The 72089-nt window shown below is 37.8% G+C and overlaps 1 pseudogene; it reads left to right on the top strand.

Moving 5' to 3' along the window:
* Positions 1 to 12056: 12056 nt before the first annotated feature.
* On the top strand, positions 12057 to 19352 carry LOC137751053 (elongation factor 1-gamma pseudogene; annotated as a pseudogene).
* The last annotated feature ends 52737 nt before the right edge of the window (positions 19353 to 72089 follow it).

Consider the following 72089-nt stretch of genomic DNA (forward strand, 5'->3'; position numbering starts at 1 on the left):
ACAAAAGGAGAATCAACGGGGCAGATCTTGGTGACTGAATGTATAAGAAATAATAAAGAAGTCAATGAATAGTAGAAGACTTCTGCTTCATCAGTATTATTTACAAAGCAAGTTATCTTACCCTGACTAACTTCGGGTATATCTTCCATACGCACAAAACAGATTAAGGTGAAATGTGTATAATCCTATGTACGTAATATTCTGTTTAGTGGTTTTGTTGAAGTGTAATCTAAATTTAGTCTTGTTCCTGTCAGGAAATAGAAACAGAAAAAGATTGCATGTTTTACGGAATGCTAACCACCATGTAACACAGTTTTCTACAATATCTGAATCTAGAGTATTTTGTGCATTTCATTTGTTTTAGCTATTTTATAGCTCTGTAAGTTGTAGAAAACTGATATTGATGCAAATTATTCCTGTCTATAGATATGCAAATGCATTTTTTCTAGTGAAGGTGTATTGATTCCCCCAACCCCTGAAAAAGAAGCCAGTTTTACATCTATTAACACACCAATTCAGCATTGCTTTATTGCCTGTATATGTGTCTTCTCTTTGGCTTCTCCTCTGAAACAGTTTTTAAGGCCTTTGCTCATCCCCTCATTAATTAATGTTATAATCTTTGCTCCATGTTCATTTTGTACTTGTATGAGTGTTATGGTTTTGCTGTTAATTTAAAAACTTATCTTGTAACACTTTTTTCTAATCCAATGAATTATTATTTCCTCTTGATAACATCTAAGTTGAGTATGATGGTGATGGTGGGGAAGGGGAGTTATGCATGTTGGATAGTAACTCATTGTCAACCAGCTGTGGACAAATAGGGTAAATTACATTTAAGAAAGGATGAATGAAGCGAATGGCTTGTACTGTTGAGTGAAGTAAAAACGCACAGTGTGAGAGCTGTGAGTTTCAGTTTTACTTGGGGATTTACCGAGGACTAGAGCCCAGGAGGCAGGCTCTCAGATAGCTCTGAGACATTGCTACCGCTCCAGAGGTAAGGGGGGTTGTCAGCATATATGCGACTTGAGAAGTAGATGTCTGCATTAATGATTTTAGTGCTTTTCTAGGTATGAGAAGATGCAGGAAATTGGGTTCATAAAATTTTCTCTTGAAAATACCTAACTATCTGAAGGCCTGTTCTCCCAGTTTTTCTGAGAGCACAGTGCCTCATTCTTGATCTTCACCCTAAACTCCTTTCAGGGATGTTGGAGGTCAGCAACTGCAGTGGCTAGTGACCTAATCCTTGTAGAGCCAGATGGCAAGCGACATTCTTTAGTTGGCAGCGCAAGGGAATGGCATACTTGGTTCTTACTCCACATCAGCAATTACACGTTAGATAAACAGAGTTCAATTATTTCGCCCTTTGCTTGCTTTTATACCTAAAATAGTAACTTGATGAATGTATATATTGTGTGCATAATAAGGTTGCTGTATGACGCAGAACTGATTCAATGGAAAAAAGTTCAATTAAGTGAATGATTGGCTCTTGATAAAGACTGTAATTTTGGATTCAATCTTAGCTACAGTCACAAAGCTAAACCCCTTTGAAATACTGCTTTTATCACAGGACTTTGGGTGCTTCACTTTCAATTTTATCTCAAGTGGAAGTGGGAGCTTGTTCCAGTTTTTTTTTTTTTCCAAAATAAGGACAAGGAGCCAAGATGATTCATTTTACTTTTTACCTTCTGTGAGTCATGCTGTGGTGCGTAAGCAACCTTCACCATGTGACATAGCCTCAGCTGCAGGCTGCTGGAGTCCAGACCTAATCACTATCTGTCGAAATGCTATTGAAGATACTTTAATGGTTCTGCATATGTGACTTTAGACTGCCATTTGCTAGTTCTAAAAAAATGAGCTTTTAAAATCATACCATTAATATATGCACATTGTATTATAAACTAGTTTATGACTGCTTTCACTCCATTAGGTATTTAGCTATTTACTTATAATCCCCAAGTTTCCTTTCTTTCATGACATCTTCCACATGTTTTAAGGTAAAAAAAGAATTTGACCTGACTGTATTATAGATTAAGTAATATTTAGTAGAATGTCAGTTGCATTTGTATAATAGTATAATTCATTTTCTTTTATGAGTTTTGGGAGGATGAGGGAGCCCTTTTCATCTTAGCTCTGCTTTCTTTTTCCATAAGCAAAGAGATCTTCATTTCTTTCCACACTGGGGAGAATATAGAAGAGAATCCTTGTTTCTCTTTCTACCCCATATTTCCTGCAAGGTTGAAAGAACAACTAATGTGGCTGGTAATGGATTAATATCCACTTGGTCCTTTTAGAAGTAGGTAACATTACTGTGTCTCAAAAGTAAGAACTCTTTCACTCTCTCTTGCATTGTTACGATGAGCCAAGGCTTCCTCTCCATTTCTCCTGGAGGCAAGCCTAGGCACCCAATATGTTCTCTTATATACCTTAGTCTGATAGTGACTGGGTTTCTGAGGAAGCTTGGAACAGTCCATGCATCTGGCTGGGTAAATATATTTGACATCTGCTTTGAAAACTCAGCTCTTCCCACAGATGGAGGTCAAAGGGTAGATTTGCAATAAGCAGTAGCATGTCCCTACTTTGGCCTCAGATTCCAGACATGCTCTCCAATCTAGATTTTTCAGAAAGCTCTGTACTTTAGAAAATTAATGAACCATTATTTACAAAATCTGTACATTAATCTCTGTTTGGCATTTTGTATTTGTATCTTCATAAAAGAACCTAGAGAAAAAGAGGGGCGATAATTGAGATCCAAACAGAAATATTCGATTTTAAAGTATTTCTGTGTACATAATTAACTAGTTTATTAGAATCAGATCTTTTTTGCAGTATTGCCTCACTTTAACATTTACCAGTATTGATTAAATGTACATTAGTACTCATTAATGTTATGACTTGATATATTTACTCTCTTAAACCTGTTTCTTAAAGCTGCTCCCAGCTTTTCTGTTATTAAGCTCTTTTAGATGGAAAATTATGCCCACATTATTCTATAGTCCAGCAATATGCAAATTTGGAACCTTAAGAAATGCTGATAATGATAAACTAATCATTCTAGGCATACCCTAATGGACAATGCAAGTATCTTATTTTGAGTCACCTTTATTAAAAAGTTTTTATACTGTCTCCAGTTCAAGGTAATAAATTGAGCCCAAGAACTTACCTCCCATCTCATAAGAGACCTCGCTAAAAAAGACGATAAAAGTAATTGAGAAGTAATGGTGAGGTGAAAGTAAGATGAGCTATTAGTGAATCTTCCAACAAAGCTCTGGAACATCAAAATCAAATGACAGTGTTGAAGGATGAATCAGCAAAGGAAGCCACAGCTTAGGAAAGATGTTATGGGGACAACGGTAGAAAAAGGAGCTGATCACTTGAGTAGAAACAGAGAGAGACTTTAAATTTATTTATTTATTTATTTTTGGCTGTGTTGGGTCTTCGTTTCTGTGCAAGGGCTTTCTCTAGTTGCGGCAAGTGGGGGCCACTCTTCATCGCGGTGCGCCGGCCTCTCTTGTTGCGGAGCACGGGCTCCAGACGCGCAGGCTCAGTAGCTGTGGCTCACGGGCCTAGTAGCTCCACGGCATGTGGGATCTTCCCAGACCAGGGCTCGAACCCGCAGAGAGAGACTTTAGATCAGGATTGGCAACTATGGCCCATGGACCAAATCTAGTCCGCTGTCTGGTTTTATAAATAAATTTTGTATTAGAACACAGCTACATCTATTCATTTATGGGTTTTCTTTGGATGCTTTCACGTTATAATGGCGGAGGTAAGTAGTTGTGACTAAGACCATCTGGCCTTCAAACTCTGAAATATTTCCTGTTTGGCCTTTTACAGAAAAAGTTTGCTGACCCCTGCTCTAGACTCAGAAATGGAATGTTGCATAGATGACCAGAGAGAAAAATAATAGGATTTAAAAGAAAGGTGAAGCGAAGGTGGTATGGTGTTAAAGGTCCACCTCACCTTCTATCTCCCACCTTCTCATGTCAGGAAAGAGTAAAATCCTACCCAGGACTGAAAGAGGGAAAGTCAGCTCAAACTGAAAAGGAAAAGAGCACTTTGCCATTCTTCAGCCTCTGAAAGCAAACAGAAAGCCAGCTTCAAAGTTAACAGAAAACATTGTTTCACTCAAGATCACAGAGCCGTTGTAAAATGCTATCACAACTCCCTCTTTGACTGACTACTGCTTTCTTATCAATGATACTCTGGACCCATTTGGCAATTTTCATTTATTACTGGCAATATTGAATTGCTAAGTCTTCTTCACCTTAGGACAGACCCAGTGCCTAGTTAATCCCATTTCTTCTAAACCTGCTTCAGAAAGAGCAACCAATTCTGAACTGACTACTACGCCCCTTAGTTCCTCCTCAGAGTCCTTCAGTGAAAAAACAGACCTTACAAAAGACACTTCCCTCCTCCCTCTGGGCCAGCAGAATTCCTCTGGAGTGCACTCCCTGGCTGCGAATCAATAAATCTTATTTTATCAGATCATGGACTTGTTCCTGGTCATCTGATTAGGTTTTAACAGTTATTCAATGTAATATTCCAAAAGGTAAGAGCATGACTCTCATATAATTACAAAATGAACACATGTCAAATATATTAAGCTCAATTAATGAGGGAACTAACAAAGTTATAGGGAGGCAATTTAATAGAAATTATGGTAGGGTAGGCGTGCTAGGTTAGATACACAGCTGGTTAATGTCCCACCAGAACACAAACTATAATCTCTAGGATTATCTGTTCTACTAGACAGAAATTATTTGTATCTCTACTGAACAAAAATCTAAAGATTAACCTCTGTGCCCAAGAATTGTAAAATAGCACAGACAATAAAATATAAATCCCAGGAGTGCACTAAAAGAATACTTAACAATCTCTTCTGCTTTTTATAAATTTCAGATAATTTCTCTTATCGTGCAGATCACAGTGAGCATAGATTATCTCCCTCTCCTAGGCAAAATATAAGTAGTTTTTAATTTTTGTTAATAAACTAGAAGAATTGGGGAGAATGAAGGAATCTAGTTTGCTACTGACATCCCAGAGTCAGCCCCACTCAGACTTTCTGGTGTTTGTGAGGCTTACCCCATAATGGTTGGATCTTGCCTGCTAACCCTAAAGAAAGTTGATTGACAAGTGATAAACTGCCCATATATGCAAAGATCTAAATCAGTATCCTCATCTCCTTTCCTAAAGATAAATAAATTACCAGGCCTCACCAAATAGTTCAAGAAAGCCTTCAGAATAAAAAAGAAATATAGGATAGATAGATAGATAGATAAATAAATAAATAAATAAAATTTTTTCTTAACCAGGAGGAAATATCTAACCTTAAGAAACAAAATTTGTACTCTCAGAGATATTCAAAAAGATTCTGCACCCTAAAGTAAGAATAGGATACTAAGAAAAAGGGAAATAAAAACAAAAAGAGCTCTTGGACATTTAAAATACATTGCCAAGACAGGATTCAAAAGAAAATTTGAAGAAAAAAATAAGAAATATCTAAGAACGTAAACAAAAATTCAAAGAATGAATTTAGTTTGCTGACCCCCATTGGCAGATGCCTTTTTATTAAAAAAATAATAATCCAACATCAATTGGTGATTTGGGGGTCATATCCTTGAAGTGTTTGCAAATGGGTATTTTGTCAACTTAAGTACCTAAAATACCTAGAACTGTATGGTATATTTGGAAATTGCTAAGAGAGTAGATCTTAAAACTTCTCATCACAAGGAAAAAAATTGTAATTAAAATACATACACACATACATACATACATACCTAGCAAGTCAATAACAAGTGTTGATTACTTACTCCTTATACAAGTTCTGCACAAGTTGCTGTGTGTTTGTGTGTGTGTGTTGGTGGGGGAGGGGTTGGGAGGGTGTTAACATAAAGAATAATAAAAATTATAACACATTAGAAACCTCTAAACATAACCATAATTTGTGATCTATGTAGCTCAGCTCTGTACAGAAATCTCTTTTTTAAACCAAAAAGAATCCATTCCAGACACGTTAAGACAAAATTATTTCCTACTCTTGCCTTAAGTTTCACTGTGACTAGTCTTCCTCTAAACACTTGGAAGAATACACAATGATCATGAGACATAGACAGTGATGCTCTCTGGTCCTCAGGGTCTCTGACAATGATGAAAGATAAATCTTTAAATAAATGAGCTGTGATGTGTATTGCAGGGAGTCCGTCTTATTTGTCGTGCACATAGCCTCTCTCTTTCCCTCAAAAAGAACAAGAAGTCAGTGCGTTCAGATATTTTTCTCCAACACCATTGATGTTTCTGAAAAGCCTTTCACGGGCAGGGACATGGTATAAAATTGATACTAGACAATAAAACCCAATGAAATGTCGTCATTGCTGGATGAAGCCGAGGGCTCACAAACATGTCTAATGGATGGGTACCCAAGGCTCTTCTTCACTCTTAGAACTCATACAAAGGGTGCTTAATTAGCATGTCTGGGTTATAGATCTCTTAATCACCATTATTCACAGGTTAAATTAAAATTAACCCTATGTAATTGCTCATCTGTCAAAAGAACACAGCTGTAACCAACAAAAAAGAATAAAAACAGTCAAAAGAACGGAAATGGATGGCTTGGGAATTCGTTGCTCATGTTTTTGGGTTTTCATCATCCTGTCTCTGACACCCTTCTTTTTTTATAATATTTTATCTTTTTGTCTTTGTTTTTAAATTTTTTATACAATGTTTAAAGGTTACTTTCCATTTGCAGTTATTCCAAAATATTTGCTATATTCCCTGTGTTGTACAATACATCCTTGTAGCCTATCTTACACCCAATAGTTTGTACCTCCCTGCTCTTTCCACTGGTAACCGCTAGTTTGTTCTCTATATCTGTGAGTCTGCTGCTTTTTTGTTATATTCACTAGTTTGTAGTGTTTTTTTTAGTTTCCACATATAAGTGATATCATTCAGTATTTTTCTCTGAGTTACTTAACTTAGCATAATGCCCTCCAACACCCTTCTTATCGTTACCGAGGCCAAGCTTGCTCTGCTCACAGCACCACAGGCCAATAAATCGGAGCCGAAGTGCTGAGGTAAGGAATACAACTTTATTCGGAAAGCCAGCAGACCGAGAACACGGCAGACTAAAGTCTCAAAATAACCATCTTATCGGGGTTTGGATGCCAGTTTCTTTTATAGCACAGAGAGGGGGAGGAGATGAGGAAGTAAAGTAAAGAGGCCCTAAGTTTTACAAATATCCCCTGGAATGGCCAGCCTCAGGGAGGGGATGTGCTAATTTCTTCTTTCTTGCAGCCATCCACAGGCGGACAGGGTCTGAATGCTTCCCTGAACAAAGGCACTTCGGTTTAACATTCAGGCAGAGGGGCAGGGTTCCCCAAGGCAGGTCATTATGTATGGACAATATCCTTTTAGTGAACAAAAGCAACAGGAAGCAAAGGTTAAAGTAAAAGAAACAGATCCAACACATAGTCAGATTTGAGTCTTCCCTGTAACATTATTGCTTTTCTTCAGTGGGTTCATGGCTATTTTTTTCCTTTTCTTAGGATGTGGCATCTGCAGCTATATCTTCCTTTTGGAGAAAGTCACAAAAGGAGGTTCTGGGAACTTGCTAATCACTCTATCACTAGAGTGAATGTTTACTGACCCTCAACATTTCTCTACCAAAATCAAGCCAAAGAAGGACCAAAACCAACTTTTATTATTTTTGTTTCCTGAGTGCATTACATTAATTTTAAATATTACTAAATTTGGAAATAAAAGACAAATGCAGACAAAATCATCCCTTGAGGACTTAAGATTTAAATAGTAATTTATATGATAAATTTTGGACCATTAAAATTTGATGCCTAATACTTTGGGGTCAGATAATTCTCTGAGAAACTAATGAAAAACAATGAACCCTTACCCCAAAGTCACTAGGAAAACTAACATAAAATTCTATTGTATACATAAATTCAGTAGGTTTACATACTCACTAAAACCAATTGATTAAACAGTTAAAAGTACTTGGTTAAAACAAAATGTCTTCTGTGACTGAAATAACAGGCACAGATTCTTCAGTGTGATTATACTAGTTAAGTGAAAAGAGCTGAATATCTTAGCAAAACAGTTTATACTAAAGAAAATCTAGAGTCTCAGGATTCAGTTCTTCAAATTTGTATTCCACAATTTAGTCTTCCCAGATAATTATTCAGTTGTTTTTTTGTTTGTTTGTTTGTTTTTTCTTTTTCTTTACAATGTATACTGTTTGGCTGTTCACAATCTAAGAAAAAAATACCAATTCTTTTAATTAAGTCCGTCCTCCTCCAGGCTCCTTGCCATACACACACTCTCCCAAAGCAAAACACAAAGTACTCACAGTGCGAGCTCATGTGATTCCCTTCACCCAAATCCATGCCTTCTTTTTCCTTCCTGATTAACAGCAACATTCATAGGTTGTACGAATAAACTAATTAATTAACAAAGAAAAAATAACTTTAAAATGTTTCCAGTTGCCACATACCGAAAATAAAAACTCATCAAACTGAAGTGATGACATAAGATTTTTGTATCTACCACTCTGGTGGATTGGCTGTTACTCTGGCAGATAAGCCAGAGCTAGTTTTACTCCTGTTTTGTGAATCTCTTGATGTGAAAAATAGTATTAACCTATAAAAATGGAATCTTATTTAGATGCACACAACTTGCACATTTAGATACACATTTAATAACTTGCTTTCCTGTAAAAGAATAGTTGAAATCAGGACTGTTTCAGAGAATCCCATATTTGTTCCCTATTACTAGGAATCACATAAACCACTGTCTCTCATCCAGGCTGCACTCTCAGAAATTCTGCTGTAGTTAGTTTGAGCTATAGTCTGGGCATCAAGATTTTTTAAAGCTCTCCAGTTGAATCCAATATGAAGCAAAGTTTAAGAACTACTGATATAAATAATGTTATTTATTTATTTATTTTTAACTTAATTTATTTATTTTTATATTTATTTTTGGCTGTGTTAGGTCTTCGTTTCTGTGCGAGGGCTTTCTCTAGTTGCGGCAAGTGGGGGCCACTCTTCATCGCAGTGCGCGGGCCTCTCACTATCGCGGCCTCTCGTTGCGGAGCACAGGCTCCAGACGCGCAGGCTCAGTAATTGTGGCTCACGGGCCCAGTTGCTCCGCGGCATGTGGGATCTTCCCAGACCAGGGCTCGAACCCGTGTCCGCTGCATTGGCAGGCAGATTCTCAACCACTGCACCACCAGGGAAGCCCAATAATGTTATTTTAAGTGAGAATATACTGAGTTTATCTTATAGCAGATCTACTAGAGCTGGCATTTTTCCTCATTACTATATGGTAATTTAAACCAGTGCTTCCCAGCCTTCTGGTATCATGGCATACATAGAAAACTGTGATATTTGTGTGGCTCACTGGGGGTAAACAGAGAAAGTTATTTGTAGCAGAAGTAACCAGCCTGGAAACCTCAGCTGCCCCAGTTGGAGCTAGACTCCTCCAGGGTCACAGAGGGTCGGAGGTCAGCATTGAGACATTCCAGTAACCCATTCTGTGCAATTCAAAGATTGAGACCCTCACTCTTAATTACACTAAAATGTAGAGTCAATGAACAACAAGAAAAAAAAAACCCAATAAATTAAAGCTATTTACTTTGATTTTTCCAATTTTCTTAGAGGCTAGCTCAGTTTGGGGCTCATTTAGGAGAAGGTTTTCTAGACTGGAATGGGCCTCTGAGTACTTAGGCAATCTCTGGGGATTTCTGGTGGGACACTTGACACAAATTCATCCTCCCTTCTGAATTTATGGAAGAAGTAACCCACTTTTTGCTCAAATCCAGTCATTCCAGTGAAAGTCTCACCAATATTATTCTGAGCCTTATTTTTCAAGGCTAGACAAGGTTAGGAATTGTCATTTCCTTTATCTTACCTTAATCATTACTGGGAGAAAAGTATGGAGAATTAATAATCACCAGCTCCTGAACCTAATAGTAATGGATTTAAAAGCTATAAAATCATAGCATATGAGAAAAGAGTAAAAGTTGATTTTTATTAAAACTCCATCTTTTTAATAGGAACAAGGAATACCTAGCATATGGGATGGGAATATAAAATAAGACAGAAGAGGCTGATTTTAATTATGCTTAATTAAAATTTGTAAATGTGGGACTATGACAAAGCAAAGCATATTTGGCTTCAGTTATTTTTGCTTAAAACAGGTAGGATGAAATGTAACTTTTAGAGTCTGAAATTAAATCATTATAGAGGGGTTTTATTGAAGTAAATTTCATATTTTAAAACTTGCAGGTGGAAAAAATTTTAAATATGCAAAAACAATGTTCACAGGTTTTACTTGGGAAGTGATTTCAAAATCAAATTTCAGAGTTTAGGAGGAATAATTTGTAAGGACCTTTTTTCCCAAAACATTTATGAAACATCATCTATGGGCAGCACACATTTTCTACCTACAGTGAAAGCTTAATTCAAGACAAAGATGTATTAATAGAAGGAGGAAGATGGGGATGGAAATGTTGACTGAGAAAAATGCACAACCTAAAAGTTGAGAATTATGTTTTATTTGGTGGACCTTCTGAGGACTTCAAGCCTGGGAGACAGGCTCTCAGGTAGCTTTGAGGGACTGCTCCAAAGAGGCAAGGTGGGGAGCCAAGATATACAGGAGATTTTGCAACAAAGACAGGGTAGTCGGAACATCAAAAGATTACTGTTAATTAAAGAAAACCAGACATCTCAAGTTAAGGAATTTAGCGCTTTTCTATGTATGGGAAGATGCAAGAGTCTGGGCTCGCTGAAATCATTCCTTTGATATGCACCTCAGCTTTCCGGGGCCGGTATCCTGTGCTTTCTCATCCTGAGTCTCTTCAGAGGTGGCTGTAGCGGTTGACTGCTAGATGGCAGGCATCCTGTTTCATCCTGAGTTGGGGAGGCTGTAATGTGGTGGCTTGATGGCTGCAACATCCTTTGTTTACTGATACGGCAGGCAACATTTGTCCTTCACAGTAAGAAGGAAGAGAAAGAGGAATAGGAAAAGAAAGGCATGTTGAAAATTATTTACTTGCCTCACTTCAAAGAATATCATAGACATTAATACCTTCACACTCTGGACAAAGTTCTAACTCTGTGAGACTTCATTTACAAAGTGTGTATAAGAGTTTCAACTGAGAAAATTATGGAAAATGGTATGATGCATGTTAGACAACTTAAACAGTGGGCACATAGTAGGTCTGTGATTGAATACCCTCAACACCTCTATCTTGGTGTGTTTAAAGCAGAATTCAGTTTTTCTCCTTACTCTAAAGCAACCTCCTCTTTTGAATCTCCTATTTCTATTCCACCTGCCCAATATTTCTCAGAGGTGTGAATTTCTTTCACTTCTCACCACCAGCTTATTAGTTAGGACTTTGGTTCTTCACACTGTAGTTGTTGTAATGTATCCTTAACTGATATTTTTTCTTTCATGTAACCTTATTTGGAAATAGAATGGTTGCAGATGTAATCAGTTAAGAAGAGGTCATGCTGGGGGGTAGTGTGGTTCCTTGATCCAATAGGAACGGTGTCTTTATAAGAAGAGGGAAATTTGGACACAGAGACAGAGACACACAGAATGGGGAATGCTGTACGAAGACGCAGAAACAGAGTCAAGATGGGATATAAAGATGAGACAGAGATTGGAGTTATGCTGCCATGGACCAAGGAACCTGGGCTGACCAGAAGCTAGAAGAGACAAGGAAGGATCCCCACTAGAGGCTTCAAAGAGAGCATGGCCCTGTCAACACCTTAATTTCAGACTCCTAGCTCCAGAATTATGAGAGAGTACATTTCTTTTTTTTTTTTAAGCCACCCAGTTTGTGGTATTTTGTTACAGTAGCCCTAGAAAACTATTGGGTTGGCCAAAAAGTTCATTTGGGTTTTTCTGTAATATCACACAAAAAACCCAAGTGAACTTTTTGGCCAGCTCAACATTACACCTCCTAACAGTTTTTGTAGAGTGCAGCCAACTACATATTTTAAGGGTCTGTAATGAGTGTACCTAAGCAGTATAAGCAATGGACCATGAAGGCTCTCGCACATCCCCTTGGCCCACCTTCCATGCCACTCCCCCCAGCTATTGCCATTGAAACCAGCTGCATGCTGGTGTACCCTACAACACCTTGTGCTGCACATCCCTTACTTTCCATCCTGGGCTATTTGGTTGCTCACCATGGGGAACTGAAGGTGCCCAATGTTCTATACGGTGTACCTGGAGGTGCAAGGGGGTCAACACTCCTCTGGGCAACCTTTGACCATTGGGGGATGGGAGCCCATGGCTAACATTCCCCACTTCCATATCCAGGGTAGACAATTCTGATGTGCTTCAACACATTCCTCCGAGGGCCCACAGTGGTAACTAGATTAAAAATGCATCCATGAATTGCCTTTCTCTCCTTCCTGTTTCTCTCCTCTCTGTTATCCTATTCTAGTTTCCTAGGATCTTCTCTCAAAGTAAATTACCAACAAGCAAGCAGTCTTTGTTGTCAGAAAGAACCCAAGGAAAGAGAGCTGTGAAGTTTTCCAAAAAAATTTGTGCCTGATATTTTTTATTACTATAATACAAGGACCCAACATAATACCTTGCACATAGTAGGCATTCAGTAAGTATATATTTATTGAATGAACAAATGTACAATGGCTGATCCATTAATCATTATACATTATGCATATATCGATACATTATAGTTGACTGTATATATAACTAAAATAATATCTTGATAGTGATTCAGGCTGCATTTCTTTGCCTTGCCTACATGAATATTTTGAGAAACATTGTTTAAAAAATTAAGATAAGCTATGTATCTGGAAAATTGATAATTTATAATTCTAATAACATTATTAAAAATAACATCAGGTTAGGGTTCGTTCAATGTCTGATACCAAATCTACTGACCCATATGCACCTGGACCTACCCTTCTGCCATGTAGAGGTGTCTTCCCTCCCTATCTGAGGAAAATCATTCTTGCCACCGTAAGAATGTACTTATCTCCTACCATGCTAATCTTTTCTTCTACTCTCCCAACTTTTCCACTCCACTTCCTGGATTGCAGTGGCCTTATTCTCCTTTCATGTCTGCAAATGTGTCAAGCTCTTTCCTCCTCTCAGCCTTTATAACTATTCTTCCTTTGCCAGAAATATTCTTCCCCTTGCTCCTTTCTCATTCAGAGCTTAGCTTACATGTCAACAATTGAGAGAAGCCTTCTGTGGCCACCATTTCAAAGTATCCATCTTAAACCTCCACATTCAGTTCATCTCTTTGATTTTAATTTCTAAATCAACTTTTTCTATTTCCCTTTTTCTTGACTACCCTTACCCTAGCCAAAGTGGGACAAGTTACTATTACTTCTTTCCTTAACTACTATGAAAATTCTCTTAAAAATTATCCCCTTGGGAAGGTTATCTAAAAAATATTTACAGTTTCTACTAGACAGACATCAACTGATAAGAGCAGATACTGGCTATAGTGCTGGAATAGCATTCTGGAAGCCCACTGCTATACCAGGTACTAACTCTTCGGTTGCTTGATTCTGGCATAGAGTCAGGACTACCCAAATGGCAAGAAGACACTTGGACACAGGGTAGCAACTACTTCTAACAAGAATGAAATTATGTCAGTGTTTTAACAATATGTATGGTTGCACTTTTGCAAACTGATGCATACTGCTTCATACTGGTTAGTAAGCTATTTGCCCAATCCTTCACATCTAAACAAAAGGGACCTTTAATAAACACATGTGTGCATGTGCACACACACATACACCCACACTCCAAATTCTACAGTGACTGCCCAATTCTTAAATATAACCCATAGTTCCTAGATATCTGACCCTTGATTACCTCTTCAATATCATATTGTATCATGATCCCACTGACTGTCCCCAATAGAGGCAACCAGGAAACTGAACATAGCATGCATTCATATCCCAGAATGTGTACAAGACCCCAACAGAAAATAATTTGCATTGATGACCAGCTCAAAGGATAAAATTGCAAAGCAAATGAAAACTTAAGTGCCATGTGACATAGTCACAAATGAGTAGCTATAGATAATAAGTTAACCTGAAACTATATTTTTATAAATAGTAGAAAGGCAATTTGGGAAATACACTAGAAGTCCATGAAATATAAATACCTCTGACTCTGCAATTTCAATCCTAGAAATTCACCTTAAAGAAAGAGAAATACACAATTTTTTTACACAAGGATGTTAATTGCAATATTATTTATAATAAAGTCACAAAGCTTCTAGCAATAGATGATTAGTAAAATAAAATATGATTCAACTAGCAGTAGACAGCCATTAAAAATGTTTGAGAAGTTTATTTAAAAGCAAGGCAAATGTTTATTATATATTATCAAGTGAAAAAATCAAGTTATACAGTAGAAATGTGCAGTGTGATTCCAATTTAGATAGAGTCAAACTAAGTGGTTAAGTTAGGTGATGAGACCACAAATAATTTTCTTCTTGTCTATGTTTTTCTGTATTTTCCAAATGTGCTTCAGAATACTGGAATTACCTTTATGACAGGAAGGAAAGCCAATACATTTTATTAACAAAATAGTAGTACATTATTTTTGAAAGGAGTGTAGCAACATGCTTTGCTGATATTGTGATCTACTGTGAAAAGCTGACCTGTAAATGTCTGTAATGCATAGATGGTAAAAGAGATTTTGCTGAACAGAGTCAATACCATTTTCTGGGCTTCTGTTTTTTTCTGTGACTTTTAAGATGCTTTAAGATGAAGCAACAGACTTTTTTCTAAGGCCCAAGAGCAATTTTTCTTGGAGATGGATTTATGCAAATAACTTTTACTTACTGAAAGATTGAAATAGAATCAAAACTTATAAAACCAGGCAAGATGAAGGGTAAAAAGGTTCAAAGGGTCCTGCTCTAATTTCTCAGAAGAACACTGTGTTCCCTCCTAGCTTATCTCCATTAAAAAGACCTATGTGCTTAGCTTCTCAAAGACTTTTTGAATTTGGTATAAATTAAAGAGGTATGAGATGACATCTGAGAATCATGTCAAGCGAAGAAAGCTTCTATTATTCACAGGGCCAAAAATTTTAAGCCCATTTTGTAAAATAAAGCTGAAGCATTATGGGTCAAGGAAAATTGAATCCAAACTCCTTGCTCATTTATTTTATTTTGAATGTCAATTGATTAGAAGTTCATTCTAGCTGATAAAACTTCAGTAGTCAATGTGTGAGGAAAGCTTGTCAAAAGTTGTCAGTGTACCATTTGGTTATTCAAATTGAATCAACTTTCACTTAAAATTATTTCTTATTATTTAAGTTTGTTCTTATGATTAAGAAAAATTACAACCTCAATTTGTAAGTTTCTTAAAATTTCTCAGTCTTTTATTCCAACATGACAAAACCCCCTTTATTTCAGATGAAAGGAATTACTGATAACCTTCAATATATTTTGTTTCCTATTTTTTTCCATCTTCATTGCTATCTTTTATGCATTGCTTCAATTATCTCATTTGTCTTGTTACAAAGAACATTTTGTACTTCAATATGTCCTGCTAGATGATTCTTCTAGAACCTCAGGGGTTTTCTTTTGTTTTTTTTGTTTTTTTAAAATTAATTAATTAATTAATTAATTTATTTAGTTAGTTAGTTTTGGCTGTGTTGGGTCTTCGTTTCTGTGAGGGCTTTCTCTAGTTGCGGCAAGCGGGGGCCACTCTTCATCACGGTGCGCGGGCCTCTCACTATCGCGGCCTCTCTTGTTGTGGAGCACAGGCTCCAGACGCGCAGGCTCAGTAGTTGTGGCTCACGGGCCCAGTTGCTCCGCGGCATGTGGGATCTTCCCAGACCAGGGCTCGAACCCATGTCCCCTGCATCAGCAGGCAGATTCTCAACCACTGCGCCACCAGGGAAGCCCTAGAACCTCAGTTTTATCTTATTATCTCTCTCTCTTACATCAACAATGACAACTTGTTGACTAAGAACTCACATTGACACACTCCGTATAGCATTAATGTCCCTCCATGAGGCTACATTATCAACCCAGATCCACATAAACTGCTTCCCAATAGATATTCTCTAACCCTGGCTGATTGTGCCCCTTTTTTCGCTACATGGCATGTTAGTATTCTTTCTGGGGCGCTTCTTTCCTCCTATGCTTCACCAAGTTAATATCCTATCTCAATTCTTTTAAATCCTTTGACAATCACTTCTAGTTTTCTCACTATTTCAGCACCTGATTTAATTATCTCGAATAATTATCTGATTATCTAGTACCTATAAAGTATAGGTGTTGCTCCAATAAAATTACAAGCTTTTTGTTGACTGAGATTGTATCTTAAAACTCGTTTATCTCACTTAAATATTAGAATAAAGTAGAGCATCTATGAATTGGGCTTAACGAACTTTAGAGAAATAAATTATATTACCTTTCATTATATTATTCAGAATGTGATTACTAGTTTTAGAACTGCTTCTAAAGGCATGAATTTAGCCAATTACCCATAAATGTGTGTGAATGGAGTGGTCTGGAGATGGGAAGGAACATTTAAGCTCATCAGTTTCTTCAACAAATTGTCATTGCACACCTCTTGTTTATCAGGCAGTGGGTAGACACTGATAAGTAAAATTTGGTGCCAAAAAGTTTATGGAACTTACAACCAAATTTGAGATAAAAGATACTATGTAAGTTATTAGACATATAGACATGTTACTTATAAACTGTTCTGAATGCTCTGACATTAACAAGGCACAGTGATGGAGAAAAGTGGATGGAGGGAAGGAAGAGCATGATTTAGATGAGCTAAAGGAATGACCTTGCTAGAGGGTTGACATTTACATTGGGATCCAGAAGAGGGGAGCCAGTCATATGAAGAGGGAGCTGGGACTTTTCACGTTCTGGCAACAGTATATGAAAAGGCTTAAAAGTAGGGACAAAAGAAAAAAATAATAGGCTTTGAAGCATTAAAGAGAAGCCAGCAAGTTGAGGGCAGAGTAGCATGAGACAAGGATGGAGATGTCAGGATTCCAGATCATGCAGGGCATCCTTGGCCGTGTAAAAAAGACTGTGCATCTAGCTTAAACTAAAATGTGAGTTGGTTTCTTCCTTAAGGTCAGCTTTACAGCTGTGTGGAAACAGATTAAAGAATACCCAATAGGACAAAATGTTTATTTATTTTTTTTTTAGTGAAAACTATGTCATTCATTGAACTATATCACCTCGATAATGGAAAATCATAATATCACCTAAAGTTAGATATTTTTAAATTTTACAACTGGTTATTAGACAATTGTCAGGTTTTCTTTTTTTTTTTTAATTTATTTTTTTAAATTTTATTTATTTATTTTTGGCTGTGTTGGGTCTTCGTTTCTGTGCGAGGGCTTTCTCTAGTTGCGGCGAGCGGGGGCCACTCTTCATCGCGGTGCGTGGGCCTCTCACTATCGCGGCCTCTCTTGTTGTGGAGCACAGGCTCCAGATGCGCAGGCTCAGTAGTTGTGGCTCACGGGCCTAGTTGCTCCGTGGCATGTGGGATCTTCCCAGACCAGGGCTCGAACCCGTGTCCCCTGCATTGGCAGGCAGACTCTCAACCACTGCACCACCAGGGAAGCCCAGGTTTTCTTTTTAATGGTAGTTGTTTCATCACTCCTGGAGATACCTAACATTTTATTTATGTTTTAGTAGTGATAAAAAAAAAAATGCCTCTACTTCAGCTTCACTAAACTTCATTTTCATCAACACGTTGAGGAAATGGTTTTCTGTCTCAGTCGTCTGTGACCAGGGAGGGCATTCTGAGATATCTTTGCAGGATGCCTCACTCTGTATCTGGGTATAGGCAAGCCCGCAACTGGAGTTTTCTGATGAAAGTATTCCTCAGTAATCTTTGATACTGTCAAGTTCAAAAGCATCTTTTTGCCTCTGTTTAACTAAAATTAAAACTAATTTGGCCCTTTCTCTGCAGAATCACCACGGTGGCTGGGACCCTGTTCCCATATCCTGAAAACTGGGCGGCCTTCAAGGCCCTCAGTGCCACTCAGTGCAGCGGGGCTGCGGTCTGTGTGCTCACCGCACCACCCCACTTCCATTTTGGCCAAACCAAACACACCCCCGAATTTCTCCATAAATTTCCTGCTGGCAAGGTTCCAGCCTTTGAGGGTGATGATGGATTCTTTGCGTTCGAGAGCAATGCCATTGCCTACCGTGTGAGCAACGAGGAGCTGCGGGGAAGTACTCCCGAAGCAGCAGCCCAGGTGGTGCAGGGGGTGAGCCTTGCTGATAGCGACACAGTTCCCCAGCCAGTACCTGGGTGTTCCCCACCTTGGGCATCATGCGCCACGACAAGCAGGCCACGGAGAATGCAAAGCAGGAGGTGAGGCGAATTCTGGGGCCGCTGGATGCTCGCTTGAAGACAAGGACTTTTCCGGTGGGCGAACGTGTGATGCCGGCTGACATCACAGTTGTCTGCACCCTGTTGTGGCTTTATAAACAGGTTCTGGAGCCTTCTTTCTGCCAGGCCTTCCCTAACACAAACCGCTGGTTCCTCACCTGCATTAACCAGCCCCAGTTCCGGGCTGTCTTGGGGAAGGTGAAACTCTGTGAGAAAATGGCCCAATGTGATGCTAAAAAGTTTGCAGAGAGCCAGCCTAAAAAAGGACACCCCACAGAAAGAGAAAGCTTCTCGAGAAGAGAAGCAGAAGCCCCAGGCCGAGCGGAAGGAGGAGAAGAAGACAACTGCCCCTGCTCCTGAGGACGAGCTGGGTGAATGTGAGCGGGCAGCGGCCGCTGAGCCGGAGGCCAAGGATGCCTTCGCTCGCCTGCCCAAGAGTACCTTTGCGTTGGATGAATTTAAGCGCAAGCACTCCAACGAGGACACACTCTCCGTGGCGCTGCCGTACTTTGGGGAGCACTTTGATAAAGACGGCTGGTCCCTGTGGTACTCTGAGTACCGCTTCCCTGAAGGGCTCACCCCGACCTTCATGAGCTGCAACCTCATGACTGCAGTGTTCCAGCGACTGGACGATCTGAGGAAGAATGCCTTTGCCAGAGTCATTCTCTTTGGAACCAACAATAGCGGCTCCATTTCTGGAGTCTGGGTCTTCCGAGGCCAGGGGCTTGCGTTTCCTCTGAGTCCAGATTGGCAGGTGAGCTATGAGTCATACACGTGGTGGAAACTGGATCCCAGCAGCGAGGAGACCCAGATGCTGGTTCGAGAATACTCTTCCTGGGATGGGGCCTTCCAGCCTGTGGGCAAAGCCTTCAATCAGGGCAAGATCTTCAAGTGACCATCTCTTGCCATCGCCTAGCTGCCTGCACCTGCCCTTCAGGGAGAATGGGGGTCATTAAAGGAAACTGAACATCGAACCCTTTCCTGCCCTGCCTCCTGTGTGGGTGATGGCTTCTTCAGAGGAGTAGGTATGTTGAAGAAGGGTGTTGTCTATACCTGTAGGACCTCGCTGTGCAGGAGAGAAGTCTTCAAAAGAGCAGGAAGAGAGGCCTCTCCTCAGTTTTGATTTTTTTTTTTTTTTAATTGCCTTGCCTCTCCTGTGATGACCATCTTCTAGCCTAGCTGGGAAAGATTGGATGCAGTTAGGAGGGGGTGACACGGGGCTTTGTAACTACCTAATTCCAGACCTTCCCGCATGAAGGGGGAGAATACCTGTTGACAGGGTGAGAGCACAGCATATGCAGAACGACTTAACACTACTTCCCTGCTTCCCGCCGCTGCCCTGTGAGGTGGGGCGGCAGCCGTATCCAAGAGTCATAGTCTCAACACTTCAGACAAAGAGGCACAGACTCCTTGGAACAGATACTGGCCTGTGGGCCCTAACCTGGCTGTGGATCGTCTCTGGGGTATCCCTACTTTCTAACAAGGAAGTGGGGTTCAGAGATTTAAGCAACTTGCCTGTGATCGCACATCTTAGGTAGTGGAGGCAGGATTTTGAACCCCGTGGGTGTCACTGGAGCCTGTACCCTAAACACGCCCTAGCGCTTCCTGAAATGTAGAGCAGTCATAAATGTCCTTTAACAACCAAAAAAAACCCAAAACTAATTTGAATCACTTCATCCTTACATTTAATTCAGTTAGTGTCTTTCCTCATCTATTACCTTAGCCTCAATTTGTCCGCTGATATTTTTCTAAACATCTCAAGGAGCTCAGAGTAAGCTAATTGTGGTTCTGTGGAGCTGGACCTTTGGGAGGAAAGAGAAAGCTGGTATCTACGTTCCCTAATCTGTAATATCCTTTCCAATTCACGATATAAAATGACCTAACTCAACCAAATTAGCAGAAAACATGTAGGAGTTTAGCTTACATGGCCCTTAATGTGATTGCCGTCATGAAATCACGAAATGCATACAATTTTAAACTGATCTTGAAGTGAGATGAGTAGATGTTAAATAATACGCTATTTTCTCGCAATGTGTTTCAGTGACAAATTCCATTTTAAACAGTTACATGATTACAAGCTCTGAAATTAAATTTCATGATGAATAATTAGGCACCACTCTTCAGAGTCCCTGGGAGAAGTCACATTCTCTGCAGCACATACACTTGGAATAATCGATTGGGAGTCAATTGGCAAAATACTTCAGATTTAATTTGCAGTTCTGAAGGATCCTCCTTCACTTCAGCAGTTAGGGAGTCTGCTGCAGCCCCTCTTTTCCCATTTTGGTGGGGAAAAAAAGCAGGATTTTATCTTGCTTTGATACTGTTTCACACTGTGGTATAAGATTCCTCAATTGATTGTGAAAGATACTCATACAAGAGAGTTCCTATTTATTTAAACATCTTTTAGAGTCACAGGTGGAAACAATGAAAAACATAATTTAAGAATTCTTGTTCACTGTTTTTTATTCTGGAATTCAGGGGATAGTTGATGTGGGAGTGTTGTATAGAAAAAAGACCCATGGCCTTTGTTTTGAGGAAAAAAATCTAGATTTCAGCCACTTGGGATCTGGAGCAAATGGGTTAAATTCTCTGTGTCTCAGTGGCTTTATCTGTAAAATGGGTATAGTAATATTTCTCAAAGTTGCTGTGAAGAGTAAATGATATTATAAATAAAAGACTCCTCCCACAGTGCTTGGCCAGAGTAGACAGTTTTCTCTAAGGTTGAAGTCTAGATCATTCCTTATTCACAGACCAGAGACAGTTTATAAGGATGGTATTCAGTACTATTTCCATTTTCAAAAAATTTTACCTGCCTTGAATATAGACAAGACAGGGGTATGAGTGAAACATCGGTCTCTCCCCACAATAATGCTGCTTCCTCATCCCAGTGTAGTCTGTCTGGGCTCTGCCACTGATGGAGAGCTGGATACTGGCAGTGTTGGTGAAAAGCAGGAGTCAGCAAACATTTTTTTTTGTAAAAGACCAGATTGTGGGCAGAGACTTAACTCTGACAGATTGTGTCCCATCGACTTAACTCTGCTGTTATAGCGAGAAAGGAGCCATAGACAACATGTAAATAAATAAGGACACTGTTTTCCAATAAAACTTTATTTATGGACGCTGAAATTTGAATTTCCAATAATTTTCACAAAATGTTACTATTCTTTTGATTTTTTCCAACCACTTAAAAATGTAAAAGTATTTTAAAAGGAGAGAGTTGTGTGGCTTCACTCTTGTCAAAAAAGTAAGAGGCAAGGACATCCACAGAAAAGTAGGGGATCAAGATCTGATGGGAAAGCGGTAGATGTTTTGGGATAAAACAGTAGTTTTAGAGTCAGACAGAACTGGGTTTGAATCCTATTTTCTCCCTTCATTGGCTCTCTAAACACAAGGCTGCTGAACATCTCTCTCGCTCAGTGTTTTCATTTATAAAATGGTGATAAAAATACCTACCTGATTGGGCTATTGTAAGGATTAAATAAATTATTCTATACAATGGTTCTTGTATACAGAAAGTACTTAATAAATGCCATTGTGACTAATCTTTTTGTTACTATGTGGTAGGCAGAATAATGGCCCTCTAAAAATGTCCATGTCCTGATCATAGAAACCTGTGAATAGATAAGTTATAATGCAAAGAGGAATTAAGGTTGCAAGGGTATTAAGGTTGCTAATCAGCTGACCTTCAGATGGGGGAGATTATCCTGGGTTATCCAGGTGGGCCAAGGTAATCACAAGGGTCCTTATAAGTGGAAGAGGAGGTAGAACAGAGAAAACCAGAGAGATGGCAATGAAGAGCAGGACCTCCCCCAACATTACTGGCTTTAAAGATGGGAGGGAGCCGCAAACCAAGGAATGCCAGCAGCCTCTAGATGCTGGAAAAGGTGAGCAAATGGATTATCTCCTAGAGCCACCTAAAAGAAATGCAGTCCTGCCAAACCTTGATTTTAGCTTAGTGAGACTCATTTTGGACTTCTGTCTTCCAGAACTGTAGGATAATAAATTTGTGTTGTTTTAAGGCACTAAGTTTATAGTAATTGGTTACAGCAGCAATAGGAAACTAATACATACTGTTACTATTATTATCCATGCGAAGAAAGCTAGTTGTCCACAAAAGTATATGCTTCCCCCTTCCTTAGTGCAGAGATTTTTATGGAACTGGGTGCTGTCAAAAATCGAGAAATAGCACAATTAAAACCACCAAATTAATAAATAATTAATAAATTCAGTAAGAGTTATTGTGTATCTAAGAACAATTTGCAAACTGGGAGCTTTCAAATTCAAAGACTCCCATGAAGCTCTGGGGTGCGGTGTTACAGGATGGCTTATAAAGTGAAAATGAGGACGCTGTTAACCTTTACAATGATGGGTTATTACAGTGGGGGTTTCCAGATGGTAGGAGATTGGTAAAAAGTGATTATCTCATACCATTTTTAGGAAGATGGCTTAAGTTTCTTTTCTGATTGTCACATGCATTTACAAGAAATAACCCAAGTATTGCTTATATTCATGAAATGAGATTTAGTTTTACTAACATGGCTTTTGTCTGCTCTGGGAATTCTCAGATCTGGACTCTATTTTGTATTTAATTTGAACAATTTTCCCCTTTTGTTCATTCTCTCCGCAAGCTTAGAGTGTGACTAACTAGTAGAGTGTTACTCGCCATTGCCACAGTTAATGGAGTCAGGCTGAAAGATCACATATTTGCTGTTTCCATTGCTTGAGTAGTCAGGATGGAGGGTCATGTAGTCGCTCTTCCCGACAGTTGCCTGTCATCGTGGATGTGGGCGGACAGGTCATTTAGTTCTTCCAGTTGCCTAATCCTCATGGATATCATTTGATGTGTGAGTGGCTGCTGAAAGGCATTTTAAATTGCCCTTGAGAGGATACAAGGCACTAGAGAGGTTAATATGATGACTCTAAGGAGAGTATTAGCCAAGGATTGAAAAATTCCCCAGAACAGAGATTCGCAGGAGACAATATTTAACCAATTAAATAAATCAAATGGGTTATAATAAGATACAGCGTTCACCACTTTTTTTTTTTATGGATAATATGTATGTATTTGGGTTTCAATTTTTTCTGAGTTACTTACATAGGCACAACATGGTGTATTAGCAATCACACATCATCATGATTACTTAGGACAAGATGAACATATGTATGTTTTCTTTTCAGAAGGTGAAATGAAAGTTCACCTGAAATGTTTTGTTTGTTTTTTAAATATCTATCTATTCATTTTTGGCTGCGCTGGGTCTTAATTGTGTCACGTGGGATCTTTATTTGCAGCATTTGGGCTTCTTAGTTGCGGCATACGAACGCTTAGTTGTGGCGTGCATGTGGGATCCAGTTCCCTGCCCAGGGATCAAACCCAGGCCCCCCGCATTGGGAGAGCGGAGTCCTACCCACTTGACCACCAGGGAAGTCCCTGAAATGTTTTCATTTCAGGAGATGAATGAAGTTTTACCATTCTCAGTAAAACTTGCGTTCCGATGATCTGTCTCCCTCCGCTGTCTCTCACGCCCTCCCAGCCAATCTTCAGCCCACTTGGCCGGGAACTGCTCCCGTCAAAGCTGCCAACCACCTCTGTGTTCCTGAACTCGGATACTTCTCTGTCCTCACCTTGGCCGCTCCGCAGGATCTGACCCAGCTGACTCCTCCCTCCCTGAAGCCCTTTTTTCTCTTGGCTTCCCAGAGACCACCCACCACACCGTCCTTGTGTGACCCCACCTCTGGCCTCCTGTTCAGTCTCCTCTCCCGCCCCCTCTTCTTTCCAGCCTCTAAATGGTCAGGGGCTGCACAGCCCAGCTCCGTCTGCCCTCCCCCGCAGGCTGATCTCACCCAGCCCTGCTTTCAGTATCACACAGCCTGACGGCTCCCACATTTCTATCTCCGGCTGGCACCTCTCCTGTATACCCCAAAAAAAAGAAAAAGAAAAAAAAGTGTTTTTTAAAAAATAAAGGCTTTTAATTTATTTTTAAAATTAATTTATTTATTTGTGGCTGTGTTGGGTCTTCGTTGCTGCCCGCAGGCTTTCTCTAGTTGCGGGGAGCGAGGGCTACTCTTCGTTGGGGTGCGCGGGCTTCTCATTGCGGTGGCTTCTCTTGTCGTAGAGCACGGGTTCTAGGCACGTGGGCTTCAGTAGTTGTGGCACGCAGGCTCAGTAGTGTGGCTTGCAAGCTCTAGAGCGCAGGCTCAGCAGTTGCAGCGCACAGGTTTGGTTGCTCCCCGGCGTGTGGATCTTCCCGGACCAGGGCTTGAACCCGTGTTCCCTGCAGTGGCAGGCGGACTCTTATTAACCACTGCGCCACCAGGGAAGTCCTAAGGTGTTGTAGGTGAGCTTCTACCTAAATCAGGCCTCTATGTGATGTGAGCAATCAAGTAATTTAATGAGATGCATTTCTATGGAAACAAAAGAAAAACAAAGTTTAATTTTAAACAAAGGTTAAAAGGTTAACAAAGGTTAAAGTTCAAGTAAATTACCAATTCAGTTTCTGCATCTGGGGAGCAGCCAGTTGAGAAAATTTCTAGATTTGAGTTTGAAGCATCCCTACATGGTGGAATGAGGTTGGCAGTTTCAGTCTGACGGATTTTCCTGGTTTGCAGTTTGACTGGATCTGATGTTATTGGGTGTTCTGGTGAACTCTCTTAAGTGGCCCATATAGCAACAGGCATGAAGGTTGTCCACATATGATCTGTTGTGGTACTTTCTGTGAAGTTTACAAGTAGATAACAAAACCTCAAAGACAATGAACAGGACTAGAATCTGATAACCTGTACACCAGAGTTATCTATTGAAATACATTTTTTTTATAGTCGTCACATTTTTATCAAAGGTACTGTGAAACAAATTTGTTTGTAAAGTAAGTCTAATCTTATTAAACTTGGCTTGATTATTTACATAAATATAAGAATAATGAGTCTATGCATTTTCTTAAAAATGACATTTCAATCTAACTTGGGTCATATCTAAGGGACTTTACTGGCTTCATAAAGTCAACCTCAGTTCTTTAAATTGTTTAGTGATAAGGAATCTCATATTAGACCTCTAAAGTCTCTTTAAGCTAAGTAGTTTAGCCTAATTGTTTTCTATTGTTTCTATTGTCTAATGGTTTTCTATTATACAAGGAGAACAGATTCTTATTGAACTTATATAAGTACATATATTGTCATGAAAAATAAGAATATTTAATAAGAGTTTCTGAATTCTGGAGGGATCAGGGCGGGAGAATAACAAATGTTTCAACTTTTGTTGACAAAAATATATTTTACCATATTGCTGTAAGTTATATATAGCTTAAAAGGGAGGAGGAAAAAAAAAGGAGTCCTTTAAATCTGGAAAACAAAACGTTGAAGAGCAATGTTTTGAATGAAGTCATGAAAATTATAATTATCTTCATCAGTACATTCAATCTCCTGTAATTTTTATTTTGCTTCATCTTGGGTTAGCAGCTTTATGAATCATTTTTCCATTAGTTTCAGAAATTCTTACCTAGTTCAGTGTTACAATCTTAAAGTGATCAGAAACTTGTATTCTACAGTACTTGTCAAGGTTTTTTCCAGGCATATCTTTGAAGATGAAACATATTTGCCTATAATTGATTGCAAATGCTTTCAGAGAAGAATTGAGAATAAAACAATGACCATGAATGACAAAAGACTTTAAAATATTCATGGTTAAAGATCTGTTGATAGTTCATACCTACACAAAAAGTAATGCAATTGATGAGTAAATTTGGTTATATTTGTGATATACAGTATTTTAAGATACTAGTTGGAATCATGACTGATAACATTGTACCAGGCCATATCAGAATTTTAGGAATTTCATATAATTTCTGAATTACTTATATTAATAAGATATACCTACGTAAATATAATCTAAGGAGGTTAAATATTATTTTTATTCGACAATATTTCCCATGCAATTTAACATCAAATAAGCTTAAATAAATTAACATTTCTCTTTTATAAGGAGAGAGAAGAAATCTTTTGATCTTCCAGGAGCCCTCTGGAAAATCCCAAAGTTAGTTCAAGGTCAAAAAGACTTCATTCAAAATTTGATTTGAGGAAGTTTGTCCAAAATGTCAAGAGGTTTAAAACATTTGATCAAATAGGAGCATAAGTCACTGTGAAACAATATTTAGTTATTCCTTTAACCAAAGTGACAATGAAAAGATTTGCATTGCAAATACAGAAAGTTACCTGGTTATAAAAACAAACAAACAAAAACCCTTAGCTCATTTAAAATGGAAAAGACTCAGTTTTTCTAAGTAATCAAAGTCCTAATAAAGGCTATGTAGAACATAGGAAATATTTTCTAAGATGCAGAATCTTTGTTTTCCTAGGCAGATTACATTTACACAAAGAAAAACCCTTTATAAATTTTACTAAGAGTGGATCAATAATCTACAAAATTTGTGGCTTTAACAGAGAGAAAATTAAACTCTAGTTTTGTATCAGTACATTAGTGAGCTCGTTTAAGGAAAACCTTATAAATCAGTTCAATTTAGCCAGCTTTGACCTCACAACATAATTTCTTTTCCACAAACCTGAAAAATTTCTATATCCATTTAGGATTTATCTCCTTTTTCCTTTTGTTCTGGAATAACCAGTCATTTTATTTTAGACAACATCACTCTTTTTCTTTAACAAAAATACACACTATATTCCTTGCGTACTCTTCATGTCAAAATACATCCCATTTTCTTCCCATACTTTGCATACAAAGTTGTTTCCCTTCACTCGTACCGTTTCTATTTTTATATATTGTAGTAGTTCTATTTTTATATATTGATTATAAATTTTTACTATTAGTAACCTTTACTTTCCAGTGGAAACTAAGAAACAGGCAATTGTGAAGTATCATATATTCTCATCCTGTAGTAGACTCACAAACTTATAAATACGTAATGAAAATTTGTAATTTTTTAGAAATGTTTTTCACACTACTATTTTCTAAATGTGGCAGAAGGCATATTTATTAATAGACCCAAATATCTTTTGTTTCTATAAAAATTAAGTAAGTAGATAGATTTAAACTTATATTTAGCAATCTGTGTCTCAGTATGTTATCTTCTTGGAAATGATCTTGATATTCAGTGAATATCCATTATTTAGTTTAGCTTAGTGTAAACTTTTATCTCATTCATATTTATTTAAACTATTTGTTTTTGACAATTATGCTTAAACATTTTTCTCACCACCTTAATGTTCAGATGTCTGAATTCCCAAGATTCACGTATTACATCAAGCTTGGCCTCTTGGTCTCCTGATACCCAGAGCCATATCCCATATCCTCTCATTGTGCTGCTTGGTCTTGTGGGTGAGAGTGTGTGTGTGTGTGTGTGTGTGTGTGTGTGTGTGTGTGTGTATGGAATATATGTATGTATATACACATTCACATATAAGAAATTAGCATGACCTAAAAGATTTTTGTAAATTACCTTGCTCATGATGCTGATTTTAAGGGACTAAATTTCTGCTGCTTTATTATTCATCTTGCTTTTTTTCTTCTTTATTGAATGGTTTCTACCTCACTGTTTATGTATTCTCCAGATAGTAACAGTGAAAGGGAAGGTAGAAAGACTCCGAACTTTTCCTGGCTTACCATTTTACCTTGTCCAATTTCAAAGAGTGATTTGAATTTAAAGACAATCATACCCCTGTTTGCTTGAGACTGGTGTCTCCATTCAAAATTCAGTGACGAAAAATGAGAAGTCTGGCACTGGGAAGAACCTGTTGGAGAATAAAAGAAAGATATCTAATGGGGAATTAAATTTCTGTGGTGTGATGTTAAAGAGAATTTTTTCCACTGTTGCCTTACTCAATCATAAATAAGAAATCTATTGTTCTGGATGTGTTTTAGTTCAGGCTGCTATGAAAAAAATATGATAGACTGGATGGCTTAAACAAGCGAAATTTATCCCTTACAGTTCTGAAGGCTAGGAAATCCAACATCATATGCTGGTTAATTGGGTTCCTAGATTGCAGATGGATACCTTTTTGCTGTATCCTCACAGAGCAGAAAGAGGGGAGGAAAGCTCTCTCATCTCCCATCATGAGAGTTCTACCTAATTACCTTCCAAAGTACCCATCTCCAAATATCATCACATTTGGGGATTAGTGTTTCAACTTATGAATGTTGGGGAAACACAAACATTCAGTCCATAGCAAGGTGGGTTGTGAAGGTGCATCTCTTTTGGCTTTGTGATGGTGTGATGATTGATGACTCAGGGTAGGCAGACACTACCCAAAAAGACTCACATAGGGGTACCACAATGCAGATGGAGAGTACACCAAAGTAGGAGTTAGGAGCTGGCAGTTCTGCTTTATGTTTTATCAACTGAACATACTCAGTGACGCTGGGTCATGGTTTTTCCTTCCATATCATGAGATCTGCTCTCTGTAATCATGCACGAGTTTTTTTGTTTTGTTTTGTTTTGTTTTTAAGATGTTAGCTATGAGTTTTTCTTTTTTTTTTTAAATTAATTAATTAATTAATTTAGTTTTGGCTGTGTTGGGTCTTCGTTTCTGTGCGAGGGCTTTCTCTAGTTGCGGCAAGTGGGGGCCACTCTTCATCGCGGTGCGCGGGCCTCTCACTATCGTGGCCTCTCTTGTTGCGGAGCACAGGCTCCAGACGCGCAGGCTCAGTAGTTGTGGCTCACGGGCCTAGTTGCTCCGCGGCATGTGGGATCCTCCCAGACCAGGGCTCGAACCCGTGTCCCCTGCATTAGCAGGCAGACTCTCAACCACTGCGCCACCAGGGAAGCCCCATGCACGAGTTTTTTGATCCAAAGGTAAATGTGTTGGGAAAAGCTTTTGAGCAAATAAACTGATACTAACATAAGTATCAGACCCAGAACGTATGATACATCCAGTTCATTGGCAATCACAGCCTCTTCACAAAGATGGCCTGTTCTACTGAAAAACCTGAAAAAAAATCTTCTGAGTCATGCAGCTTGTATCACTGCCAAAAGAACTCTTCAGAAAGTGTAACCATGGAAACAGCACACTAGACATCTCAAGGGGTGTATAAAAACATCTGAAAACTAACAGTCAGAAGGAGTACTTGGCGAACACTGGGAAAGGTAAAAGTCTGTGCTTACCTTGTGGCTGAAAAAAGGGCCTTTTGATTGATACTGCTGCTCTGAAAATTCTAAGCAAAAGGTCTAAAAGCAAGAATCCTGACGTCTGAGCAGAATCTGGCAACTACGTCACAGCTGGCATATGTGATCTGCAACATGGGGATCCTGTAGCGACTGAGAATCTTTAGTCTGAATTTATCTACAGTAACACCTCAGACAGCCTTGGCAGCCTGAAAAGCTCTGCCGCCATCAATTCTATTATTTGATGGTTGATCTCTTTATTTAGTAGAACTCCAGAGAAAGTGTACCTCTGCACAGGATGAAGGAAGCTGTCTCCAAACTCCCTGTTACACACATTAAACCACACTGCTCTCCTTATCACCCAGTTATTTTAATGAAAACAAAATGAGTTTACTTACATGGGTATTTATGTTATTTACTTCCATCTGTAACACACAGATTCATTCTTGCAAAACAATTTAACTAGAGAGCATACTGGGCAAGAGTTTTTCTTCCCACTTGTTAATCCCCTTCCTTCTGAGAGGCAAACTTATTTACCAGTGATGTATATAACCTTTAAATCCCTTTCCTATATACCCTACAGTTTATTGCTTTGGGTTTGGGGTTTATTATTTATTGATAAGTTTTGACCTCTAAAGTGCTTTTTTCCACTTAACTATGTTTGTTTTTTTTAACATCTTTATTGCAGTATAATTGCTTTACAATGGTGTGCTAGTTTCTGCTTTATAACAAAGTGAATCAGCTATACATATACATACATCCCCATATCTCCTCCCTCTTGCGTCTCCCTCCCACCCTCCCTATCCCACCCCTCTAGGTGGTCACAAAGCACCAAGCTTATCTCCCTGTGCTATGCAGCTGCTTCCCACTATCTATTTTACATTTGGTAGTGTATATATGTCCATGCCACTCTCTCACTTCATCCCAGCTTACCCTTCCCCTCCTCGTGTCCTCAAGTACATTCTCTATGTCTGTGTCTTTATTCCTGTCCTGCCCCTAGGTTCTTCAGAACCTTTTTTTTTAAATTTTTTTTTAGATTCCATATATATGTGTTAGCATATGGTATTCGTTTTTCTCTTTCTGACTTACTTCACTCTGTATGATAGTCTCTAGGTTCATCCACCTCACTACAAATAACTCAATTTCGTTTCTTTTTATAGCTGAGTAATATTCCATTGTATATATGCGCCATATCTTCTTTATCTATTCATCTGTCGATGGACACATAGGTTGCTTCCATGTCCTGGCTATTGTAAATAGAGCTGCAACATTGTGGCACTTGACTCTTTTTGAACTATGGTTCTCTCAGGGTATATGCCCAGTAGTGGAATTGCTGGGTCCTATGGTAGTTCTATTTTTAGTTTTTTAAGGAACCTCCATACTGTTCTCCATATGGCTGTATCAATTTACATTTCTACCAACAGTGCAAGAGGGTTCCCTTTTTTCCACACCCTCTCCAGCATTTATTGTTTGTAGATTTTTTGATGATGGCCATTCTGACAGGTGTGAGGTGATACCTCATTGTAGTTTTGATTTGCATTTCTCTAGTGATTAGTGATGTCAAGCATCCTTTCATGTGTTTGTTGGCAATCTGTATATCTTCTTTGGAGAAATGTCTGTTTAGGTCTTCTGCCCATTTTTGGATTGGGTTGTTTGTTTTTTTTGATATTGAGCTGCATGTGCTGCTTGTATATTTTGGAGATGAATCCTTTGTCAGTTGCTTTGTTTGCAAATATTTTCTCCCATTCTGAGGGTTGTCTTTTCATCTTGTTTATGGTTTCCTTTGCTGTGCAAAAGCTTTTAAGTTTCATTAGGTCCCATTTGTTAATTTTTGTTTTTATTTGCATTTCTCTAGGAGGTGGGTCAAAAAGGATCTTGCTGTGATTTATGTCATAGAGTGGTCTGCCTATGTTTTCCTCTAAGAGTTTGATAGCGTCTGGCCTTACACTTAGGTCTTTAATCCATTTTGAGTTTATTTTTGTGTATGGTATTAGGGAGTGTTCTAATTTCATTCTTTTACATGTAGCTGTCCAGTTTTCCCAGCACCACTTATTAAATAGGCTTTCTTTTCTCCATTGTATATTCTTGCCTCCTTTATCAAAAATAAGGTGACCATATGTGCATGGGTTTATCTCTGGGCTTTCTATCCTGTTCCATTGATCTATATTTCTGTTTCTGTGCCAGTACCATACTGTCTTGATTACTGTAGCTTTGTAGTATACTCTGAAGTCTGGGAGCCTGATTCCTCCAGATCCATTTTTCTCTCTCAAGATTGCTTTGGCTATTTGGGGTCCTTTGTGTTTCCATACAAACTTGAAATTTTTTGTTCTGGTTCTGTGAAAAATGCCATTGGTAGTTTCATAGGGATTGCATTGAATATGTAGATTGCTTTGGGTAATACAGTCATTTTCACATTGTTGATTCTTCCAATCCACGAACATGTTATATCTCTCCATCTGTTTGTATCATCTTTAATTTCTTTCATGAGTGTCTTATAGTTTTCTGCATACAGGTCTTTTGTCTCCTTAGGTAGGTTTATTCCTAGGTATTTTATTCTTTTTGTTGCAATGGTAAATGGGAGTGTTTCCTTAAATTCTCTTTCAGATTTTTCATCATTAGTGTATAGGAACGCAAGAGATTTCTGTGCATTAATTTTGTATCCTGCTAGTAGTCTTCTGGTAGCATCTTTAGGATTCTCTATGTATAGTGTCACGTCATCTGCAAAGAGTAACAGCTTTACTTTTTCTTTTCCGATTTGGATTCCTTTTATTTCTTTTTCTTCTCTGATTGCTGTGGCTAAAACTTCCAAAACTATGTTGAATAACAATGGTGAGAGTGGACAACCTTGTCTTGTTCCTGATCTTAGACGAAATGGTTTCAGTTTTTCACCATTGAGAACTATGTTGGCTGTGGGTTTGTAATATATGGCCTTTATTATGTTGAGGTAAGTTCCCTCTCTACCTACTTTCTGGAGGTTTTTTATCATAAATTGGTGTTGAATTTTGTCAAAAGCTTTTTTTGCATCTATTGGGATAATCATATGGTTTTTCTCCTTCACTTTGTTAATATGGTTTATCACATTGATTGATTTGCGTATACTGAAGAATCCTTGCATTCCTGGGATAAACCCCACTTGATCGTGGTGTATGATCCTTTTAATGTGCTGCTGGATTCTGTTTGCTAGTATTTTGTTGAGGATTTTTGCATCTATGTTCATCAGTGATATTGGACTGTAGTTTTCTTTCTTTGTGACGTCTTTGTCTGGTATTGGTATCAGGGTGATGGTGGCCTCATAGAATGAGTTTGGGAGTGTTCCTCCCTCTGCTATATTTTGGACGAGTTTGAGAAGGATAGGTGTTAGCTCTTCTATAAATGTTTGATAGAATTCGCCTCTGAAGCCATCTGGTCCTGGACTTTTGTTTGTTGGAAGATTTTTAATCACAATTTAAATAAATCACAAGTTTAGTCTCAATTTCAGTGCTTGTGATTGGTCTGTTTATATTTTCTATTTCTTCCTGGTTCAGTCTCAGAAGGTTGTGCTTTTCTAAGAATTTGTCCATTTCTTCCAGGTTGTCCATTTTATTAGCATATACTTGCTTGTAGTAATCTGTCATGTTCCTTTGTATTTCTGCAGTATCAGTTGTTACTTCTCCTTTTTCATTTCTAATTCTGTTGACTTGAGTCTTCTCCCTTTTTTCTTGATGAGTCTGGCTAGTGGTTTATCAATTTTGTTTTCAACTTTATCTTCTCAAAGAACCAGCTTTTAGTTTTTTTGATCTTTGCTATAGTTTCCTTCATTTCTTTTTCATTTATTTCTGATCTGATCTTTATGATTTCTTTCCTTCTGCTAACTTTGGGGTTTTTTCTTCTTCTTTCTTTAATTGCTTTAGGTGTAATGTTAGGTTGTTTATTTGAGATGTTTCTTGTTTCTTGAGGTAGAATTGTATTGCTATAAACTTCCCTCTTAGAACTGCTTTTGCTGCAGCCCGTAGGTTTTGGGTCGTCGTGTTTTCATTGTCATTTGTTTCTAGGTATTTTTTGATTTCCTCTTTGATTTCTTCAGTGATCACTTGGTTATTTAGTAGTGTATTGTTTAGCCTCCATGTATTTGTATTTTTTACAGTTTTTTTCCTGTAATTGATATCTGGTCTCATAGCGTTGTGCTCAGAAAAGATACTGGATACGATTTCAATTTTCTTAAATTTACGAAGGCTTGATTTGTGACCCAGATATGATCCATCCTGGTCTATCCTGGAGAATGTTCCATGAGCACTTGAGAAGAAAGTGTATTCTGTTGTTTTTGGATGGAATGTCCTATAAATATCAATTAAGTCCACCTTGTTTAATGTATCATTTAAAGCTTTTGTTTCCTTATTTATTTTCATTTTGCATGATCTGTCCATTGGTGAAAGTGGGGTAGTAAAGTCCCCTACTGCAATTGTGTGGCTGTCGATTTCCGGTTTTATGGCTGTTAGCATTTGCCTTATATATTGAGGTGCTCCTATGTTGGGTGCATAAATATTTACAATTGTTGTGTCTTCTTCTTGGATTGATCCCTTGATCATTATGTAGTGTCCTTCTTTGTCTCTTGTAGTAGTCTTTATTTTAAAGTCTATTTGTCTGATACGAGAATTGCTACTCCAGCTTTCTTTTGATTTCCATTTGCATGGAATATCTTTTTCCATCCCCTCACTTTCAGTCTGTATGTGTCCCTAGGTCTAAAGGGGGTCTCTTGTAGACAGCATATATATGGGTCTTGTTTTTGTATCCATTCAGCCAGTCTATGCCTTTTGGTTGGAGCATTTATTCCATTTACATTTAAATTAGTTATCGATATGTATGTTCCTATTATCATTTTCTTAATTGTTTTGGGTTTGTTATTGTAGGTCTTTTCCTTGTCTTGTGTTTCCTGCCTAGAGAAGTTCCTTTAGCATTTGTTGTGAAGCTGGTTTGGTGGTTCTGAATTTTCTTTGCTTTTGCTTGTCTGTAAAGGTTTTAATTTCTCTGTCAAATCTGAATGAGATCCTTGCTGGGTAGAGTAATCTTGGTTGTAGGTTTTTCCCTTTCATCACTTTAAATATGTCTTGCCACTTCCTTCTGGCTTGCAGAGTTTCTGCTGAAAGATCAGCTGTGAACCTTATGGGGATTCCCTTGTATGTTATTTGTTGTTTTTCCCTTGCTGCTTTTAATATTTTTCTTTGTATTTAATTTTTGATAGTTTGATTAATATGTCTTGGCATGTTTCTCCTTGGATTTATCCTGTATGGGACTCTCTGTGCTTCCTGGACTTGATTGACTATTTGCTTTCCCATATTAGGGAAGTTTTCAAGTATAATCTCTTCAAATATTGTCTCAGTCCCTTTCTTATTCTCTTCTTCTGGGAGCCCTATAATTTGAATGTTGGTGCATTTACTGTTGTCCCAGAGGTATCTGAGACTGTCCTCAATTCTTTTCATTCTTTTTTCTTTATTCTGCTCTGTGGTAGTTATTTCCACTATTTTATCATCCAGGTCACTTATCCGTTCTTCTGCCTCAGTTATTGTGCTATTGATTCCTTCTAGAGAATTTTAAATTTCATTTATTGTGTTGTTCATCATTGTTTGTTGCTCTTTAGTTCTTCTAGGTCCTTGTTAATCGTTTCTTGTATTTTCTCCATTCTATTTCCAAGATTTTGTATCATCTTTACTGTCATTACTCTGAATTCTTCTTCAGGTAGACTGCCTATTTCCTCTTCATTTGTTTGATCTGGTGGGTTTTTACCTTGCTCCTTCATCTGATGTGTGTTTCTCTGTCTTCTCATTTTGCCTAACCTACTGTGTTTCACAGGCTGCAAGTTCGTAGTTCCTGTTGTTTTCGGTGTCTACCCCCAGTGGCTAAGGTTGGTTCAGTGGGTTGTGTAGGCTTCCTGGCAGAGGGGACTGGTGCCTGTGTTCTGGTGGATGAGGCTGGATCTTGTCTTTCTGGTGGAAAGGACCACATCTAGTGGTGTGTTTTGGGATGTCTGTGACCTTATTATGATTTTAGGCAGCCTCTCTGCTAATGGGTGGGGTTGCATTCCTGTCTTATTAGTTGTTTGGCGTAGGGTGTCCAACCTGTAGCTTGCTGGTCATTGAGTGGAGCTGGGTCTTAGCGTTGAGATGGAGATCTCTGGGAGAGCTTTCACCATTTGATATTACGTGGATCCAGGAGGTGTCTTGTGGACCAAAGTGTCCTGAACTTGGCTCTCCCACCTCAGGGGCACAGGCCTTACATCCGGCCGGAGCACCAAGGCCCTTTCAGCCACACGGCTTTTGGGAAGTCTGAGGTCTTCTGCCAGTGTTCAGTAGGTGTCCTGTAGGAGTTGTTCCACATGTAGATGTATTTCTGATGTATTTGGGGGGAGGAAGGTGATCTCCACATCTTACTCCTCCGCTGTCTTGAAGGTCTCCCTTAACTATATGTTCTGAATATCTTTCTACTTCTGTAAATCTACCTTCAAACTTATTGTTCTAAAATTTGCATCAAAACGTGTCCCATTTTCCTGAGATAAAACATTTTTTCTTAGTAAATATCCAGGAATAGCCAAGATTAGGAGAAAACTTAGGCTTTAGAATCAAACTTAAATTCACATTTCATCTCTGCTGCTTAATATCTAGTTAAATTTGGGCAAATTACGTATACTATATGGGCCTTTGTTTCCTCATAAAAAGGGGAGGGCTGTAATAAAGTTGTGATGAATGAGAATAAAAGAGGAACCCCATCCAGCATATTGTCTGGCACAAAGTAGGTACACAGCATTTATTAGTTTCCTTCATATTTAAAAAAATTCTGTACAGGAATAATACTCTAGAGCAGACAGGTTGGTGATAGTTGGCATGAATTAGGTGATCATGTATTTTGTTGTGGATCAGTGAATGAAGCTGCAACTCTTGTGTAACAGATATAAAGGATATTCAGAATCCTATCAAGTTTGACTCTATTATAATTGTTTTACTTCCATCGGATGTGAGCTTTTTGAGGGAAGGATGCAGATTTGACTCAACTCCGTACACCCCGGAGTCTACAGAGCCTTGCCCACAGTTTCATATGATCAGCATGCAAAATATTTTTCACATGAGTGAATGAGGTTGTCTTCCAGCTGAAGCAACTGCCTGATTCAGCACAAAAGAGCGTTCCACTTTTCCATATCCTTCATTTGTAATTTCCATTATTGTATTGTCAATCTGATTATATTAAATCTTGATCAATTCAGAAATTCTGGGCACATATCAAATGATCAATAAAAGTTTGTTGAACAAATTGTTCATCAATTAGAAACTGAGATTTCCAATCTCTGGAAAAGAGAGTATTCAAATTAAAAATCAATATTGAAAGCTATACTTCTCATCTTTTCTCCAATCGCATAGTCACAGTGTGCTCTCCCCTCCCACTTCTATTCCATTCTTCCTCCCCTCTTTCCTATCTTCCTTCTATTACATTGCCTCCGGATTTGGTCTATGATTTAAGGAGAACAATATCTGCTATCTAGTAGAAGTAAGTCAATGTATAATTTCTCTATTAACGGTTCCCTTCCAGACCTTAAGGGTACTCATTGCATATTGGTTAAAATATAACTGTCCTACTTACATGCATCATCTGATTTCTGTCTGTCTGTCCAAAGTCATTTCAATCCATCTTTCCCTTCATTCACTAACCTTTGGCCACTCTGACCTTCCTATTTCTCAGACACTTGAGTACTTTGGGGACTTGGCATGTATATAGTTGCCTCTGATGGGAAGCTCCTCCCAATCTCTCTCCTTATGGCAGGCTCCTGGAGTCATTTAGGTCTCACCATAAATGTCATATCCTCTGAAAATACTACCACCCTAAGTTCTACTTCCCCATTATTCTCTAACACTTCTTTCTCTTTGTTTCTTTCAAGGTTTTAAAGTTTCAAATTGCAAATAGACCACAGTTTGTAATTTTTTGTTTTGTCTCCATTAATTGTTCAGCTCCTTGAAAGCAGGTCCCATGTATATTTCTTTTAACATTTGGGTATGCTGCAACTGGTGCGAGTTTTGGCATATAATTGATACTCATAATTTTGAATAAATAATCAATAAAGGATGTTTGAATGTTTAATTTTCTAGATTTGAATTTATAGTTTCTTGGATACAACATTTAGTACAGATTTTAGTTTATAATGACCATAATTTATATTTTGATGCTTTGAATCCCTATATATTATGGTTTACATTAACAAACCATTTATTCTTATTTTTTCATTAAACGAAGTGTTGCTTTTTATTGGTAGGGGATGTACTTGCTCTTAACCAAAGGTGTTCACACCATTCAGTTAGTCATCAGAAACGTAAACAATAGCACTAATGTGTAAGAAACTCTAAGGGAGTTTCTGAGCTGATAAACTATTTCATTATTAGGTGTACTCTCTTTTTATGCCAAACACTTAGCAATTCCAGAACTTGGTGTCATTGTTAATGACATACCGAATCGTTCATCTTTATTGCATTAAAGTAGAACATTGTAAAGTAGGACATTTGCTCAATCAATATTTTAAATGAATGTACTCAAAATATAAGGGCTTCAATTATATGCCTTTATCCCACATTTGGTATATGATAAATAAGTATTAATAAGAGTTTATTAAAGGTACAACATTAAACTGTCATGGATAAAGAATTGGATTCTATTTCTTCAAAGTTTCTTCTTGCCAAGAACTCTTAATTACTCTGAGCTCTAAAAACATCCCATCTGTACCAACATTTCCCCGACAGCATTCGTATTTTGAACATATCTTTTGAAATTACATATTATAATATTGTTTACAGAGGAAGTAAAATGCAGTCTCTATCACAGCATAAGTAAGTCTCTCTTAAAGACGTTTAATTACTTAAGATTTTTTAAAACTGGAGGTTCCTAAGAATGCAATATGATTGCTATATATCAGCATAAGAGGGGATTCTGCAATCATGAAAAGGAGTGTCCTTGATTAGGAGATAACCTTACCAACATATTTAACTTTTTGCTCCTTATTTTCAGAACTTGGAACTGGGATGTCACTGAACTTATTCTGTAAAGAATTTTGCTGGGGAAAAGGAAACAGGGAGTTACCAAACTCCCCCGGAGATAATACTAATTATGATGATAATCGTCAATACTTCTTGAGTACTTGCAGTGTGTTAGACAGTGTGCTAACTAATTTACGTGGTTTGGTTAATCTAGTCCTCACCACAGTCAAGTAGGAACAATGATTATCCCAATTTCTGAATGAGAAAACAGATGCTTTGAGAGGCTAATACTTGCCTCATGATAGCCTGCAGTCAAGTCAAGTTCCCTGTATCAATCTGTGGCTAATTAGAGGCAGAGAAGTGCCTCAAGTCGGACAGAGAAAGACAAATATCATATGATATCGCTTATATGTGGAATCTAAAAAAAAGGCTACAAAGGAACTTATCTACAAAACAGAAATATAGTTACAAATGTAGAAAATAAACTTATGATTACGGGGTTGGGGGGTAAGGGTGGGAGAAGGAATCAACTGGAAGATTGGGATTGACACATACACACTACTGTATATAGATTAGATGACTAATAAGGACCTACTGTACAGCACAGGGAACTCTACTCAATACTTTGTAATGGCCTATATGGGAAAAGAAGCTAAAAAAGAGCGGATATTTGTATATGTATAACGGATCTGGCTCTACAAGGATTGGCTCTGCAAAGATTGAGTCATTAGCCACTGCAGCCACCGACCTTTAATACACTCTGAAAGGAGTTCAAGGTGGAGATCAGAAATGAGGCACTCTGTGCTCTGGTAAGAAAGCAAAGATAAAATGGGGGAAGATGTTCAGAGATACGGATAGGAGCTGTTCTTGACTTGGTGACTGATTAAAAAATACTAATGGCTAATTCCTACTGTACTATGCATGAAGTTATTTAATGATCATCATAACTTAATGCTGTCAGTACTTATTGCTATCACCATTTTATAAATGAGGAAACTGAGGCATAGAAAAGAGAGGTAAATTGCGCAAACATCCATGGCTGTTGTAGAGTAAAACCAAGAATCAAACGCTGGCAGGCTGACAGAAGAAGTAAAATGCAGTCTTTATCACAGCATAAGTAAATCTCTTTTTTTTTTTATAACTATATTTTTCTTCCCTCTGTTTGCCAAGTGCTATTTAAATTTATTTATTTATTTATGTGTTGGGTCTTCGTTTCTGTGCGAGGGCTTTCTCTAGTTGCGGCAAGCGGGGGCCACTCTTCATCGCGGTGCGCGGGCCTCTCACTATTGTGGCCTCTCTTGTTGCGGAGCACAGGCTCCAGACACGCAGGCTCAGTAATTGCGGCTCACGGGCCCAGTTGCTCCGCGGCATGTGGGATCTTCCCAGATCAGGGCTCGAACCCGTGTCCCCTGCATTGGCAGGCAGATTCTCAACCACTGCGCCACCAGGGAAACCCCGTAAATCTCTTTTAAAGATGTTTAATTATTTAAGATTTTTTTAAACCCGGAGGTTCATAAGAATGCAATACGACGGCAGCACTGCCCGTCACCATGTTATACCCTGTTGGCTGGTGAAAGTCTGAGAAAACACAGGATAACTTTCTTGTTTTTCAACTTGGGTAAACGGGCAGTGCTTTTTGTTAAACTGGGGAGAAATATGCATTTGTTTTGTTTTGCTTCTCATTTTTCAAGGTAGGACTGAAGGGCCAAAGAGATGAAGTAACTTGCCTGAGGTCACATAGGGAGGTCCTGCTGTGTAATAGCAGAGATTCCAGCTTCATGAGAGCAGGTTCAAGGCTTAGCTCTATCAAAATACAAACTGGAAGCCTTCTTATCTTTGGATCTCAGCTATGTCATATGAGAATTGAAATTCTGATCTCTACCACAAGTAATATTGCACATGAAGTTAAGCTTCAGGGGCCCTCAGTTGCATACACTAATACAGTTAATTCGTATATGGGGACCCACAAAACGGAGACTGCCCCAGGGGCCTGGCCCACTTCACAAATCTAAACCTAAGTCAGCCTTCGTTTACTGGAAATGCCTCACTGCCAAGGAAACCAAACACCAAGCACAATACTCCAACTCAGTTCTAGCTAGTTTACCTCACCCGAGAGGATAGGACCTGCTAGACTAACAAGGAAATCCCCCACCTCCCAGCCAATCATGCCCTGTTTCTGCATTGCCTGTAGTTTCCTCTAACTTTCTTTAAAACTTGCTCTTGCCCAAAATCCCTGGGGAAGAGTACACCACTGCTTGGCAGGCACCGTACTCCACCAATCCACGGATTGTCTTCTTTTTAACAAAGGGCATCAGACTCATCACTAAGTTGTTTTAGTTTTGTCATTTGGCACGTAGGTCTTCCAAGGCTCTGCCAACTAAAGAAGGTTGCTAGCCATCTGGCTCTACAAGGATTGAGTCATTAGCGACTGCAGCCACTGACCTTTAATACACTCTGAAAGGAGTTCAAGGTGGAGATCAGAAATGAGGCACTCTGTGCTCTGTGAAAACTGGCAGAACAGGCCTTTAAATAGTTATTTTCAGGAGAAATTTTTTATGAACCTGGATTCTTGCATCTTCCCATGCTTAGAAAAGTACAAAAACCAGAAGATACCTGATCCTCGTGACTTGCGGCAAACTTCCACTGAGATGTGTACTGCGTTGCATGTACTCCTTTTGCCAAAATCATATATACACTGACCTCCCCCCTTACCTCTTCAGAGCAGTTGCTCAGAGCTCTCTGTCTTCCAGGCTACACTCCTTAATAAGATACTGAATGAAATCCACTCATGGTTTTTATGTTGTGCTTTTATTTTTTTTAAGTCAACAGCTCTATACCTAAGTTTGTATTCATATTTTTTTTTCATTTTTTTCCCCCAAATTTGCCCAGAGATATATAAGTGTCACACAAAGGCCGAATCTGCCCTGGATCTATTTTTACCTGAGTAGTTATGATGGCTTTGTTTATAAACCTGGAATGAAAATCAAGATCTGTTATCCAAGCCCCAGATTTCCTTCCCCTGGACAACAATGGATGCCTCTTCTCTCCTTTCTAAATATCTGGACCTCCTCTCACAAGGATCCCTTCCTTCTCAGCCCTATCACTGTATCACTAACGTCCAGGCACCCTATACAACACTCCTAGGTAGTGTTGTGGGCTGTAAAAATAACTTTTCTACTCTGAAAATATCTGCAGGTAGAATCAAAATATCCTTCTTTTAGTTACATTTTCTTAATGTTTAATGTTTGTCAAAGCCAACGAGTGAAGGACACGTACATTCTGCAAAGTTTTAACTCCCATCTTTCCAGAGGGCATATGCATTTTAAGAGAGGCTGTTTATTAACACAAAGCAATGAGTGAGTATAAAAAGGTAGAATTTGCAGCTGCTGGCCTGGCTCTTGACTTTTTACAAAGCCAGGTTGTGCCCCATGAAACCTGGCAGACATAACTTGGGGCAGTGAGATCATAGTCACTAAAACTGATTTACTTCAAAAATCTTGACTCTAAAAAAAATGCTTAGCCAAGGTTGTTAAAATGAAAAATGGAATTATGGGCTATGTTAGTTTCGTTTTTTTCAGGGTGCTTCAGTTGAATTCAACAGCAGTTAAAATTTTATACCTTGAAAATATTTGTGTATTTCACAAGTATAAATTCAGCTCTGGGTGGCATAAAACAGACTTCCCAGTTAATGAAGCATTTCAACTACATTCATCTTCTTCTCATAAAAGAAAGCAGAAAAAAAAAAAAAAAAAAAAATCGATTTGTTATTGAGTTTTAATCATCATCAAGGATGCTTGTCCGACACAGTTTTTCACAGATAGTTAAAATCCATTTTCCCATAATACAGCAAGAATAGTCTTAAAGTATGTTAATTATTCAAATATGCTCATCTCCTAAATAATAATTTGCTAAGTATTACAGCACTCACTTTGGATTTTCTGCCTCATGTAAATTAGTCCATGAATGATTTAATTCCAACTCATTTAACTTCAAGGTGATACTCATAGAGTGTTGAGAAGTTTTAAGAACAAAATTATTTTTTAGATCCTGATACGGAGAAGATGGATGCATAACTAATAAAAGCAGAATGCAGACTTAAAATGGAGTGCTAATGGGAACCCATGCTGTGGTGCTTGCTGATTTTTTGATGCCCCAGAAAAATAGCCATGTCATCACCTGAGATTCTCTCATTCTTAGCTCTCACATCTTGAGATGCAGAGGGAAACTGCCCTGTGGCCCCAGATCCTTACCAATGCTATCTTCGGGCCCTCCTAAAAAGCAGGAGAACAAAACAAAACAGCACAGCAACAGAAACCCCTCTGCATAGCTGGGTAGACTTTTGCTTCAGTTTCAGCCCCAAGCCATCTGGCTGGAAGTCTGACCAGAATACAAACAAGAAACCTTTTCAAACCAATCAAGCTGTGATATGCAAAGGAACTCTGGTGTCCAGAGATTGCAGTACAAGTTCCCAAACTGGGGAAGTCATCACTTCCGAATCCCCATCCCCAGCAGCATGTGACCTCGGTGGTGAAAGATAAGATTCTCTCTCTCCTCTAATCCAGGCACCACCAATGATCTTTAAAAAATGTAAATCTGATCCTATTACTGATCTCCTTAAAACCCTGCTTTTTTTGCCTAGAACAAAATTTAAACACCTAGGCTGTCTCCTAAGTCCCTCCTCTAATGAGGCCTCTCCAGTTCCCATCTCATCTCATTCCACTCTCTTCCTTGTTCACTGTATTCCAGCTTCACCAGCCTCCTCCTCTCTGTGGAGTCAGGCTCTCTCCTTCCCAGGAGTCTTTCTATTTGCACTTTCTGGGTCGGGAATCCTCTTCCCTGGCTCTGCGCAGGCGTGGATGCCCTGGTCAGCCTACCTAGCTTAGGTCTCCCTCTCCAACGCAGTTAATCTCCTTGTCATCGTTACATTTCCCTCACCCACGTCCTCCACCTCACTTTGTACTATGTTACAAGCTGGTATTCTCTTGTTTATGTGATTGTTCATATTTTATTGTCCATCCCCATTTAGGATCACTTTAGCGTTTTGTTGGTACCTAAAACAACTCCAGGCACAACGTAAGTATTCAAAAGTTTTTTGCTGAATTCGTTTAATTAATGAAAGAATATTTACAAGTGGAGAAAGAGGAAGGAAAGAAGAAAGATGTCAATGAACGACATGGTGAAAAGGAGCATTGTCCCAAGAAAACCGTAATAAGGACGTGCGTGGTGAAAAGTTCATTAGGAAATCAGAAAATAAATACACGTGACTGTTGTCGACTTAAAGAAAAAAATATAACACAAGAGTTGTGAGTTTCAGTTTAATTCAGGGACCTTACTGAGGACTGCAGCCCGGGAAACAGCCTCTCAGATAGCTCGGAGGAACTTCTCCCAAGACGTAGGGGAGGAGCCACCATAGATAGGAATTTTTTTTTTTTTTTTTTTTTTGGCTAGGAAATACATACTGTCAAGCTACATCTTGGTAAAAGCTTGCTGCTAATCACAAAGAATAGATATCTCAGCTTGATGATTTTAGTGCTTTTCTACGTATGGGACAATGCAAGAATCTGGGGTCACTGAAATTCTTCCCGAGTTAGTTGCATCTCAACTAACTAGGGTTCAGGTTCTCCAAAACACAGAATGCCCTATCCTATTTTTCCCATCCTGAATTCCCTTCAAGGCACACTCTCTGTGGGTGACAGCAATGGGTTGAGATTTAACCCTTTGTATAACTGGATGATGACCTACATTCTTTGTTCCTTTTTTTTTTTTTTTTTTTGACACCATAATAACAGAACTCCTCCTTTTAACATTTGTCATGTTAGTATATTCACTTTTTCTGAGCAATCTAAATATTTGAGAAAATAAAGTGGACTTTAGGGTAGGTTCTCTGCAATGTTTTCCTAATAAATAAATCATCATGTAACTTAGCCAATTTGAATCTTAAAATATTATAAATTGATTCATCTCTTTGTCCTTTCCTGTTTTTGAAAAATACAATTTTGGTCCAAGACTTAAATACCACATTCATTTATTTCAATTGTGTGTGATGGGATGCCACATGCACTGTTGTATTTTCCTCAGTTTTGACTTTTAACAAAGTTCAGTGCCGTCATTCATGCTCAGAGGAAGAAAACAAAAACAAAATTCAATTTCCTTTTTCTTGCTTGTTTTTTTTTTCAAACTTGTCTCCTTTTTAAAGGAACTTGGTCAAATAAGCCTTCTATTACTTATGACACAGGCCAAGCTGTTCCAACAAAGAGACACAAATTCAGCTGATCAAATAAGATAGATACTTGTTCTCCTCTTATGTTATGGTCCAGAGGTAGGTGGTTCAAGCTTGAAAGGGAAGCTCTGAAATCCCCAATACATCCAAAGCAGCTCCTCTAGTTCTTCTCATCATGAAGCCTGCATCAAAGACAGATTGCTCCAGATTGAGTTCAACAGGCAACGAAGACAATTCAAGTGAACAATAGTATACTGTATATTTAAAAGTTGCTGAGAGTAGATCTGGAAAGTTCTCAACACAGCTAAAACAAATTTGTAACTGTGAAGTGATGGATGTTAACTAATTGTGATAATCATTTCCCGATATATACATGTATCAAATCATTTGTTGCGTACCTGAAACTTATTCAGTGTTAAATGTCAGTTATATCACAATAAAACTGAGGGGAAAAAACTTGCAATAGGAGAGAGACCTTGAAGATGAGCTTTTTTTTTTTTTTTCCCTCTACTGTGGCTCTCATTTCCTTTTTTTTTTTTTTAACATCTTTATTGGAGTATAATTGCTTTACAATGGTGTGTTAGTTTCTGCTTTATAACAAAGTGAATCAGTTATACATATACATATGTTCCCATATCTCTTCTCTCTTGCATCTCCCTCCCTCCCACCCTCCCTATCCCACCCCACTAGGTGGTCACAAAGCACCGAGCTGATCTCCCTGTGCTATGCGGCTGCTTCCCACTAGCTATCTATTTTACGTTTGGTAGTGTATATATGTCCATGCCACTCTCTCACTTTGTCACAGCTTACCCTTCCCCCTCCCCATATCCTCAAGTCCATTCGCTGGTAGGTCTGTGTCTTTATTCCCGTCTTACCACTAGGTTCTTCATGACCTTTTTTTTTTTTTTCCTTAGATTCCATATATATGTGTTAGCATACTGTATTTGGTTTTTCTCTTTCTGACTTACTTCACTCTGTATGGCAGACTCTAACTCCATCCACCTCACTACAAATAACTGAATTTCGTTTCTTTTTATGGCTGAGTAATATTCCATTGTATACATGTGCCACATTTCTTTATCCATTCATCTGATGATGGACACTTAGGTTGCTTCCATGTCCTGGCTATTGTAAATAGAGCTGCAATGAACATTTTGGTACATGACTCTTTTTGAATTATGGTTTTTCTCAGGGTATATGCCCAGTAGTGGGATTGCTGGGTCGTAGGCTAGTTCTATTTTTAGTTTTTTAAGGAACCTCCATACTGTTCTACATAGTGGCAGAACACTCTATGACATAAATCACGGCAAGATCCTTTTTGACCCACCTCCTAGAGACATGGAAGTAAAAAAGAAAATAAACAAATGGGACCTAATGAAACTTAAAAGCTTTTGCACAACAAAGGAAACCATAAACAAGAGCAAAAGACAACCCTCAGAATGAGAGAAAATATTTGCAAATGAAGCAACTGACAAAGGATTAATCTCCAAAATTTACAAGCAGCTCATGCAGCTCAATAATAAAAAAACGAACAACCCAATCCAAAAATGGGCAGAAGACCTAAATAGACATTTCTCCAAAGAAGATATACAGATTGCCAACAAACACATGAAAGAATGCTCAACATCATTAATCATTAGAGAAATGCAAGTCAAAACTACAATGAGGTATCACCTCACACTGGTCAGAGTGGCCATCATCAAAAAATCTAGAAACAATAAATGCTGGAGAGGGTGTGGAGAAAAGGGAACACTCTTGCACTGTTGGTGGGAATGTAAGAAGATGAGCGTTTTTAAACACTGGGGTGAGCTAGTGGGAAAGTACTGGAGGGAATGGTGGGGTGGGGAGGTTGATCGACGTGATCAGATCATCTGTGTTTGAGAGTTCACCCTTAGAGGAGTTCAGCTCCTGCCCTCCCACAGAGGCTGGGAGATAGGGGCACTGTGTTTCTTCAGGGTTACATTTCTAAGGGATGGCTCCCAGGTCTTTGAGAAAGACATCCCTGGGCTATGAAACTGCCAAGAGACTAGATTCAAAGGGACAGAGAAAGAATTTACCAGTTTTCTAAAGTAAATGCTTCATATAGTTTATCTTCCACCACTGGAAGCGCATGTCCCTTCCTAAGCCTTCCACATGCTAACCACCTCTTGTTCCTCATGTCCAACCTGCATGATGTCGTCGATACAATGGATTGATGTAATGTCCTGAGCAACTTAGACAGTCTGAATCTCTCCAGATTATACTATGACAGAGGGTGGGAGAATTAACGTAGCCCTGAAGTAGAAGCATAAATGAATGCGTTTGTGCCAGTCGTGTAAATGCAAACTGTTTCTGATCCCCTTATCTGGCCAGAATAGAAAGGAATGCACTCACTCACTCAAAGACTGCATACCATGGAAACACGAGGCTTTATAAACCTGCTCTAGCAATGACACTACATCTAGCACAGCAACTGCGAACAGGCTACTACTTATTCGAGCTTGCGGTGGTCTATGCTTCAGTTATTCTCCAGGATTCATGCATTTCTGCAAGAGCCAGGCCGGCAAATTAAACACAGATAGGGTAGGGACCACCACCCCAGTATCCTTCAGGTTTTTAATAGTGACATTAACCTCTGCCAAGCCCCATCTGAGTAAAACATGAGGAAAAAAATCATTTATAGCAATTATAAGAAAAAGAAAGAGTAAATTGCTGAGTCACTCATCAGGGACGTAGTGGAATCTAGGGGGAAAGATACAGGTCAGAAAGACCAAAGTTTGAATGTTTTAGCTGCATAACAGTGATTACACCCTGCATGACCTATCACAAATTATTTAACTCTCCATGTCTCAAATTCTCTACCTGTACATAGGCTTAGTAATATTTGCCTTCAATCTGTCTAGTATAAAAGACTATTAAGTAAACAGATGAATATAGAATGTTTCCTTAATAATGGTATTTATTTGGTGCTCTAGAGGGATGTGGGCAGTCTACCACATACCTGGAGAAGAAATGTAAGCCAAACAGAGCAGGAACCGAGACACCTGAGTTATTCATTCTCTAAAATCTGGATTTCAGTTCTTAATCCTTCCAGCCCTGACAGATGACATTCGATATTCCATCTGTCAACAGAAGGATAAAGTGGTATATTTCCAAAACAGAAAGTAAAGGAAAAGTATAATTCTGAAAGAGATTAAAATAAGACCAGGGAACACAGAATTTGAAAAGTGTTGTCAACTTGGTTCCTGTAAATATTGGTTCCAAGATGAAATAATCAAAGAGTTCAATATATTCTTAGCGAAGCTAGACAGAGAAGAATTGCTTTACTACTTTGATACGAGAATATGAATGGATTATTACTAAACAAAATCATATTTCAGTTGTGAAAGAAGAGAAGGACAGAATAAGAAGAGAATTTGGGGGTTTTAGAATCCCATTTAGACCACTAACACAAGATGCTACAAAGAACGAACCTTTAGCCAAGACACACTGGTAGGGCCCTAAATAAAATTTTAAATATTTAAATAGCATTATACCTATAAATAAACAGACCCTGCCACACATTTCTCTAGAGCTCTCCTACCTACCCAAGATCCTTCCATAGGACCTCTTTATCCTCCCCAGTATCCAACTACCAAGGGGCTAATGCTTAGCACAGAAGGGGAGCTCTGATCCTACCTATCTTTACTGTAATTTTCCTCTCTACTATCCTTCCTCTCAACCCACCACTGCAAATTAAGCAGACTAACACTAAAGCAAAGCAAAGTAACTCTCCCTTTTGAATGTCCTCTAAAACACCCCCCCTGCCCCAACCTCAACAACAAAATTTCTCCAAAGGTCTACTTAAAACCTTGGTTTAAAGGCAGGGAGGCATACATCCCCCACAGAGTAACAAAACAGTACAGCAAGCTCAGGGGACAATAGCAGTGCATAAGCATGGGATATACCTTAGAACTCAAAGAATAGGAATGTGTTTGGATCAGAGCACAGATCATATGTAAAGCACCAGAAGGTGATGGCTGCAGCAAGAGAAGGCAAAGAAGAATCGAGGCTATTGCATAGGGAACCTCGTGCCATTTTCCTTGCTTTACAATCCCAAGTTCTCTGTGTGAGTTTGAGCAAGTTATGCAACCTTCTGTGCCTCGGTTTACTCATCTGAAAAATGGGAGTAATATCTTCTCACTAAAGTTATTAAGAGGATTAAATGAATTAATAGATGAAATGTGCTCAGAAAACTGCCTGACTACAGTGAATGTTCAGTAAAAGTTAGCTGCTGTTATTGGTGAAGAGTGGTGTCTTATTTTGGTAAAAGGGAGTGCTGTGGCTGCTTCCATGGGCAAATGTTTGCATTTTAGTAACTAAATTTAACTGTACTTTGATGATGTCATCAAAGTATAGAGGGTGCATACTGCAAACTATTCCAAAATGATCCATGACTCTTTTCAACAGAGGGTGGGAGGCTTGGCTGAGTCACAGGAAACGCAGCAGATTAAGGCCCTATAAAAGAAGTTCATTAGCATCCAGCTGGCCCAGCATCAGTACAGGACAGCTTATATATGCTTTACGACACTGCGTTTATGCTTTATGCCATAGTGTGACACTGTTTGCAAAGCTCAACAGTAGGATTTCTTCATTTCCTAATGCAAATCCCCTAGAAAAACTTCTGTTTGGGATACAGTCCAATCAATACATAAGTTTTGCTACTTAGAAAATAAATGTAAAGTTAGACAGTATAGGTGTCTAACTTTAGGAATGAAATGTGGCCGGTTGGTACAGATTGATGAATTTTAGTCTAGAAAGATAGATAAGTGCACCCTTTTCAGTAGTACTTGATTCTTTTAAACCCCAAGATGATTATCTTGGGCAAGAATTTCATACTAATATTTTTTTAGTGTTAGAACTTGAATCTATGAATGATAGCCAAGGCTTTTTGGAAGATGAATGTACAGTGTAGTAGGGAGAGGTGGGATCAGAGTGAAAGATCGTGAGGTTACCTCCTGCAACTGACACACCAAAACTACACTACATATAGAACAGCTCTCTCTGAGAATGATCTGAAGACTAGCAGAGCAGCTCTTTTATAATTAAGGATATAAAGAAAAAAAAAACAAAAACACCACACACTGAGACAGGTAGAGGGGAAGAGAGGTGTTCTAGTCAAGACTCACACCCCTGACAGGTGACCCAGAAGAAGAAGGGGATATTACAAACTCAGAGGTCCTCCGTAAGGAGCAAGGGATTTGAGCCCCACTTTGGGCACCTCAGCCCTGGGGATGGGCACTGGGAAGGTGAGCCCCCTTATCTGGTTTTGAAAAGCAATGGGGTTCTCTACCAGGAGAGCTGGAGAGTGGTAGGAAACAACAGGCATGAACACAAACTTATTACCCTGTGTCCCAGCACAGAGGCAACAGATTGCAAAGTGATTGGTACTCTAGCTGGCCTGCCAAGGCCACCCAAGCATGACACCAAGTTCACCCCTGACTCCAGCCCCCCGAACTCCTCCAAGGCTGTGTATCCTGATGAGCCCCAGGAGAAGACCAAGCTCACACTCTAGACACCCTCAATCCAGCACCTGCCAAGGTGGTGGCCTTCAGTGCATCCAGGAGAAGCCCCAGCCTCCACCAGGCTTCAGCTCCACTCCCCTCCACCCCACCAAGGTAGCAGCTTTCAATATGCCCCAGGAGAAGCCTCAGCCTGCACTGGGCTCTGGCTCTAGCCCCCCTGCCAAGATGGCAGCTCCCAGTGCACCCTTGGAGAAGCCCCGACTCACACAGGGCTCTGGCTTCAGCCCCCCATCCCACCGAGGCAGTGGCTTCTGACCCATCCCAGGAGAAACCCCAGCTCATGCCAGGCTCCATCTCCATCATCCCCACCCCCACCCCCACCCCAAGGTAGAAGCCCCAGTGGGTACCGGGAAAAACTCCAGCCCATGCCAGACTTCAGCTCCAGCCACCCCACTAAGGCAGTGGGCTGGCCTGCTCCAGAAAAACCCCTGGCCCATGCTCACTTCAGCTCCAGCCCTACTGCTAAAGCCACCAGGCACAAGCAGTCTGCATAGAAATGCTCCTACAGAAGCACATGACTTCAAGAATGGGAGAGGTAACTGTTTCACCTAATTCATAGAGAAAAACACAGAAAATCGAACAAAATGAAAATACAAAGGAATATGTTCCAAAGGAAAGAACAAGATAAAACCTTAGAAAAAACCCTAATGACGTGGAGATAAGTAACACTAAAGAGTTCAAAGGAACAGTCATAAAAATGCTCACCAAACTCGGCAGAAGAATAGAAGAACACAGTGAGAATATCCACAATGAATTAGAAAATTAAAAAAAAAAAAATCACAGCTGAAGAATACAATAACTGAAATGAAAAATACACTAGAGGGAATCAACAATAGACTAAGTGATGCAGAAGAATGCATAAGCAACCTAGAAGACAGAATAATAGAAATCACCCAATTAGAATAGCAAAGAGAAAAAAAGAATTTAAAAAAAATGAAGATGGTTTAAGGGACCTCTGGGACAATATCATATACCTATCCTTCTCAAACTATTCCAAAAACATTGAAGAGGGAGGAACACTTCTCTACTCATTCTGTAAGGCTAGCATTACCCTAATAGTAAATCTATACATAGAAACTACGAAAAAAGAAAATTACAAGCCAAATATCACTGATGAGCATAGATGTAAAAATCCTCAACAAAATATTAGCAAACCAAATTGAACAAAACGTTAAAAGGATCATTCATCATGATTAAGTGGATTTATTCCAGAGATGCAAGTATGGTTCAACATCCACAAATCAATCAATGTGATACACCATGTTAACAAAACAAAGGATAAAAATCACATGATATTCTCAATAGATGCAGAATAAGCATTTGATAAAATTCAACATCCATTCATGATAAAAACTCTCAACAAAGTTGGTATAGAGGAAATATAATTCAACCTAATAAAGGCCATTTGTGACAAACCCAGAGTGAATATCATAATCAATGTTGAAAGGCTGAAAGCATTTCCTCTAAGATCAAAACCAAGTCAAGGTTGCCCACTGCTACCACTTTTATTCAACAGTATTGGAAGTCTTAGCCACAGCAATCAGACAAGAAAAAATAAAATAAAATAATCATCGTTGAAAGGCTGAAGGCATTTCCTCAAAAATCAAGACCAAGTCAATGTTGCCCACGGTCTCCATGTGTTTTTTTTTTTTTCCTGTTTTCTTCCTGTAATTGATTTCTAGTTTAATGCTATTGTCTTTGGAAAAGATAAAAGGCATCCAAATTGGAAGGGAAGAAGTAAAACTGTCACTATTTGCACATGACATGATACTATATATAGAAAACCCTCAAGACTCCACTAAAAATTATTAGAACTAATAAATGAATTAAGTAAAGTTGCGGATATAAAATTAATACACAGAAGTCTGTGCATTTCTATACACTAATAATGATCTACCAGAATGCAAAATCAAAAGAACAATCCCATGTACAATTGCATCAAAAATAACAAAATACCTAAGCATAAATTTAACCAAGGAGGTGAAAGATCTGTACTCTGAAAACTCTAAGATACTGATGAAAGAAATAGAAGATGACACAAGTGAAAAGATATTTCGTCTTTGTGGATTAGAAGAATTATTCAGAAGAATTATTCAGAAGAATTATTCAGAAGAATTATTCATGTTAAAATGTTCATACTACCCAAAGCCATCTACGGACTCAATGCATTCTCTATCAAAATAACCAATGCATTTTTCACAGAAGTAGAACAAAAAGTCCTAAAATTTGTATGGAATCCAAAAAGACCCCAGGGCTTCCCTGGTGGCGCAGTGGTTGGGAATCTGCCTGCCAATACAGGGGACACGGGTTCGAGCCCTGGTCTGGGAAGATCCCACATGCCGTGGAGCAACTAGGTCCGTGAGCCGCAACTACTGAGCCTGCGCGTCTGGAGCCTGTGCACCGCAATAGGAGAGGCCACAATAGTGAGAGGCCCGCGCACCGCGATGAAGAGTGGTCCCCGCTCGCCACAACTAGAGAAAGCCCTTGCACAGAAACGAAGACCCAACACAGGCAAAAATAAATAAATAAATAATAATTTAAAAAAAAAAAAGACCCCAAATACCCAAACCACTCTTGAGAAAGAAGAGTGAAGCAGAAGGTATTATGCTCCCTGACTTCAAATTATACTACAAAGCTATAGTAATCAAAACAGTATGGTACTGGCACAAAAGCAGGCACACAGATCAAAGGAACAGATTAGAGAGCCCAGAAATAAACTCGCACACATATGGTCAATTAATCTGTGACAATAGAGGCAAGAATATACAACGAAGAAAAGACAGTCTTTTCAATAAACGGAGTTGGAAAGGAATGAAACTAGACCATTTTCTCACACCATATGCAAAAATAAACTCAAGATGGATTAAGGACTTAAATGTAAGACCTGAAACCATAAAAATCCTAGAAGAAAACTTAGGCAGTACACTCTCTGACATAGGTATTAGCAATATTTATGTGGATCTCTTTCCTCAGGCAAGGAAAACAAAAGTAAAAGTAAACAAACTGGACTACATTTATTTTATTTTGTTGATGTGACTGAGAAAGAGAAAGAAGGAAAATGCTCATCTAAAATCATTCATTTACAAGAACTTAAAAGAGATAGCTAGAGTACACAGCCAAAAGTGGAGACTTGCTAAAGTACAACTTCCACAAATTACCAGATTTTTTTAAATTGCCAAACATTTTAACATTAAGAGAAATTTCTAAAATAAAAATATCATGTTTATCACTCTTTTAATTGAATGTATTACTTTCCATATTTTACTTAATTGTTGTCATGTCCTGTGCAGGTCTTGCACCACCCCAGCTATCTGATGCCCCTGACTCATGCCTTCCAGCTATCCCTCCCCTGAACCCCACAGTAGCAAAGACTGGAAAGCTATTAAGGGTTTCCTAAGTCCTGGAGAGAAGGATTCAGAGGACCTTCTATTGCTCTATACTTGAGGATTCTGTAGCTCTTCGTGTTCTATGATTCTAATAGCCCACAATTTCTAGAGATTAACCCCATTTAAAAAGAGGCCCAGATTCCTTCTGGTCTGACCCCCACTCCCATCAACAACCATCCACCTCTGCTGGAGTCTTTTGGATATCTACAATTTTGCACTGCTTGCCAGGCATTGACACCACAAGGAGCTCTGTTCTCCCTCTGAACCAGCAGGCTAGAGTTTGTTCTTCTAAACTCCATCCACCTAAGGGTCAGGCTCAGGTTTCAATCTCCCTTGAATTTTCTCTAGTTGATAAAATAGGAAAATTCTTCCTTCTGTCACTGGCTCTCCCTCCATCTCTACTTCATACTTCTAAAGTCAGGTGCTCTTTTCCATCATTCACTTCACATGCCCTTCTGGTGGGAAGACTGTGCAGCATCAGATGGGTATACTGCCATACTCCCTGGGTCTGATCTTGTGGCCAGCTATTCTCTTGCAGTAGGATTTGGTAGGTGGCTAGATCTTCTTATGCCCTGTTTTTCTTATCTCAATCCTCTCTCAATCTCTGTATGCATGTGGCTGGCTCTGCATACTCATTTATATTAAGCTCCTCATATGAGAGCCATATTTTACAATTGCAACCATAATGGATTGATCATACCCTGTCATTTTATGACTTAGCTTAATTTTTAAAAGTATACATTGCTTCATATTCTTAATGTTTCATTTTAATGGTGGCATAATAGTCTGTCCAGTTAAAATAATAATTTACATAACAATTTTCCTATTGCTAAGCCATAGGTTGTTCCTTCTTTTTGTGAGGATAAATAGTGTAATGGTTTAGAGTATAAAATCTACAGTCTGATATCTTCTGCACTGTAACAAGTTATTTAAGCACTTTGCACCTCAGTTTCCTTATCTGTGAGATAAAAAGAGAGCATGTAAGGATTAAATGAGAATGTAAACATCTAAAACATGCCTGGCACAGGATAAGTATGACATAAGTGTTGGCTGCTTTGAGTATTATTTGGCTTTAATTACATAGGAAATGTTTAACGAACATCTCTAAAAATCTTTTGCTCTTAAACAATTATTTTTTAAAGAATACATTCCACAAATTTCATTTGCTCAAGCAAGGGAAGACAAATTTTGTGACTTTTGACCTATAGAAAAAATTGCTTCCCAAAAAGGGTATTCTAATTTCCAATGTCATAAAAATATATTAATATACTCGTTTGAAATAAGTGTCAAATTTGCCTGTTACTATTTTTGCTATGCTACTGATTCATTAAAAAATAAAATTAATTTTTATTTCTTTGATGATTAGCAAGAAAGAGTTTCTTAACATGTTTACTACATGATTTATAATGTTTTTCTCTATTTAATCCCGTGTGAAGTCTTTTGTAGTATTCTGGACAATCACATAATCAATGCATCCCACATTTGATAAGACAGAAGTAAACCTACAATTCAGGAAATATGATGAAATTGGCAAACTCATTAAAAACTAGATTTTTCTTGGTCTCTAGAATAGAATTATAGGATACAAATTTTCAAGGAACCCACTGTAAGTTAACACATATCTAGATTTATGTGTTTCCCTTTGATTCAGTTAAACTTAAGCCAGTGACTTGATAGATCAATTAGTTGCCTCCACTAAAGAAGAATGGGATGATTTGGGAAGACCATGGTATGTTCCATTTATTATTAACATATGAATTATTTGTAACATTTTGTGCCCTGAGTCTAAAATCTGTCTCAAACTTTAAGTTAATTTTCATAATAATGACTCATGATGATCATTATGATGGTGGTGATGATGAAACACCTATTAGTTATGGAGCAATATGTACCAGCCATTTCACAGGATATTTGGCATTCATTCTCTCTAATCCTCATAAATTCCTCACAAACTATTTTGCAGATGAGGTAATTGAGAATCTGAGAGCATGAGTGTCTTGCCCAACACTGAATGAATAGCAAATGAGTATAGAATAATTAATTCTGTAGGAGGAACTGCCATTTTTTAAGATAACCTCCAAAGGTTCATTTCTTACAAAATAACAAAAAATAATGTGAAACACTATCTTATTACTGTGGAAGACTGTAGTCTATTTTCTCTCTTTAAATACTTAAGGGTATTTATACAAGATGAAATAGAAACATATCTCTTTTTCACGCTGTAGAACAAAATTTTCCTTCTTCTTCGGAATTTTGTTTTTTATTTATATTTGATGAGAGAACTAAAGATAAATTTCCATTGCTACTTTCTGCCGTGTGTGCCTTCAATAATTTGACAACTTAATAAAGTTTGGAGAATTTATTTTCTTTCATAGCTTCATCATGCATTTGATGCATGAGAGAAAGTTATAGTGTTCATCACTGTTTGCTCTGGACAAATTAATCCCTAGGAATTACTGGTTACTTTTCCTAAGTAAACATCAAGATTCTGAAAATAAAGACATATTATCTGTAGAAACACATGAAATGAGAACCTCACAGGACCTTAGAGCTGACCAAAAACCATTTTCTTCATTTACTCATTCACTTATTCACAAACATGTGTTAGATACCTACTATTTGCAAGCACTTCAGTGGGCTTTAAAAGGAAGCAAAGATAAAGAAGAAATAGCCTTAGTTCTGATAATACAGAAGTAAACCTACAATTCAAGACATATGATGAGATTGTGTTGTATCAAGTGTCTGCTGTACAATGTAGTCATAGGCGTGGCCGAGGCCTCGGTGATGCCACTGTTCCTCCATGTTGAATAACTCACTTGGAAGAAGTTTCTCTTTTGCCAAATACTAATTCTTCATGAAAAGAAGTATTTATTTTGTCTTCTCTTATCCAAACTTATGACAGAAAGTTTGGTCACCATCCTTCACTAACTTGAACACAGCTCTATAGCTGTAAATAGGGAAACAAAGACCTAGAATTTAAGATCCTGGGGATGACGATGAACACGTACACATTGTGACTCGAATGGCAACAATCATTTCAGATTTGGGATGTGAATACAGCTTGGATCTCAGTGGAGTACCATTATGCTTTTGTACTCAAATTCCCTGCATTCCCAGAAAAAAAATATGTGTGAAGTAACCTAGCAGAGGACTTTCTGCCTCATATGACTTCCTTGACCTCTCTACATGGAACCGTTCACATTGAATCAGTGTGTTAACATCAACCAATTAATAATTTTGTGAGCACCTATAATGCTTACTGCATTTTTCTAAGTATTCTGAGAAAAATTCAAAGTCCAGGCTATAATCTAACTTGGGAGGTTATAAATATATAATTTATGTATGTATATATTTGGAGTTAGATATGAAGGTTCAGGTTCTCCATCTTCTGATACTATGTGTGTGTGTGCATATATATATATACATATGATAAAGAGAGACAAGATACATCTATTTTTATACTTTAAATCTATTTATAGAATTTGACATATTGGCAGTTTTTTAGAAATATATCTGATCTGTAAAACAGCAAACGTATACTAAGAATAATTCTGTATATTTGTATACATGCTTTTCCTTTTCAACATCAATGCCTAATGCAGCACCTGCCATTTAATAGGTATCTATTCAATATTTTAGAATGGATTAATATTTTTCTCACCAGATATCAGCTAAAAGTGCCAGCAATGAACCAAGCCACCCTTTCCATTTTTTCATATTATTGGAAGTTGAAAAGGTTTAGGGTAAAATACAAATGAACATTTTCGTAGACTCCTAATAAGCAATTTTTGAAACTGAGCACAACTCTGACATCATAATGTTGACAAATATTCATCATCAAAGGCAATGTTAACTTGTCTGTAATGGAGATATGAAGGCTTCATTGCTTTACACATGGTGCAAAATTTACAAAACTGAGAGACTCTTGCTTATGTCACTGCTAAATCTCCCCCCCTCCCAACCAAATCTCTCTTCCTAATTGACTAATCATTTTATACTTCTCTGGGACTATCCAAGGAGGTTAATCTCACATTCTTTCCATTGGTATCATGTTTTCAAATTTGCTCTTGAAATATTGGGAGAGTTAAAAGTAGCCAGGAAAAGAAACTTTTTCGCAGTAACATTTCAGTAGTTTATTTCTTGTTAGATACAGAAAACAAGCAAAAAAAGAAAATCCACTGGCATCTATATTTTATATCTTCAAAACAGGTTGAATCATTTTTTTTAATGAGTATCATCTTAACCTGTCCTGAAATATGCTTAGACCTAGTGAGAGTGCTGGCTTGTTATTAGAGGTTACCTTTCTGTTTGTTTTGTTGTTTTCGGACATTAAAGGAGGAAATAAACCTCTGATGAGTTAGTATGTTTTCATAGGCAGCTACGATGCTTCCCTGAACTTTGCCTCTGAGTCAACATACTTATAGAGAACTAATGTCTTGTACTGTTGAACAACAACTTATAGGTCTGATTAAAGAATGGTCTGACAGCTCCCATAGAGATTTCTATCTGATTTCCTTCAGCCTCCATGTTCGTGGATTTAGGTGAAAGGGCGTGATGGCAGAGGAAGAGGTTGTTTGGGGGAACATGGAAAAACACTATAGAATGATTAGAGGTCTACGAGAAATACCGTGAGGCATTCTTTTTCCAGCACAGAAAATAAATGTGAACCTTGATTTACTATAACAGGCAGTAGGAGTTTTTCCAAGGAGAGGTGACTATTTACAAAAGAGAATCTCAGACTGCTTGTGATTATGAGGGCCAGGAATTCAAATGAACTTTGTCACTATTGCCAGTTTTGTGAGAGAAAGATGTCCCTGGTGGAGCACAGATGGCATGTTTGAACAAGAAGCTAATTATGCCAAGAGGTTAGTATGCCTGAAAGCACTGCTTATTGATCTGTGAGTAGGACCTTAAGAGAATAGTGAGGAATATTGATTGATCTGAGTTGGATGCAGGAGAGCTAGCCATGAAGAAGAATGCATAACTCTCTAAAGCACCTGAGAGAATCAAAGCAACTTGAAATACACATCCAATATAGAAATTATTTTAATTCCCCTGGTCTCTTCTATTGTCTATCTTAAAATAACTGGAAGAAATCCCATCTGTTTAAAGTGTAGCACACAAAATTAAAAACATGGAACATTGGAAACCAATGTTAAGATATTTGCAGGCAGAATTAAGGAAACAATATACAGGAAGTACAGGAATAACAAAGAAAGGAAATCCAAAAAAATTTAAGGCCAGATTTGCTTCAGGAGCAAAATCAAACTTTGATACTCTAAGTATGGGCTTTCACAGGGCTCACTTCCCTTAAATGACCCTCTATTTCTAGAAGTATGTGGCCAGTTTTGACTCTGTCTTCTTCAGTACCTGATGGAGAATCAGGATACAAAGGATTAAAAAGAAGCTCCATGGTAAACTCTGTCATCTATACCTAAATCTCTCATGTTCTCCAGGGAGCAATATAAGGTTCTCTTCCTATCAACAAACCTTACTTGGAGGGCATAAACTTTAATAATATAAAATATTTGGGTTTCTTGCAGCTGAGCTTCCCTAAAGACCATAAGCATTTTTAGATTTCTCATCACTAGTAATTAAAATTCATTTAGCAATTCTGGATATATTAAGTAACAGGAAATAAATTTAAAATGCAAGTTTTTGATCACACATACAGTAAAATCTCAGAGGAGAAATCAAACTCTCACCCAGAAAAATTAATCTGAAAAATTTCTTTCAAATACACTTAAAAGTTTTGCTTACTTTAAAATGTAATTTGGAATATATATATAATATATATTATATACATCCTAAAATATTTTCAAATGTTATTTTTCATGCAAATTTCCCCATTTTTTATAAGCGGTTTCCCTTTTGTTGACTCAAATGAAACAGAAATGTCAAAACCTTGGAGTAGTGATTACATAAACACTGTGGCCATCTAATGGAGAGAAGTGGCTAAAATCTTTCACTATGATTGTAGTTTATCAATTTCTTCATTTAGTTCTGCCTGGTTTTATTTTATAAATTAAGGTTATGTTATTAATTACAAACAAATTTGGAATTGTGTGTCTATCTAGGGAATTGACCATTTTATTAGAAATATCTCTGTCTCTAGTAATGCTTCTTGCCTGGAAATCCGCTTTTAAAATATATATTATAGCATAGCTGCATGAGATGCCTTTAGGCTAGTAATTGCATAATTTATCTTTTCCTACGCTGCTTTTAACTTCCATGTCCTTATATCTGAGGTGTGTCTCTTACAGGCAGCATAACCTTGAATTTTATAGTTGTTGTTTTGTTGTTGTTTTTAATCCACCCTCTGCCCTTTAATTTTATATTTAACTGGTTGCTATAAATTAATGACTGGAACATTTGGATTTAACTCTACCATTTTACTATTTGCTTTCTATTTGTTCAATTGGTTTTTGTTCCTTTTTCTTCTTTTTTGCCTTCTTTTTGATTAATCGAGTGTTTTTATTATTTCATTTTGCTCAATTAACTTGTTGGTTTTACATTCTTTTACTACCTTTCAGTGGTTGCCCTGGATGTTATCACATATCTATGACATTTTAGAATCTATTACAAATGAATACTTTTACCATTTCCCAACAAGGAGCTTAGACTATATTTATTCTATTTACCCTTCCCAGCTTCTGGTGATATTGTTAAGTACCTACATTGATTTAAAACCACAAGTCATTAGTACTACTGTTTTATGGAGTTAATATTCATTTATGTTTATATGTTTATCCTTTCTGTGCTCTTCACATATTTAAATTTTATGTCCGTAACTAGGTTGTAAGCCCCTTATGAAAGGCTTATTTGTCTTCTTTACAATAATACCCCTTTCTGTCTCCTCAGTCTCATCTCTCACCACTGCCCTGAACAACGTAAGTTCTAGCCTCAAAACACTTATTCCCAACTCCTGGCTCATCTTATGATTTAACAGGTTAGCTCTTATTTTGGTGTCTTTGGCAATGTTATTCCTTTTCCTTCCCAACACCATCTCTGTCCTTTGGTTTTTTTAAGTCATACTGTGTCTTCCAGATTAGCTCAGATGTCTCTACCTCAAAGAAAAGATGCCCCACACCCTGATCAGATCTGGAGTGCACGTTTCTCCTCTGTGACATGAATTTAATCATATATATACTGATTGAAAGTTTATAAGACTGTCTCTCTAGTAGATTTTGAATTTCGTGGTACCAAGACAATGCTTTTTACCTTTGAACACTTTACCCTAAGTTCTGTGTTTGGCGCATGTTTTAGTTTTCTATGGCTACAATAACAGAGTACCACAAACTAGGTGGCTTAAATAACAGAAATTTATTGTTTCACAGTTCTGGAGACCAGAAGTCCAAAATCAAAGTGTTAGCAGCGTTGGTTCATTCTGAAGGCTGTGAGAGAAGGATCTGTTCCAGGTCTTTCTCCTTGGCTTGTAGATGGCCATCTTCATGTTCACATAATATTCTTCCTGTATGAATTATTCTGTTTTCTAATTTCCCCTGTTCATAAGGAAACCTGTAGTATCGGATAGAGCCCACCCTAATTACCTCCTTTTCACTTAATAAAGACCTTATCCCCGAGTAAAGTCACATTCTGAAGAACTGAGGGTTAAGACTTCAACACATGAATTCTGGAAGGACATAGTTCAATCCATAGAGCATGTAATAGGTATTCAATTATTGCATGTGGAATAATTGATTGATTGGGGGAATGAAGAATTTGTATCACCTATGTGGACAGAGTAGAGTTTATAATTGACCAGTAAGCAGTATTTGTGACAAATTGACTCATCTTTCAGTTTATACATAAAAGTTCTAGACAATATATGAATTGACAAAAAGATTAGAAAAATGATATAGATATTTGAACCCCCATAATGATAAATATAACTTTTAAACTTAAATTTATATATACATGACAAAAATTTTATTTGTAACACTTTAGTTAAATTCACCATTCTGAGACATGTTTAAAAATAATCTGTAATTCCCAAAGTATTTATTGTTTACTAAATGCATTTCTCTAAACATTCAGAAACAAATGATTTTTTTTTAAAATTTTATTTATTTATTTATTTATTTTTGGCTGTGTTGGGTCTTCCTTTCTGTGCGAGGGCTTTCTCCCGTTGCGGCGAGCGGGGGCCACTCTTCATCACAGTGTGCAGGCCTCTCACTATCGCAGCCTCTCTTGTCGCGGAGCACAGGCTCCAGACGCGCAGGCTCAGTAGTTGTGGCTCACGGGCCCAGTTGCTCCGCGGCATGTGGGATCTTCCCAGACCAGGGCTCGAACCCGTGTCCCCTGCATTGGCAGGCAGATTCTCAACCACTGCGCCACCAGGGAAGCCCACAAATGATTTTTAAAATACAAAAGTTTGAATTTAGTCACTAGAGGGAGCTATATGTCACTGTACATAGTAACTTAAAGAGCAGATGATAATATTTTCTAAATTATAAACATTGATAGAAACTAAATTTATAAAGTGAGAAAATCAGGAATAGAGGTACAGTAAGACTAACTCAGATTTTAAGTCACCTAACTGGTATTTACGGAACATTCTCCCAACAGCAGCAGAGTACATATTCTAGGCATTTTCTAGGCCATTAAATGTCTCAAAAATATGCAAAATAATTCAAGACATACCAAGTATATTCCCTGACCACAGTGAAATTATATCAATAACAGAAAGATTCCTGAAAAAGTTCTTAAATATTTGGAAACTAAATACTCATCAAAATAACTCATGGATCATAAAAGAAATGAAAAAGGAAATTGAAAGATATTTTGAAGTGAATGAAAAGGATAACACTACCTATCAAAATTTATGGGGTGCTGATAAAGAAGTACTTAGAGAGAAATGTATAGAATTAAAAACCTTTATTAAAAAGAAGAATAAGTTTCTCAAATTGATGAATTCAGCTTCCATCTTATGAAACTAGAAAAATAGAAAAGCAAATTAAACCCAAAGTAAGTCGGAAAAAAATGAAATTATACTATAAAGGTCAGATTGAAATCTAAGAAAAATTAAAGCAATAAAGACAATCAATGAGGGACTTCCCTGGCAGTCCAGTGGTTAAGACTCTGCGCTTCCAATGCAGGGGGTTCAGGTTCAATCCCTGGTCAGGGAACTAAGATCCCACATGCCACACAGCCAGAAAATAAAAATAAAATGAAAATAAAAAATAAATAGGATCCAGTCAGGAGACAGAAACCATACCAGTTATTTGAACCGAGCAAATGTAATAGAAAAAATTAAAAAAAAAAGAAAAAGAAAGTAAATGAAATCTAAAACTGCTTCTTTGAGAGATCAATAAACTTGATAAAACTCTAATTAGACTGATCGATGAGCAGAAAAGAGAAGAGGAAAGACACAAAAGATCAAGACAGGGATGGGAGTGATGACATCACTACAGACTGTACAGAGCTGCTGTTAAGCTATAGCTGGGAATCCAGTTTTTCTAACCAACAGATTAAGAAAAAGAATATCTGGCAACTGGTCTTTCCATTCCTGACCTCTGTAGGCAAGGTTTGAGGCTCTCTCTCTATAGCATTTTTCTACCTACTCCATTGTATTCTAAATTACCTCTATATGTATCTGACTCCCATCCTAGACAAAGAGCTTCTGCAGGCAGATGCTGAACAAATACTCGAAAATATGAAGGTGTAAAATACTCTAGATTGTATGACGCATAACACAGAATGAGAATGAATACTAGCAGAGTCAGCAAGCCCACTCTGGGTGAGTTCTTGTGGGCACAGCCTGATAGCTCCTCTGGAAGAAAAGACCCTTCAGACACAGCAGAAGGGAGCAGCTGTATCTCTTTCTTGCCTGTCACCTCTAATTTGTTTTTTTCTGCCAATTCATGAGATTGAGCATCTTTTAATATGTTTTGGCCACCTGTATTTCCTCTTTGAGGGATTGTATTTTTATATTTTTTGCCCATTTTGAAATTACTTTTTATTGTTTTTTTTGCTTCAAAAATTCATAGAAATGTATTGTATAATTTGAATTTTAATCCTTTGAGTATGAATTGCAAATATTTTTACCAAGATAACATTTATCCTTTACTATTTGTATAGTTCCTTTTGCTGTTATATATTTTTGTTACTCAAGATTTGTGTTTCATTTTTCTGAGTTTCCTACCTAATGAAAGAAAAAGCACACCAAATTTGAATTTGAACAATCTACTAAATTTCCTTCTAACATTTTATTGTTTTGTACTGTAGGCCTATATTCTTAATCCATCTGAAATATATTTTCGTATATGTTATGAGACAGGATCTACCTTTATTTTTCCCAGATTAAATGCTAGTTATACCACCATCTTTATTAAATAAACGATCATATTTCCTTCCTGCGGTATTGAAATGCCAACTTTTGCTGTATACTGAGTTTTCATCATATTTAGGAAGATATTTTAGGACTCCATTTTTTCACCAGTATTTTTGTTTATTCCAGTACTGATACCATGCTGCTAAGTCTACAGTGAATTTTCAATGTGTTAATACTTAACAAGTTCCTCACTAATTTTTAAATTCATTTTATTGGTTATTTTAGATTTCCTGGGTATAGAATTACATCATCAGCAAATAAAAATTTTGCTTCTCCTTTTGCAGTATTTAAAACATTTTTTCTTATTGCATTTTGCAGAATCACCTTCGGTATTAAAATATAGAGGAAATTTTGGGATTTCCTGTCTTATTCCTGATTTTAATGGAAATGGCTTTATCATTCACTATTTGATATAATATTTGTTTTTGGTTTTTAGCAAATAGTCTTTGTTATATTTAAATATTTGTTTATATTATTTTTAATTTGGATATATATAAATATACTTATGTATTATATATATCAAAATTCACAAAAAGGTTTTGAGAAAAGCATAACTATTATAAATATACTAACCAACCAAAATTAATCATGCATGGTTTTCTTATTTTAGTCAAGTCTTTCATTTGGAATAGCTACTTAATTTTATTGAAGACTTTTTATTATCAATTTATATAAGCAAGAAATTCTTTCCCATAATTTGCTGATGTACTTTTTTCTGTTAATAATGATTATATATTTCTTAATATTGATTTAAATTTGTATTTTTGGAATAAACTATTTAGTCATGTTGAATTAATCTCAACTTACTACTGAATTTAATTTGTGGATATTAGAGTTTTTATATATTTATAAGTTAATTGGTCTAGGTTTTCTTTTCCATACTAACTTTAACATATTTCTGTTGGGTTTATGCTATGCTTCATAAAAATTTATTCTGTTGTTAAATACAGTTTCAGAGCCGTTTAGAAGTGTATTCTCTTTAAAAATTAGGTTAAACTCAGCTACAAAACCAGGCTTATACTGCTTAAAATGATGATTTTTCAGTTACCTTTGCATACTTTTTAATGGTGATTGATTCATGTAGATGCCCTGCCAATATTTCATAATATTTTAGTTGGAAATCATTTTCTCTAGATCCTTAAATTCTTTGCCATATATTCTTTTTTTAAATTAATTAATTAATTAATTAATTAATTAATTTCTGGCTGCGTTGGGTCTTCGTTGCCGTGCGTGGGCTTTCTCTAGTTGTGGCAAGTGGGGGCTACTCTTCCTTGCAGCGCACAGGCTTCTCATTGCAGTGGCTTCTCTTGTTGTGGAGCGTGGGCTCTAGGTGCACAGGCTTCAGTAGTTGTGGCATGCGGGCTCAGTAGTTGTGGCTTGTGAGCTCTAGAAAGCAGGCTCAGTAGTTGTGGCGCACGGTCTTAGTTGCTCTGCGCCATGTGGGATCTGCCAGGACCAGGGATCGAACCCGTGTCCCCTGCATTGGCAGGTGGATTCTTAACCACTGTGCCACCAGGGAAGTCCCCATATATTCTTTTAACGTTACAGAAAGTTGCATGAAATAATTTCTCACAATTCTAAAATTACTTCTATATCTGTGATTACATATTCTCTCAATCTTAATGTTGAATATTTCTGCTTTCTCTATTTCCTTATCTGATTGCATTGTTTTATCTATTTTATTGCACCTTTCAAAGTACCAGCTTTTGTATTTATTCACCTTTTCTACTACTTTTTACTTATTTTGACTTTTTCAAAATAAGTGTTAAAATAATTGCCTTTGTGTTGACACAAAGCTCTTAATCAAAGATTCGCTTTTAGATCTAAAATATTGATGTGTCCCTATAAAAGAAAAGGCTAAAATCTTACAGAGGAATCAGCTATTTATTAAATATCTTCTGTGTATGTGATACCTACAAGTGCTAATCATTCTCAGCCTCCCTAGGAAAGCTGAAATATCCCAGAGAGGGAGGTAAACAAGTGAAAGTCATGTGTAAGCCTGCTGGCTATGTGAACTCCCAGTACCATTTGTGTAACTTCTCATGGTGTCACTAGATTCTTTCACTCAACTCAAGTTAAAATTGAGGAGCATAGACAAAAGTAATTCCTAGCTATTAATGGTAAAAAGAAACACATACATGAAGAATTTAGGCATGACCAAAGTGATGTAAGACTCTCCTGTCTCTAAGAATCTTATCTCTTTGTTGTGTGTCTCTTTTCACACATTTTATATTTTACTCTCAGTAGTATTTTTTAAAGAAATTTATTCTAAACAACATTTCTGTTTACATTAAATTTATGGCAGCCACTGTGATAGTCTGAAAATAATGCCTCCCCTCCCCAGAAGATATATTTACTTCCTAATCCCTGGAAACTGTGACTATTACCTGATATGCTGAAAGAGTAAATGCTACCGTATTTGGAAAAAGGGTCTTTGTGGATGTGATTAAATTATGGATTTTGAGATAAGGAGATCATTCTGGTCCCTAAATGCCATCACAATGGTTTTCATGAGAGAGAGGCAAAGGGAGATTTTACACACACACACAGACACACACACACACACACACACACACACACACACACAGAGGAAAAAGTGGAGAAATAGGCAGAGACTAAAGTGATATGGCCACAAGCCCAGGAGTATCAAGAAAGGCCTTCAGCCACCAGAAGCTGCAAGAGGCAAGGAACAGATTCTCCCCATAGAGTGTGGACACTTCGATTTCAGACTCTGCCCTTCAGAAACTGTGAGAGAATAAATTTCTGTTGTTTTACGCCACCAAGTTTGTGGTAATTTGTTACAGCAGCCCTAGAAAACTACTTAAATTGCTTTATTTAAATTCAAACTCTTTTTAATATGTCCAGGAGAAACCTTTGGAACCTATCATAATCATATTTTATTACTTAGGGTAAGAACTGAAATTCTTATTCAGTTCACAGAGATTTGTTTTAAACCGTCATTTTCAGCAAGACAAAGGAAGACTGAAGGCAAATCATTAAAAATTATATGACTCAAATCCTAAACCCTAGGGCACTTCATACTCAACTACATATTGATTATCAACAACAAAGTCAGTTTTCTCTGAAATCCATTAATGGATGAGCAGACATTTATGAGTCTCACTGAGTTTAGTTGCATGGAATTCTTTTTAACTTCTTTTATACATCCACAAGTTCAAGTAATGGTTGATTAGAGAGAAGCCACATTAGACCAAAATCCCACTGAAGTAAAATTTTATTAACCTATACCTTCAAATTTTTTATTCACACTGGAAGTTAAAAGTATATATATATATATATATATATATATATATATAATGTAATTAGACAAATCAAATTCCATCACAATAAATACCAAAGAATTATCTTGCTTTAATAATAATAGCTAGTTTGAACAATTATCATTAGATTCTTTATAGACAGTATCTCCAATCTTTACAATGGTTTTGAAAAGTAGATTTTAGTATGGTTGACCCTTGAACAGCACAGGAGTTAGGAGTGTTGATCCTCCATGGAGTCAGAAATCTGCATATAACTTATAGCTGGCCCTCCGTAACGTATCTGTGGTTGCTCTGTATCTGCACTTCTCAGTCTGAGAATTCGACCAATTGTGGATTGTGTAGTACTGTAGTATGAGCTACTGGAAAAAATCTGCATGTAGGTGGAGCAGTGTAGTTCAAACCCTTGCTGTTCAAGAAATGAGGAGAATGAGAATTAGAGAGTTTAATTTCCTTGGTGAAGATTGTGAACAACAACAAAAGAACAAAGAATGTCATTCATCATCCAGTCATACAAAAGGTTAACTGCCCACTGCAGTCTCCCACCTACAGGGCACCCTGAGGGGAATTCAGGATGGAGAAAGCAGGATAAGGCATTTCGTGCTTTGGGTAAAATGAGACCTCTAGACAGTTAAGATGCATATCTCAAGAATTTCAGTGACCCCAGATTATTGCACTTTCCCATACATAGAAAAGCACTAAAATCATTAATTTGAGATATCTATTCTTTGTGATTAGCAGTAATCTTTTACCAAGATGCATGCTTGTCTACATGCATTTCCTGGCCCCCAAAATTCATATGTAGAGTGGCTCCTCCCCTACCTCTTGGGAGCAGTTCCTCAGAACTATCTGAGAGACTGTTTCCTGGGATATAGTCCTCAGTAAGATCCATGAATAAAACTGAAAATCACAACTCTTAGGTTGTGAGTTTTTCTTCTGGTCAACGAGGCTCTAAAGTTGATATAAACTAAAGGTCCTCTGATTTCCTAGCCTGTGTTCTTTTCACTACACTGCACTTCCTCTTAATTCTGATACCTGCTGCCACATATTGCTTGAAGAATAGAACTTAACAGGGCTTCAGCTTCTTCTTTGTCCTTTTATTCCTTTTTCTTCTTCTTCTCCTCCTCCTACATTCCTTCTTCCTCCTCCTCATCCTCATCAAAAAGGTCTTTGAGTTGGCCTGGAAATATAATCAAAATTATCATTTTGTTTCTATCACAAAACATATTCTGAGTTCCTATATCTGGATTCACATAATTAGTAAGAAAATTGTTATTAGCATTTAATTTTCTCATGCTTCATGTATTGTGCTCTGCTGCACTGCAAGTTATTTTGTTCTAAAACTCTCCTAGATATAGTGTTTACTCCCAGAAATAGATGCACATAAATATAGTCAACTGATCTTTGACAGAAAGCAAAGACAATGCAGTGGAGCAAAGATAGTCTTTTCAACAAGTGGTGCTGGAACAATTGAACATCCACATGCAAAAAAAAAAAAAAAGAATCTAAAAATAGATCTTACATGAAACGGATCACACACATAAATGTAAAATACAAAACTATAAAACTCCTAGAAGATACCATGGGGGGAAACCTAGAAGACCTTGGGTATGGTGATGGCTTTATAGATTCAACACCAAAGACACAATCCGTGAAAGAAGTAATTGATAAGCTAGACTACATTAAAATTAAAAACTTCTTCTCTGCAAAAAACAATGCCAAGAGAATGAGAAGACAAGCCACAGACTGGGGGAAAATATTTAAAGACACATCTGATAAAAGACCACTATCCAAAATATCCAAAGAACTCTTAAAACTGAACAAGAAGAAACAACCTGATTTTAAAATGGTCCAAAGACCTTAACAGACAATTCATCAAGGAAGATATACAGGTGGTAAATAAGCATATGAAAAGACATTCCACACCATATGTTATCAGAGCAAATTAAAACAACAATGAGATACCACTACACACCTATTAGAATGACTAAAATCTCAAACATTGATGATACCAAATACTGACAAGGTTGTAGAACAACAAGAACGCTCATCCATTGCTGGTGGGAATGCAAAATGGTATAGCCACTTTGGAAACAGTGTGGTGGTTTCTTCCAAAACTCAACATACTGTTACCATAAGATCCAGCAATTGTACTCCTTGGTATTTACCCAAAGGAATTGAAAACTTATGTCCACACACAAACCTGCTCACAGATGTTTATAGCAGTTTTATCCATATCTACCAAAGCTTGGAAGCAATCAAGATGTTCTTCAGTCAGTGAATGGGTAAATAAACTGTAGTACACTGAGAAAGCAGAATATTCAGTGCTAAAAAAAATGAGCTATCAAGGCCTGAGACATGGAGGAACCCCAAGTGCATATCACTAAGTGAAAGAAGCCAATCTGAAAAGGCTACATACTGTGTGATTCTAATTATATGACATTCTGGAAAAGGCAAAACGATGGAGATAGTAAAAATATCAGTGGTTGTCAAAGGGAGGGATGAATAGACAGAACCTAGAGGATTTTCAGGGCAGTGAAAATACTCTATATGATACTATAATGATGGATACTTGCCATTATACATTTTTCTAAACCCATAGAATGTACAACACCTGGAGTGAACCCCACTGTAAACCATGGATTTTGGGTGATTATGATATATCAGTGTAGTTTCACCAATTGTAACAAATATACCGCTCTGGTGGGGCATGTTGGTAATGGGGGAGGTTATGCATGTGTTGGGGCAGGGGTATATGGGAAATCTCTGCACCTAATTCTTCTTTTGCTGTAAACCTAAAATTGCTCTAAAAAACGTTTTTCAAAAAATCACTTTTTCTTAGTAAGGGCGTCTAACCTTCTGAGTTTGCCTGTGTTTGTTTTTCTTTCTCTGTCTCAGAAAATGCAATAAAATTTTTCTAACTGCCCAAGTTATAATTCTCCAAATTATATGCAACTCTACTCTCTTTCTTTCATCACCTGATCTTCTTTTGCACACACAACTGCTTGCCAAATTCTGTCTATCCTGTCTAAAAACGACAGTTCTTAAATTTTAAGGGTGGGGCTCATTGACCAATTGAAAATCTAATAAAACTCATGCCCAAAGGGCACTTAAACAAAAAAGTGCATACAGTTTCAGGGTGTTCACAGAATTCACCCTTTGACCCCCAGTCTCAAAAACTCTACCCTACTAAGTATTTTCTCCTTAATCTCTCTCAGCTTCCCATTCCCACTCCACGTTTCAGCTTTCTTCATCTTTCACTTGACTTATAGTTTAGTCTTCCAACCCATTCTCTGACCCCTGTCTCCAATCTGTTCACAAGGCAGATGCCAAGATAACCTTTCAGAAATAGCTATTTGAGCATGGTGCTGGGAGCCAGCTCACACTGGCTGGCAAGGACTGATGTGCATCTCTTCCCAGCTTTGAGTTTAGTGATATCAGGTTGGTAGGTTGAAATCAGTCATAGTGGGAGAATTTACACTATGAAAATTGGCAGATTCTACAAATCAGGCTTTTCTTTTGTTTAGAGAATAGGTTTAACAACACAACACTGCCTGTATTTTCAAATGTTGTTGTTTTCCATTGTCTAAGATTAAAGCATTTTAGCACTGTTGACCTAAATAAAGAGAGAAACCAAGACAAGCTCAAAAAGATGAGTTTATTTGGCAATAGCAGAGGGATTTCAATATGAGACAAGCAAACAGCAGCCAGCCACAGGCATGTCTTTTGAGGGTTTGGGGTGGGTTGTATTTATGGGTAGGGCATGTAATGGGCAATAGTTCAGTTAGAGTCAATTAAAATAAAAAGCAAATGGAGATCAGCCTTGAAAACGTCCCAAGCAGACAGTTAGTCCAGGAATACAAACAAAGCTCAATTCAGCCCACTTTGTGAGACTTAACCTGACCTGGGTCATCTTCCATTCATGCCTCTGGCAAAACTTGCCAAGGTTGATAAAAGACAACCGCTGATCAGCCTTCCATTATCCAAGAAAATTCTGACACTAGGAGTTTTCTGTGAATCAGGCGTTTATGGAAAAGCAGTCTCTTAATGCTTAAGTTTTGTCTTCCTGAGTGCACATGTAAGATTCTCATTTTACATCCTCCAGCTCTTTTTAGATTGAAATTCTTTCACAGCATGTTAGGCCTCTATAACCTGACCTTGACTTCCTTTCTGGCTCCATACCCCACTACTCTGCATGGCCTATATACTACAATCTCCAGCCACACCAAGCTGCTCACAGCTCCCTAATTATAAACGGTCTCCTATATCTGTAACCCAGTATGTGCCAATCCCGATACCAAGAAGCCCTCTTCTCAAGAGCTAAATCTACTTTGTTCAAAGTCAATCATAAATATTGTCCTTTCTGTCCAGCCTTCCCTAACAGTCCCACTCAAAATCAATCCCTACTCTGTGATCCATACCCGTCCTTTACCCCTCCCAGGACATTTACCATTTGTTTAATAAACATTTATTGAGTGCCCTCTAAGCGATGGCAATATATTTCTGTCTGCTCTAAATTTATCGTAAGTTCCTTCTAGGCAAAGATTGTATTCTTCATTTATCTTTTTGATTCCCAGATTGATCCTCCATGCCAAGTATCGAAATTTATCCATTAAAGAAGTGATGTGCAATAAAAGTTTGTTAAATTTAATCAAAACCTGTATGGTTCCAGAACAATTCAACATCTCATTTAACTTTTAATAGAAATCCAGGTCGTGAGGCTAGAATGAATGCTATTTCTGTGTCTCTCTAACATTCAACAAAGTTGAAAATGGATATCAACTGTTGATAAAGTGGAAGGTTAATATCTACAGGATGACACATTTGTCTTCACGGCACACAGAG

The sequence above is a fragment of the Eschrichtius robustus genome, chromosome 17, assembly GCF_028021215.1.
Source record: "Eschrichtius robustus isolate mEscRob2 chromosome 17, mEscRob2.pri, whole genome shotgun sequence".
NCBI lineage: Eukaryota > Metazoa > Chordata > Mammalia > Artiodactyla > Eschrichtiidae > Eschrichtius > Eschrichtius robustus.